Here is a 72,089-nt window from a genome sequence, read left to right on the forward strand (position 1 = left end):
TTCTGATCTGGATTCTGTTCTGATATCTGATATGAATTATGTTTTGATTTTTGATATCTCTGTTTACCGACGGAGAAATGTTTTAAATGGGGGGTATTGTTGAAGGAAGAATTTTCGCAGGTTCCTCGGCTTTGTGCTCAGGGCCTTATATGTTGTGTTGGGTTGGGTGTATGGTTCTGGGGAACCTACACATTATGTTGTGTTGGGATGGGTGTATATATATATATATATTTTTTAAAAAGATCTAAAAAGTTACATGATTTTTGGGAACATACTAGAAAACCTATTCTGATCTCCTGAACTCAGTCATCCGAAATATTTCTCTGAACTGAAAGCTCATTGTTCGTTACCATCTGAAATATCAGTAAGATCTTTGCTCACCATAAAAATCTGTACATATTCGGAAACAATAAGGAAATATATATTTATCTGTATCTGCACGTTCATCAGCATCATCTGGTAGTTCTGTATTACTGAGCTTTCCAAAGCTCACTCTATTACTCACATTTTCAGGTTAAAAGAATTGTACCAGTGCATCTATCGACTTCAGTAAGGGAGTTCGTCCGGCGTTGTTGCAGAGAACGGTACATGTGATTAGGGGGCATGTAATTGTATTTTGTTTTATATACGAGTCGTGAAAATCTGTTTTATTTTTAAATAGTGGCAAATGATTTTATAAGTTACACGTTTCAATAAAAGTTTTAAAATTTCTGTTATTTTTACGGTGGGACGCTCCGGTGACCCTAATGTGACTTCTCGGATCGGGTTACCCGCATCGATCTGTGGGGGTTACATTTAGTTATATCAGAGCTATGGTTTTAGTCAAAAGTTTTCAAGATAGACCGGCCGGTCGAATGTCAAAATATGTCTGATCAGTACATGCCCCTAGACTGCAATCGTACCTCTTTGAGCCGGAACTCCAGGACTGAGTCCCTATCTGTAGCGAGTAAACCAAAGTTTTATCTGTTAAGGCTATACTTGTACAAAAAGGAATACCAGTAACATCTGTCTAAACGCAGTAAAGTACCTTAGCCATGTGAGAGTTATTCATCTGAGAAATTCTGACTCGACTCCAGAAATAAAATTGAGATATGTTACTGCTCTACGAGCCTATTCAAGTAATCAAGGCTGAATTGATTTCACAAGGATAAAGTTGTTTTGATTATTTACTTGGACTGAGGGAGAATTCTGAAGAGATTGATTACTCGAGAAAATTTTCGTTCAGATTCTTTTATTGAAATGAGGAAGAGTTCTGATAAGAATGTATACTTAACTGGTTAAGGATTAGTGGAGAATCCGTATTTTTATAAAAAGCTACTAGAAGATATGGAAGAGTTGATGGAAGTTTCATTTATGCAATTATGTGACATGAATAAATTTCAAGGACGAAATTCTTTTAAGGAGGGGAGAATTGTAACACCCCAATTTAGGGGCTAAAATTAAGAGATTATAAAGTGGTGGAATTAATTGGTATTTTGAAAGAAACAGTGGGTTAAATTGTAAAATTTTAAAGTTGACAGACCGTTTTATGAAGTGCAGGAAGTTCAGTGGCTAAACTCTTGGTTTAACCATTTTTAATTATGAGATGTTATAAACCCCAATCCCCCGTATGTTTTCTGGAAAATTTTCCAGTTTCCCTCTCCCGTCAACCCCTCTTTGAACTCTGATCTACTCGCCGTCCGACCTCTAAACGACGAGCCGAAACCACCATCGTGTTCGTTGTCAATCGAGGAACAAAACCCCTCAAACCTTTCATCGTGAATCATCGATGTTCGTCGTGAATTTCAGTCGAAAGTATCATCGGTAATAACTCAGTTTTAGTTGGTTTTTCATCGATTCACGACGATCGGGTCATCTGTTTACGACACCTCCCACACCATCGTGTTCGTTGCATCGTTCCGAGTTTGCCGGAGTCATCCTTGGTCTCCGTCGACGGCGGCGTGTGAGGAGGTGAAGCGGTCAAAGTTTCCGATTTGTCGAAATCGAGCTCTCTGCCATTCAAAATTGTGAACCGAGCTTTGTAAGTATCTCGAAATCGCTCAAAATAATTTTTAGAAATTTTTTCGGGATTTTATCATTGTTCACGCGCCCCCACGCGCCGCCACTGTGCGTGGGGAAGAAAAAAATGACCGGTTTGATCGGTTTTGGTGCATTGTTGACCGGTTTGACCGGTCACAACCCGACCCGACCCGTTGACCGTTGACTGTCGTTGACCACTGTTGACCAAAACTTTGACTGGCTTTGACCGGGTATTAAACGACCTTTGACTTCGATCGAATATACCTATCCTGACATTTTTCGACGTTCCAAATCTGATTCCGCTGTCCATTTTTCGAAATTCGAACCCGAAGGCATCAAAATTGCCGGTCAAACCCGTTGACTTTGATTTTGACCAAAAATTCCAAATTTCTGAAAAGTCATATTTTATGCTTTCGACGTCCTGAATCCGAATCCGAAGTCCGTTTCACCAAATTCAAACCCGGTAAGCCATCTTTCACTGATTTATCACCCGATTCGATCCGTTTATCGTAATTAAGCTCCGTTTCTGATATAATTTATGTTGATATGTATCTGAGGAATTATTGGAAGTTGAATTGAAGATCAAAGGCGTGCGAATGGAATTTTTATGGTCAATCAGTATTGCACGGAAATTGAGTTAATACTTTACTACCTCTTTATGCTTTATGGAACATATTTATATTGATAAATGCATGAACAAGATAATGTTGGTCACTTTGGTGCAGTTGAATAGTTTATACACTCGATATGATGTGGTAGAAATTCTGTAACTAATTACGGATCAAATGACTAATATAAGATACTAAGGAATTGTGAGATTAAATTACAAGTTTGTGATTAGTGATAAAGAAATCAGCCCTGTATCTACAACTTATAATTTATTTCATCAAAGGTTAAATGTTAAAGGAACTTGGATGGAAATTATGAGAATACTCCGGTAGGGTAAAATTATGAAAATACCCTTATGTTATAAAAAGACTAGATTTGAATATGGAAGTTAGATAAGAGGATTTTACAGACATATTGATCTGATAAAAATATTGATGTGTATAAGAAATGTTAGTTTTATTTGGAAATTATGGATAACCAGTTTTTAATCCTATGAGAATTTGTGAAGGATACTAGAAGTTTGTTGAGAGAATCGTTTCAAGATCAGAGAGTATTCAAGAAAGCAATTAATCATAGGATCTTTAAATTATATTATTTTCGTTAAGAGCTAATATCGAAATTATCTGGTTAAGAAATTACGGAAATGCCTTAAGAGGTAGAATAGTCTGAGTTGACTCTGAATGAGAAAATACTTAGAGGATTCGTACTTAACTCGATTAAGTATGGATTTAATTGTTAAGATCCCGACTTAGTGCAGGAAAATTTATGATATTCCGTTTGTAAAGTCTGAGAAGACACTTGACCTGAAAATATTCGAATAATGAGTAAATACTTGAAGAGTAATTTATCGGGGGTATTCTGCTGTCAGAATTGTTCGAAAGGACTGAAGTAAATGATAAGATTGAATTAAATAATAAGATCGGATGGAAGGAAAAGATTGAAATACCGTAGATCTGTAAAATGACCAAAATACCCCTATAATGGGAAACAATTTAAGTGAGTAGATCAACCCTAAAACTATGTCAATACCTGAATAACATAGATATTACTGGAACATGTGTTCGTCTTCTCAAGTTTGGCTCGATGATAAATTTTGGAAGTATTCAGCTCAGCCCAGCTCTAGATTGTATTCAGTACTAAGAATTAGACGTTTGTTCGACAATCAACCAGGAAGACCAAATTGAATGGAATGGAAGTACAACATGTATCTAAAATTCAGGAACGTTTGAATTACTCTGGAAAATCCTGAAGTAACTGGAATGGAGATGACTGATAAATGAAATAGGTAACCTCAATGACTGAGGATTTAGTAAGTGATTTGGATAAGTCTGGAAACTCTGATGAGTTTACGTAGTGTACAATTACAATGGGTTATGAACAAATTAATCAAGTACGTCAGCATTTCATGATATTGTGGAAGTGTGGAAATGAAATAAAGACATTGGAAGATCTATTCAACGATGATTCCGAAATGGTCTATGGACAAGAATTTTGGTATTAAAGAGTAAATACCCTGGAAGAACAATGAATTGATCAATCGACAAGCATTAATTTTGGGAGTTATTCATTTAAGAGTTGTTTGATAGTCCGATCAATCGACATAGATTGTAAATATCATGAATCTTCATTTCTTCCTTACAGCTCAAGTCATATTCTGAATAATTGATGATTTTGTCAGTTATTGAACTCTTCCAATAGTGATTCTGAATTCTGATATTCTATCGACATACTGAATAACTCTGTTTCTCTGCCTGATACAGTACCTCTAAATAATACATGTAAACTCTGGTGTGTTCCCTAATTATATAATTATTTTATCTGATTTCCGAATTGAATTCTGTTATGATACGTTACCTGAATTTTGTTCTGATTCTGATCTGGATTCTGTTATGATATCTGATATGAATTATGTTTTGATTTTTGATATCTCCGTTTACCGATGGAGAAATGTTTTAAATGGGGGGTATTGTTAAAGGAAGAATTTTCGCAGGTTCCTCGGCTTTGTGCTCAGGGCCTTATACGTTGTGTTGGGTTGGGTGTATGGTTCTGGGGAACCTACACATTATGTTGTGTTGGGATGGGGGTATATATATATATATTTTAAAAAGATCTGAAAAGTTACATGATTTTTGGGAACATACTAGAAAACCTATTCTGATCTCCTGAACTCAGTCATCCGAAATATTTCTCTGAACTGAAAGCTCATTTTTCGTTACCATCTGAAATATCAGTAAGATCTTTGCTCACCATAAAAATCTGTACATGTTCGGAAACAATAAGGAAATATATATTTATCTGTATCTGCACGTTCATCAGCATAATCTGGTAGTTCTGTATTACTGAGCTTTCCAAAGCTCACTCTATTACTCACATTTTCAGGTTAAAAGAATTGTACCAATGCATCTATCGAGTTCAGTAAGGGATTTCATCTGGCGTTGTTGCAGAGAACGGTACATGTGATTAGGGGGCATGTAATTGTATTTTGTTTTATATACGAGTTGTGAAAATCTGTTTTATTTTTAAATAGTGGCAAATGATTTTATAAGTTACACGTTTCAATAAAAGTTTTAAAATTTCCGTTATTTTTACGGTGGGTCGCTCCGGTGACCCTAATGTGACTTCTCGGATCGGATCGGGTTACCCGCATCGATCTGTGGGGGTTACATTTAGTTGTATCAGAGCTATGGTTTTAGTTAAATTTTTCAAGATAGACCGGCCGGTCGAATGTCAAAATATGTCTGATCAGTACATGCCCCTAGACTGCAATCGTACCTCTTTGAGCCGGAACTCCAGGACTGAGTCCCTATATGTAGCGAGTAAACCAAAGTTTTATATGTTAAGGCTATACTTGTACAAAAAGGAATACCATTAACATCTGTCTAAACGCAGTAAAGTACCTTAGCCATGTGAGAGTTATTCATCTGAGAAATTCTTACTCGACTCCAGAAATAAAATTGAGATATGTTGCTGCTCTACGAGCCTATTCACGTAACCAAGGCTGAATTGATTTCACAAGGATAAAGTTGTTTTGATTATTTACTTGGACTGAGGGAGAATTCTGAAGAGATTGATTACTCGAGAAAATTTTCGTTCAGATTCTTTTATTGAAATGAGGAAGAGTTCTGATAAAAATGTATACTTAACTGGTTAAGGATTAGTGGAGAATCCGTATTTTTATAAAAAGCTACTCGAAGATATGGAAGAGTTGATGGAAGTTTTATTTATGCAATTATATGACATGAATAAATTTCAAGGATGAAATTCTTTTAAGGAGGGGAGAATTGTAACACCCCAATTTAGGGGCTAAAATTAAGAGATTATAAAGTGGTGGAATTAATTGGTATTTTGAAAGAAACAGTGGGTTAAATTGTAAAATTTTAAAGTTGACAGACCGTTTTATGAAGTGCAGGAAGTTCAGTGGCTAAACTCTTGGTTTAACCATTTTTAATTATGAGATGTTATAAACCCCAAACCCCCATATGTTTTCTAGAAAATTTTCAAGTTTCCCTCTCCCGTCAACCCCTCTTTGAACTCCGATCTACTCGCCGTCCGACCTCCAAACGATGAGCCGAAACCACCATCGTGTTTGTTGTTAATCGAGGAACAAAACCCCTCAAACCTTTCATCGTGAATCATCGCTGTTCGTCGTGAATTTCAGTCAGAAGTATCGTCGGCAATAACTCGGTTTTAGTTGGTTTTTCATCGATTCACGACGATCGGGTCATCTGTTTACGACACCTCCCGCACCATCGTGTTCGTTGCATCGTTCCGAGTTTGCCGGAGTCATCCTTGGTCTCCGTTGACGGCGGCGTGTGAGGAGGTGAAGCGGTCAAAGTTTCCGATTTGTTGAAATCGAGCTCTCCGCCGTTCAAAATTGTGAACCGAGCTTTGTAAGTATCTCGAAATCGCTCAAAATAATTTTTAGAAATTTTCCGGGATTTTATCACTGTTCACGCGCCGCCACTACGCGTGGGGAAGAAAAAAATGACCGGTTTGACCGGTTTTGGTGGATTGTTGACCGGTTTGACCGGTCACAACCCGACCCGACCTGACCCGTTTACCTGACCCGTTGACCCGACCCGACCCGTTGACCGTTGACCGTCGTTGACCACTGTTGACCAAAACTTTGACTGGCTTTGACCGGGTATTAAACGACCTTTGACTTCGACCGAATATACCTATCCTGACATTTTTCGACGTTCCAAATCCGATTCCGCTGTCCATTTTTCGAAATTCGAACCCGAAGGCCTCGAAATTACCGGTCAAACCCGTTGACTTTGATTTTGAACAAAAATTCCAAATTTCTGAAAAGTCATATTTTATGCTTTCGACGTCCTGAATCCGAATCCGAAGTCCGTTTCGCCAAATTCAAACCCGATAAGCCGTCTTTCACTGATTTATCACCCGATTCGATCCGTTTATCGTAATTAAGCTCCGTTTCTGATATAATTTATGTTGATATGTATATGAGGAATTATTGGAAGTTGAATTGAAGATCAAAGGCGTGCGAATGGAATTTTTATGGTCAATCAGTATTGCACGGAAATTGAGGTAATACTTTACTACCTCTTTATGCTTTATGGAACATATTTATATTGATAAATGCATGAACAAGATAATGTTGGTCACTTTGGTGCAGTTGAATAGTTTATACACTCGATATGATGTGGTAGAAATTCTGTAACTAATTACGGATCGAATGAATAATATAAGAGATTAAGGAATTGTGAGATTAAATTACAAGTTTGTGATTAGTGATAAAGAAATCAGCCCTGTATCTGCAACTTATAATTTATTTCATCAAAGGTTAAATGTTAAAGGTACTTGGATGGGAAATTATGAGAATACTCCGGTAGGGTAAAATTATGAAAATACCCTTATGTTATAAAAAGACTAGATTTGAATATGGAAGTTAGATAAGAGGATTTTACAGACATATTGATCTGATAAAAATATTGATGTGTATAAGAAATGTTAGTTTTATTTGGAAATTATGGATAACCAGTTTTTAATCCTATGAGAATTTGTGAAGGATACTAGAAGTTTGTTGAGAGTACCATTTCAAGATCAGAGAGTATTCAAGAAAGCAATTAATCATAGGATCTTTAAATTATATTATTTTCGTTAAGAGCTAATATCGAAATTATCTGGTTAAGAAATTACGGAAATGCCTTAAGAGGTAGAATAGTCTGAGTTGACTCTGAATGAGAAAATACTTAGAGGATTCGTACTTAACTCGATTAAGTACGGATTTAATTGTTAAGATCCCGACTTAGTGCAGGAAAATTTATGATATTCCGTTTGTAAAGTCTGAGAAGACACTTGACCTGAAAATATTCGAATAATGAGTAAATACTTGAAGAGTAATTTATCGGGGGTATTCTGCTGTCAGAATTGTTCGAAAGGACTGAAGTAAATGATAAGATTGAATTAAATAATAAGATCTGATGGAAGGAAAAGATTGAAAAACCGTAGATCTGTAAAATGACCAAAATACCCCTGTAATGGGAAACAATTTAAGCGAGTAGATCAACCCTAAAACTATGTCAATACCTGAATGACATAGATATTACTGGAACATGTGTTCGTCTTCTCAAGTTTGGCTCGATGATAAATTTTGGAAGTATTCAGCTCAGCCCAGCTCTAGATTGTATTCAGTACTAAGAATTAGACGTTTGTTCGACAATCAACCAGGAAGACCAAATTGAATGGAATGGAAGTACAACATGTATCTGAAATTCAGGAACGTTTGAATTACTCTGGAAAATCCTGAAGTAACTGGAATGGAGATGACTGATAAATGAAATAGGTAACCTCAATGACTGAGGATTTAGTAAGTGATTTGGATAAGTCTGGAAACTCTGATGAGTTTACGTAGTGTACAATTACAATGGGTTATGAACAAATTAATCAAGTACGTCAGCATTTCATGATATTGTGGAAGTGTGGAAATGAAATAAAGACATTGGAAGATCTATTCAACGATGATTCCGAAATGGTCTATGGACAAGAATTTTGGTATTAAAGAGTAAATACCCTGGAAGAACAATGAATTGATCAATCGACAAGCATTAATTTTGGGAGTTATTCATTTAAGAGTTGTTTGATAGTCCGATCAATCGACATAGATTGTAAATATCATGAATCTTCATTTCTTCCTTACAGCTCAAGTCATATTCTGAATAATTGATGATTTTGTCAGTTATTGAACTCTTCCAATAGTGATTCTGAATTCTGATATTCTATCGACATACTGAATAACTCTGTTTCTCTGCCTGATACAGTACCTCTAAATAATACATGTAAACTCTGGTGTGTTCCCTAATTATATAATTATTTTATCTGATTTCCGAATTGAATTCTGTTATGATACGTTACCTGAATTTTGTTCTGATTCTGATCTGGATTCTGTTATGATATCTGATATGAATTATGTTTTGATTTTTGATATCTCCGTTTACCGACGAAGAAATGTTTTAAATGGGGGGTATTGTTAAAGGAAGAATTTTCGCAGGTTCCTCGGCTTTGTGCTCAGGGCCTTATATGTTGTGTTGGGTTGGGTGTATGGTTCTGGGGAACCTACACATTATGTTGTGTTGGGATGGGGGTATATATATATATATATATTTTAAAAAGATCTAAAAAGTTACATGATTTTTGGGAACATACTAGAAAACCTATTCTGATCTCCTGAACTCAGTCATCCGAAATATTTCTCTGAACTGAAAGCTCATTGTTCGTTACCATCTGAAATATCAGTAAGATCTTTGCTCACCATAAAAATCTGTACATATTCGGAAACAATAAGGAAATATATATTTTATCTGTATCTGCACGTTCATCAGCATCATCTGGTAGTTCTGTATTACTGAGCTTTCCAAAGCTCACTCTATTACTCACATTTTCAGGTTAAAAGAATTGTACCAGTGCATCTATCGACTTCAGTAAGGGAGTTCGTCCGGCGTTGTTGCAGAGAACGGTACATGTGATTAGGGGGCATGTAATTGTATTTTGTTTTATATACGAGTCGTGAAAATCTGTTTTATTTTTAAATAGTGGCAAATGATTTTATAAGTTACACGTTTCAATAAAAGTTTTAAAATTTCCGTTATTTTTACGGTGGGTCGCTCCGGTGACCCTAATGTGACTTCTCGGATCGGGTTACCCGCATCGATCTGTGGGGGTTACATTTAGTTGTATCAGAGCTATGGTTTTAGTTAAATTTTTCAAGATAGACCGGCCGGTCGAATGTCAAAATATGTCTGATCAGTACATGCCCCTAGACTGCAATCGTACCTCTTTGAGCCGGAACTCCAGGACTGAGTCCCTATCTGTAGCGAGTAAACCAAAGTTTTATCTGTTAAGGCTATACTTGTACAAAAAGGAATACCAGTAACATCTGTCTAAACGCAGTAAAGTACCTTAGCCATGTGAGAGTTATTCATCTGAGAAATTCTGACTCGACTCCAGAAATAAAATTGAGATATGTTGCTGCTCTACGAGCCTATTCACGTAACCAAGGCTGAATTGATTTCACAAGGATAAAGTTGTTTTGATTATTTACTTGGAATGAGGGAGAATTCTGAAGAGATTGATTACTCGAGAAAATTTTCGTTCAGATTCTTTTATTGAAATGAGGAAGAGTTCTGATAAGAATGTATACTTAACTGGTTAAGGATTAGTGGAGAATCCGTATTTTTATAAAAAGCTACTCGAAGATATGGAAGAGTTGATGGAAGTTTCATTTATGCAATTATGTGACATGAATAAATTTCAAGGATGAAATTCTTTTAAGGAGGGGAGAATTGTAACACCCCAATTTAGGGGCTAAAATTAAGAGATTATAAAGTGGTGGAATTAATTGGTATTTTGAAAGAAACAGTGGGTTAAATTGTAAAATTTTAAAGTTGACAGACCGTTTTATGAAGTGCAGGAAGTTCAGTGGCTAAACTCTTGGTTTAACCATTTTTAATTATGAGATGTTATAAACCCCAAACCCCCATATGATTTCTGGAAAATTTTCAAGTTTCCCTCTCCCGTCAACCCCTCTTTGAACTCCGATCTACTCGCCGTCCGACCTCCAAACGATGAGCCGAAACCACCATCGTGTTTGTTGTTAATCGAGGAACAAAACCCATCAAACCTTTCATCGTGAATCATCGCTGTTCGTCGTGAATTTCAGTCAGAAGTATCGTCGGCAATAACTCGGTTTTAGTTGGTTTTTCATCGATTCACGACGATAGGGTCATCTGTTTACGACACCTCCCGCACCATCGTGTTCGTTGCATCGTTCCGAGTTTGCCGGAGTCATCCTTGGTCTCCGTCGACGGCGGCGTGTGTTGAGGTGAAGCGGTCAAAGTTTCCGATTTGTTGAAATCGAGCTCTCCGCCGTTCAAAATTGTGAACCGAGCTTTGTAAGTATCTCGAAATCGCTCAAAATAATTTTTAGAAATTTTCCGGGATTTTATCACTGTTCACGCGCCGCCACTACGCGTGGGGAAGAAAAAAATGACCGGTTTGACCGGTTTTGGTGGATTGTTGACCGGTTTGACCGGTCACAACCCGACCCGACCCGTTGACCCGACCTGACCCGTTTACCTGACCCGTTGACCCGACCCGACCCGTTGACCGTTGACCGTCGTTGACCACTGTTGACCAAAACTTTGACTGGCTTTGACCGGGTATTAAACGACCTTTGACTTCGACCGAATATACCTATCCTGACATTTTTCGACGTTCCAAATCCGATTCCGCTGTCCATTTTTCGAAATTCGAACCCGAAGGCCTCGAAATTACCGGTCAAACCCGTTGACTTTGATTTTGAACAAAAATTCCAAATTTCTGAAAAGTCATATTTTATGCTTTCGACGTCCTGAATCCGAATCCGAAGTCCGTTTCTCCAAATTCAAACCCGGTAAGCCGTCTTTCACTGATTTATCACCCGATTCGATCCGTTTATCGTAATTAAGCTCCGTTTCTGATATAATTTATGTTGATATGTATATGAGGAATTATTGGAAGTTGAATTGAAGATCAAAGGCGTGCGAATGGAATTTTTATGGTCAATCAGTATTGCACGGAAATTGAGGTAATACTTTACTACCTCTTTATGCTTTATGGAACATATTTATATTGATAAATGCATGAACAAGATAATGTTGGTCACTTTGGTGCAGTTGAATAGTTTATACACTCGATATGATGTGGTAGAAATTCTGTAACTAATTACGGATCGAATGAATAATATAAGAGATTAAGGAATTGTGAGATTAAATTACAAGTTTGTGATTAGTGATAAAGAAATCAGCCCTGTATCTGCAACTTATAATTTATTTCATCAAAGGTTAAATGTTAAAGGTACTTGGATGGGAAATTATGAGAATACTCCGGTAGGGTAAAATTATGAAAATACCCTTATGTTATAAAAAGACTAGATTTGAATATGGAAGTTAGATAAGAGGATTTTACAGACATATTGATCTGATAAAAATATTGATGTGTATAAGAAATGTTAGTTTTATTTGGAAATTATGGATAACCAGTTTTTAATCCTATGAGAATTTGTGAAGGATACTAGAAGTTTGTTGAGAGTACCGTTTCAAGATCAGAGAGTATTCAAGAAAGCAATTAATCATAGGATCTTTAAATTATATTATTTTCGTTAAGAGCTAATATCGAAATTATCTGGTTAAGAAATTACGGAAATGCCTTAAGAGGTAGAATAGTCTGAGTTGACTCTGAATGAGAAAATACTTAGAGGATTCGTACTTAACTCAATTAAGTACGGATTTAATTTTTAAGATCCCGACTTAGTGCAGGAAAATTTATGATATTCCGTTTGTAAAGTCTGAGAAGACACTTGACCTGAAAATATTCGAATAATGAGTAAATACTTGAAGAGTAATTTATCGGGGGTATTCTGCTGTCAGAATTGTTCGAAAGGACTGAAGTAAATGATAAGATTGAATTAAATAATAAGATCTGATGGAAGGAAAAGATTGAAAAACCGTAGATCTGTAAAATGACCAAAATACCCCTGTAATGGGAAATAATTTAAGCGAGTAGATCAACCCTAAAACTATGTCAATACCTGAATGACATAGATATTACTGGAACATGTGTTCGTCTTCTCATGTTTGGCTCGATGATAAATTTTGGAAGTATTCAGCTCAGCCCAGCTCTAGATTGTATTCAGTACTAAGAATTAGACGTTTGTTCGACAATCAACCAGGAAGACCAAATTGAATGGAATGGAAGTACAACATGTATCTGAAATTCAGGAACGTTTGAATTACTCTGGAAAATCCTGAAGTAACTGGAATGGAGATGACTGATAAATGAAATAGGTAACCTCAATGACTGAGGATTTAGTAAGTGATTTGGATAAGTCTGGAAACTCTGATGAGTTTACGTAGTGTACAATTACAATGGGTTATGAACAAATTAATCAAGTACGTCAGCATTTCATGATATTGTGGAAGTGTGGAAATGAAATAAAGACATTGGAAGATCTATTCAACGATGATTCCGAAAATGGTCTATGGACAAGAATTTTGGTATTAAAGAGTAAATACCCTGGAAGAACAATGAATTGATCAATCGACAAGCATTAATTTTGGGAGTTATTCATTTAAGAGTTGTTTGATAATCCGATCAATCGACATAGATTGTAAATGTCCTGAATCTTCCTTTCTTCCTTACAGCTCAAGTCATATTCTGAATAATTGATGATTTTGTCAGTTATTGAACTCTTCCAATAGTGATTCTGATTTCTGATATTCTATCGGCATACTGAATAACTCTGTTTCTCTGCCTGATACAGTACCTCTAAATAATACCTGTAAACTCTGGTGTGTTCCCTAATTATATAATTATTTTATCTGATTTCCGAATTGAATTCTGTTCTGATACGTTACCTGAATTCTGTTCTGATTCTGATCTGGATTCTGTTCTGATATCTGATATGAATTATGTTTTGATTTTTGATATCTCCGTTTACCGACGGAGAAATGTTTTAAATGGGGGGTATTGTTGAAGGAAGAATTTTCGCAGGTTCCTCGGCTTTGTGCTCAGGGCCTTATATGTTGTGTTGGGTTGGGTGTATGGTTCTGGGGAACCTACACATTATGTTGTGTTGGGATGGGGGTATATATATATATATATTTTAAAAAGATCTAAAAAGTTACATGATTTTTGGGAACATACTAGAAAACCTATTCTGATCTCCTGAACTCAGTCATCCGAAATATTTCTCTGAACTGAAAGCTCATTGTTCGTTACCATCTGAAATATCAGTAAGATCTTTGCTCACCATAAAAATCTGTACATATTCGGAAACAATAAGGAAATATATATTTATCTGTATCTGCACGTTCATCAGCATCATCTGGTAGTTCTGTATTACTGAGCTTTCCAAAGCTCACTCTATTACTCACATTTTCAGGTTAAAAGAATTGTACCAGTGCATCTATCGACTTCAGTAAGGGAGTTCGTCCGGCGTTGTTGCAGAGAATGGTACATGTGATTAGGGTGCATGTAATTGTATTTTGTTTTATATACGAGTCGTGAAAATCTGTTTTATTTTTAAATAGTGGCAAATGATTTTATAAGTTACACGTTTCAATAAAAGTTTTAAAATTTCTGTTATTTTTACGGTGGGTCGCTCCGGTGACCCTAATGTGACTTCTCGGATCGGGTTACCCGCATCGATCTGTGGGGGTTACATTTAGTTGTATCAGAGCTATGGTTTTAGTTAAATTTTTCAAGATAGACCGGCCGGTCGAATGTCAAAATATGTCTGATCAGTACATGCCCCTAGACTGCAATCGTACCTCTTTGAGCCGGAACTCCAGGACTGAGTCCCTATCTGTAGCGAGTAAACCAAAGTTTTATCTGTTAAGGCTATACTTGTACAAAAAGGAATACCAGTAACATCTGTCTAAACGCAGTAAAGTACCTTAGCCATGTGAGAGTTATTCATCTGAGAAATTCTGACTCGACTCCAGAAATAAAATTGAGATATGTTGCTGCTCTACGAGCCTATTCACGTAACCAAGGCTGAATTGATTTCACAAGGATAAAGTTGTTTTGATTATTTACTTGGACTGAGTGAGAATTCTGAAGAGATTGATTACTCGAGAAAATTTTCGTTCAGATTCTTTTATTGAAATGAGGAAGAGTTCTGATAAGAATGTATACTTAACTGGTTAAGGATTAGTGGAGAATCCGTATTTTTATAAAAAGCTACTCGAAGATATGGAAGAGTTGATGGAAGTTTCATTTATGCAATTATGTGACATGAATAAATTTCAAGTATGAAATTCTTTTAAGGAGGGGAGAATTGTAACACCCCAATTTAGGGGCTAAAATTAAGAGATTATAAAGTGGTGGAATTAATTGGTATTTTGAAAGAAACAGTGGGTTAAATTGTAAAATTTTAAAGTTGACAGACCGTTTTATGAAGTGCAGGAAGTTCAGTGGCTAAACTCTTGGTTTAACCATTTTTAATTATGAGATGTTATAAACCCCAATCCCCCGTATGTTTTCTGGAAAATTTTCCAGTTTCCCTCTCCCGTCAACCCCTCTTTGAACTCCGATCTACTCGCCGTCCGACCTCCAAACGACGAGCCGAAACCACCATCGTGTTCGTTGTCAATCGAGGAACAAAACCCCTCAAACCTTTCATCGTGAATCATCGCTGTTCGTCGTGAATTTCAGTCGGAAGTATCGTCGGTAATAACTCGGTTTTAGTTGGTTTTTCATCGATTCACGACGATCGGGTCATCTGTTTACGACACCTCCCGCACCATCGTGTTCGTTGCATCGTTCCGAGTTTGCCGGAGTCATCCTTGGTCTCCGTCGACGGCGGCGTGTGTTGAGGTGAAGCGGTCAAAGTTTCCGATTTGTTGAAATCGAGCTCTCCGCCGTTCAAAATTGTGAACCGAGCTTTGTAAGTATCTCGAAATCGCTCAAAATAATTTTTAGAAATTTTCCGGGATTTTATCACTGTTCACGCGCCGCCACTACGCGTTGGGAAGAAAAAAATGACCGGTTTGACCGGTTTTGGTGGATTGTTGACCGGTTTGACCGGTCACAACCCGACCCGACCCGTTGACCCGACCCGACCCGTTTACCTGACCTGTTGACCCGACCCGACCCGTTGACCGTTGACCGTTGTTGACCACTGTTGACCAAAACTTTGACTGGCTTTGACCGGGTATTAAACGACCTTTGACTTCGACCGAATATACCTATCCTGACATTTTTCGACGTTCCAAATCCGATTCCGCTGTCCATTTTTCGAAATTCGAACCCGAAGGCCTCGAAATTACCGGTCAAACCCGTTGACTTTGATTTTGACCGAAAATTCCAAATTTCTGAAAAGTCATATTTTATGCTTTCGACGTCCTGAATCCGAATCCGAAGTCCGTTTCTCCAAATTCAAACCCGGTAAGCCGTCTTTTACTGATTTATCACCCGATTCGATCCGTTTATCGTAATTAAGCTCCGTTTCTGATATAATTTATGTTGATATGTATATGAGGAATTATTGGAAGTTGAATTGAAGATCAAAGGCGTGCGAATGGAATTTTTATGGTCAATCAGTATTGCACGGAAATTGAGGTAATACTTTACTACCTCTTTATGCTTTATGGAACATATTTATATTGATAAATGCATGAACAAGATAATGTTGGTCACTTTGGTGCAGTTGAATAGTTTATACACTCGATATGATGTGGTAGAAATTCTGTAACTAATTACGGATCGAATGAATAATATAAGAGATTAAGGAATTGTGAGATTAAATTACAAGTTTGTGATTAGTGATAAAGAAATCAGCCCTGTATCTGCAACTTATAATTTATTTCATCAAAGGTTAAATGTTAAAGGTACTTGGATGGGAAATTATGAGAATACTCCGGTAGGGTAAAATTATGAAAATACCCTTATGTTATAAAAAGACTAGATTTGAATATGGAAGTTAGATAAGAGGATTTTACAGACATATTGATCTGATAAAAATATTGATGTGTATAAGAAATGTTAGTTTTATTTGGAAATTATGGATAACCAGTTTTTAATCCTATGAGAATTTGTGAAGGATACTAGAAGTTTGTTGAGAGTACCGTTTCAAGATCAGAGAGTATTCAAGAAAGCAATTAATCATAGGATCTTTAAATTATATTTTCGTTAAGAGCTAATATCGAAATTATCTGGTTAAGAAATTACGGAAATGCCTTAAGAGGTAGAATAGTCTGAGTTGACTCTGAATGAGAAAATACTTAGAGGATTCGTACTTAACTCGATTAAGTACGGATTTAATTGTTAAGATCCCGACTTAGTGCAGGAAAATTTATGATATTCCGTTTGTAAAGTCTGAGAAGACACTTGACCTGAAAATATTCGAATAATGAGTAAATACTTGAAGAGTAATTTATCGGGGGTATTCTGCTGTCAGAATTGTTCGAAAGGACTGAAGTAAATGATAAGATTGAATTAAATAATAAGATCTGATGGAAGGAAAAGATTGAAAAACCGTAGATCTGTAAAATGACCAAAATACCCCTGTAATGGGAAATAATTTAAGCGAGTAGATCAACCCTAAAACTATGTCAATACCTGAATGACATAGATATTACTGGAACATGTGTTCGTCTTCTCATGTTTGGCTCGATGATAAATTTTGGAAGTATTCAGCTCAGCCCAGCTCTAGATTGTATTCAGTACTAAGAATTAGACGTTTGTTCGACAATCAACCAGGAAGACCAAATTGAATGGAATGGAAGTACAACATGTATCTGAAATTCAGGAACGTTTGAATTACTCTGGAAAATCCTGAAGTAACTGGAATGGAGATGACTGATAAATGAAATAGGTAACCTCAATGACTGAGGATTTAGTAAGTGATTTGGATAAGTCTGGAAACTCTGATGAGTTTACGTAGTGTACAATTACAATGGGTTATGAACAAATTAATCAAGTACGTCAGCATTTCATGATATTGTGGAAGTGTGGAAATGAAATAAAGACATTGGAAGATCTATTCAACGATGATTCCGAAAATGGTCTATGGACAAGAATTTTGGTATTAAAGAGTAAATACCCTGGAAGAACAATGAATTGATCAATCGACAAGCATTAATTTTGGGAGTTATTCATTTAAGAGTTGTTTGATAATCCGATCAATCGACATAGATTGTAAATGTCCTGAATCTTCCTTTCTTCCTTACAGCTCAAGTCATATTCTGAATAATTGATGATTTTGTCAGTTATTGAACTCTTCCAATAGTGATTCTGATTTCTGATATTCTATCGGCATACTGAATAACTCTGTTTCTCTGCCTGATACAGTACCTCTAAATAATACCTGTAAACTCTGGTGTGTTCCCTAATTATATAATTATTTTATCTGATTTCCGAATTGAATTCTGTTCTGATACGTTACCTGAATTCTGTTCTGATTCTGATCTGGATTCTGTTCTGATATCTGATATGAATTATGTTTTGATTTTTGATATCTCCGTTTACCGACGGAGAAATGTTTTAAATGGGGGGTATTGTTGAAGGAAGAATTTTCGCAGGTTCCTCGGCTTTGTGCTCAGGGCCTTATATGTTGTGTTGGGTTGGGTGTATGGTTCTGGGGAACCTACACATTATGTTGTGTTGGGATGGGGGTATATATATATATATATTTTAAAAAGATCTAAAAAGTTACATGATTTTTGGGAACATACTAGAAAACCTATTCTGATCTCCTGAACTCAGTCATCCGAAATATTTCTCTGAACTGAAAGCTCATTGTTCGTTACCATCTGAAATATCAGTAAGATCTTTGCTCACCATAAAATCTGTACATATTCGGAAACAATAAGGAAATATATATTTATCTGTATCTGCACGTTCATCAGCATCATCTGGTAGTTCTGTATTACTGAGCTTTCCAAAGCTCACTCTATTACTCACATTTTCAGGTTAAAAGAATTGTACCAGTGCATCTATCGACTTCAGTAAGGGAGTTCGTCCGGCGTTGTTGCAGAGAATGGTACATGTGATTAGGGTGCATGTAATTGTATTTTGTTTTATATACGAGTCGTGAAAATCTGTTTTATTTTTAAATAGTGGCAAATGATTTTATAAGTTACACGTTTCAATAAAAGTTTTAAAATTTCTGTTATTTTTACGGTGGGTCGCTCCGGTGACCCTAATGTGACTTCTCGGATCGGGTTACCCGCATCGATCTGTGGGGGTTACATTTAGTTGTATCAGAGCTATGGTTTTAGTTAAATTTTTCAAGATAGACCGGCCGGTCGAATGTCAAAATATGTCTGATCAGTACATGCCCCTAGACTGCAATCGTACCTCTTTGAGCCGGAACTCCAGGACTGAGTCCCTATCTGTAGCGAGTAAACCAAAGTTTTATCTGTTAAGGCTATACTTGTACAAAAAGGAATACCAGTAACATCTGTCTAAACGCAGTAAAGTACCTTAGCCATGTGAGAGTTATTCATCTGAGAAATTCTGACTCGACTCCAGAAATAAAATTGAGATATGTTGCTGCTCTACGAGCCTATTCACGTAACCAAGGCTGAATTGATTTCACAAGGATAAAGTTGTTTTGATTATTTACTTGGACTGAGTGAGAATTCTGAAGAGATTGATTACTCGAGAAAATTTTCGTTCAGATTCTTTTATTGAAATGAGGAAGAGTTCTGATAAGAATGTATACTTAACTGGTTAAGGATTAGTGGAGAATCCGTATTTTTATAAAAAGCTACTCGAAGATATGGAAGAGTTGATGGAAGTTTCATTTATGCAATTATGTGACATGAATAAATTTCAAGGACGAAATTCTTTTAAAGAGGGGAGAATTGTAACACCCCAATTTAGGGGCTAAAATTAAGAGATTATAAAGTGGTGGATTTAATTGGTATTTTGAAAGAAACAGTGGGTTAAATTGTAAAATTTTAAAGTTGATTGACCATTTTATGAAGTGCAGGAAGTTCAGTGGCTAAACTCTTGGTTTAACCATTTTTAATTATGAGATGTTATAAACCCCAATCCCCCGTATGTTTTCTGGAAAATTTTCCAGTTTCCCTCTCCCGTCAACCCCTCTTTGAACTCCGATCTACTCGCCGTCCGACCTCCAAACGACGAGCCGAAACCACCATCGTGTTCGTTGTCAATCGAGGAACAAAACCCCTCAAACCTTTCATCGTGAATCATCGCTGTTCGTCGTGAATTTCAGTCGGAAGTATCGTCGGTAATAACTCGGTTTTAGTTGGTTTTTCATCGATTCACGACGATCGGGTCATATGTTTACGACACCTCCCCCACCATCGTGTTCGTTGCATCATCCCGAGTTTGCCGGAGTCATCCTTGGTCTCCGTCGACGGTGGCGTGTGAGGAGGTAAAGCGGTCAAAGTTTCCGATTTATTGAAATCGAGCTCTCTGCCGTTCAAAATTGTGAACCGAGCTTTGTAAGTATCTCGAAATCGCTCAAAATAATTTTTTAGAAATTTTTCCGGGATTTTATCACTGTTCACGCGTCGCCACTGCGCGTGGGGAAGAAAAAAATGTCCGGTTTAACTGGTTTTGGTGCATTGTTGACCGGTTTGACCGGTCACAACCCGACCCGACCCGTTGACCCGACCCGTTTACCCGACCCGTTGACCCGACCTGACCCGTTGACCATTGACTGTCGTTGACCACTGTTGACCAAAACTTTGACTGGCTTTGACCGGGTATTAAACGACCTTTGACTTCGACCGAATATACCTATCCTGACATTTTTCGACGTTCCAAATCTGATTCCGCTGTCCATTTTTCGAAATTCGAACCCAAAGGCGTCAAAATTGCCGGTCAAACCCGTTGACTTTGATTTTGACCAAAAATTCCAAATTTCTGAAAAGTCATATTTTATGCTTTCGACGTCCTGAATCCGAATCCGAAGTCCGTTTCACCAAATTCAAACCCGGTAAGCCGTCTTTCACTGATTTATCACCCGATTCGATCCGTTTATCGTAATTAAGCTCAGTTTCTGATATAATTTATGTTGATTTGTATCTGAGGAATTATTGGAAGTTGAATTGAAGATCAAAGGCGTGCGAATGGAATTTTTATGGTCAATCAGTATTGCACGGAAATTGAGGTAATACTTTACTACCTCTTTATGCTTTATGGAACATATTTATATTGATAAATGCATGAACAAGATAATGTTGGTCACTTTGGTGCAGTTGAATAGTTTATACACTCGATATGATATGGTAGAAATTCTGTAACTAATTACGGATCGAATGACTAATATAAGAGATTAAGGAATTGTGAGATTAAATTACAAGTTTGTGATTAGTGATAAAGAAATCAGCCCTGTATCTGCAACTTATAATTTATTTCATCAAAGGTTAAATGTTAAAGGTACTTGGATGGGAAATTATGAGAATACTCCGGTAGGGTAAAATTATGAAAATACCCTTATGTTATAAAAAGACTAGATTTGAATATGGAAGTTAGATAAGAGGATTTTACAGACATATTGATCTGATAAAAATATTGATGTGTATAAGAAATGTTAGTTTTATTTGGAAATTATGGATAACCAGTTTTTAATCCTATGAGAATTTGTGAAGGATACTAGAAGTTTGTTGAGAGAACCGTTTCAAGATCAGAGAGTATTCAAGAAAGCAATTAATCATAGGATCTTTAAATTATATTATTTTCGTTAAGAGCTAATATCGAAATTATCTGGTTAAGAAATTACGGAAATGCCTTAAGAGGTAGAATAGTCTGAGTTGACTCTGAATGAGAAAATACTTAGAGGATTCGTACTTAACTCGATTAAGTATGGATTTAATTGTTAAGATCCCGACTTAGTGCAGGAAAATTTATGATATTCCGTTTGTAAAGTCTGAGAAGACACTTGACCTGAAAATATTCGAATAATGAGTAAATACTTGAAGAGTAATTTATCGGGGGTATTCTGCTGTCAGAATTGTTCGAAAGGACTGAAGTAAATGATAAGATTGAATTAAATAATAAGATCTGATGGAAGGAAAAGATTGAAAAACCGTAGATCTGTAAAATGACCAAAATACCCCTGTAATGGGAAACAATTTAAGTGAGTAGATCAACCCTAAAACTATGTCAATACCTGAATGACATAGATATTACTGGAACATGTGTTCGTCTTCTCAAGTTTGGCTCGATGATAAATTTTGGAAGTATTCAGCTCAGCCCAGCTCTAGATTGTATTCAGTACTAAGAATTAGACGTTTGTTCGATAATCAACCAGGAAGACCAAATTGAATGGAATGGAAGTACAACATGTATCTGAAATTCAGGAACGTTTGAATTACTCTGGAAAATCCTGAAGTAACTGGAATGGAGATGACTGATAAATGAAATAGGTAACCTCAATGACTGAGGATTTAGTAAGTGATTTGGATAAGTCTGGAAACTCTGATGAGTTTACGTAGTGTACAATTACAATGGGTTATGAACAAATTAATCAAGTACGTCAGCATTTCATGATATTGTGGAAGTGTGGAAATGAAATAAAGACATTGGAAGATCTATTCAACGATGATTCCGAAAATGGTCTATGGACAAGAATTTTGGTATTAAAGAGTAAATACCCGGAAGAACAATGAATTGATCAATCGACAAGCATTAATTTTGGGAGTTATTCATTTAAGAGTTGTTTGATAATCCGATCAATCGACATAGATTGTAAATGTCCTGAATCTTTATTTCTTCCTTACAGCTCAAGTCATATTCTGAATAATTGATGATTTTGTCAGTTATTGAACTCTTCCAATAGTGATTCTGAATTCTGATATTCTATCGGCATACTGAATAACTCTGTTTCTCTGCCTGATACAGTACCTCTAAATAATACCTGTAAACTCTGGTGTGTTCCCTAATTATATAAATATTTTATCTGATTTCCGAATTGAATTCTGTTCTGATACGTTACCTGAATTCTGTTCTGATTCTGATCTGGATTCTGTTCTGATATCTGATATGAATTATGTTTTGATTTTTGATATCTCCGTTTACCGACGGAGAAATTTTTAAATGAGGGGTATTGTTGAAGGAAGAATTTTCGCAGGTTCCTCGGCTTTGTGCTCAGAGCCTTATATGTTGTGTTGGGTTGGGTGTATAGTTCTGGGGAACCTACACATTATGTTGTGTTGGGATGGGGGTATATATATATATATTTTAAAACGATCTGAAAAGTTACATGATTTTTGGGAAGATACTAGAAAACCTATTCTGATCTCCTGAACTCAGTCATCCGAAATATTTCTCTGAACTGAAAGCTCATTGTTCGTTACCATCTGAAATATCAGTAAGATCTTTGCTCACCATAAAAATCTGTACATGTTCGGAAACAATAAGGAAATATATATTTATCTGTATTTGCACGTTCATCAGCATCATCTGGTAGTTCTGTATTACTGAGCTTTCCAAAGCTCACTCTATTACTCACATTTTTAGGTTAAAAGAATTGTACCAGTGCATCTATCGACTTCAGTAAGGGAGTTCGTCCGGCGTTGTTGCAGAGAACGGTACATGTGATTAGGGGGCATGTAATTGTATTTTGTTTTATATACAAGTCGTGAAAATCTGTTTTATTTTTAAATAGTGGCAAATGATTTTATAAGTTACACGTTTCAATAAAAGTTTTAAAATTTCCGTTATTTTTACGGTGGGTCGCTCTGGTGACCCTAATATGACTTCCCGGATCGGATCGGGTTACCCGCATCGATATGTGGGGGTTACAAAATATTTTCTCAAATAAATGATCTTTAACACATGATGATATGGGCCTTCAGCATGTCCCAACATTACTGAAAAAATGCATCAACAATCCTGATTTTGATTGAAAAGGGTTTTCAGCATGCCCCAACATTTATTTCTTGTTAATCTGAGCCTTCAAAATGCCCCACATGGATCTGTCTGAAGGAACCTTTAAAATGCCCCAACATTTGCTGATATAGATGTTAAAAGCGTGCTCAATCATTACTTCTTGTTGAGATGAGCCTTCAAAAATGCCCAAATATTCATACTGGTTGAAATTGGCCCTCAAGATGTCCCACATGGATCTGTCTGACTTGGACCTTCAAAATGCCCCCAACATTCTAATTCTGGTTTATTTTCAATGTCTGTTTGACTTGAATCTCATGATCCCTATGAGGTCCAATTTTGACAATGCATTGTTATGGGTACATGTGGATTTATTCGTGCCCCAAATTTGTTTATCTTGAATACTCTCATTATGGTGTCACTAAACAGCAGTGTTGTCAAGTAACTGGAGGAAATCTCTTCATGTTGTCACAAACTTAAGAAGTATTCAATCATTCTGACAAAAACGTCTGAGATATGTGTCTTCTGAATGAGGTGACCATTTTCTGTATCTGGAGGGATTTAGTCAGACAGAATAGTATAAATAGCTTGGTAATTCATTCAGGCTGACACAGTGGCTTATCATCTTTCAGTGAAGGCCATCTCTGAAATATACTTTTCCGTAGGAGAGAAACCAATTTATGCAAACAGTAATCTGATGCACTGGCAATACTATATGTATAATGGTACATGCTCTTGAAAAATCCACACCTATGCAACATGTTGATTCTGATAACAACTCATCTGATTATGAAGCGATCTTTCAGGATGATTTCACAGATATTGATAGTTCTTTCTGATACCGAGGAAATCCTGAATTCCGATTCTGATGAGGAGAATAAACTATTATTCTTGATGAAAATGGGGTACTCAGAAGTTGAGGCTTCAATAATCATGGAGAGATATGGTCTGGATTCATCAATTGCAGAGTTGACAGATTTTATATGTGCTGCTCAAATGACTAAGGCTACTGACGCATTTCTTATGGTAGAAGATAGGAAGCCATTATGCAATGATCCCAATTACAAGCAAAGGCGAAACTTGGGCTATGATTTTTGAAAAGGAAGAAGCAGAGGAAGCTTGAAAAGAAACTTCTTAATGAAGATGATCATGCAGTTCATCTTTCAATTCCAATGATTGGTTCTGAGGTTCCTACCGAACCAGATCAGATAACTCAAAGAACACTTCCAGAAGATGCTATTGGGTCTCCTTATTTCTACTATGAGCAAATTCATCTTTCAAATCTAATGATTGGTTTTGGGGTTTATACCAAACCAGATCATATAACTCAAAGAACACTTTCAGAAGATGCTATTGGGTCTCCTTATTTCTACTATAAGAACGTGGCACTTGCTCAAGTTAATGTTTGGACTGGAATATCACAGTACTTATTCAATGTAGAGCCAAAATTTTGTAGATTTGAAGCATTTTCATACTGCTACACTGAAAAGGGGTTATATTCATAATCTACCAATTGAGAACAAATTTACTCTTATCATGTTTTCTCCACGCACTATACATGATATTTTTCCATTGACAAAGAAATGGTGCCTTCCTGGGATCCAAGAAAAAAAGTTGAACTGTTTACAAACATGTACAGGAAGTGCTAAATTGACAGAAAGGAGCTGTAAGGTTCTTGAAGCTTATGACGATAAGCCACCTTCGAGTGTCTAGAAGTATATTCTTGATGAGTGCTGAAAATGGAATCTGGTATGGGTTGGAAAGAATAAAGTTACTCCACTTGAACCTGATGAGGTGGAAATGCTTCTAGATTTCCCTAAAAATCATACACGAGGAGCTGCTAGAGACACGTTTTCCGGTGATATCCATGTCCTGTCTTTTTTTTCCTGGGATCAGTGATGCAGAGGCCGTCTTCTACTGTCTTGGCATATCTTTGAAAACAAATGTGCAAGAACTGAATGATGATTGGTTGGAGCAATTGATGAGTATATTTGTCAAATTCGACCTTGTTGTCGGTGGCATCCAGCGTAACAACCTTACTGGAAGAAAATAAACATTATCAGGATGAATTAGAAGATTTTTGTTGGTGCATTTTCTTGCAATGACTGCTACAGTGACTGTCTCTTCTGCTGCTCCAAAATATCCTACTCTTTTCAAATCATGGAACGGTTTAATTGATGGTAAAACTGGTTATCTCAACTTTTGGAATCCTGTACGGCATACAAATGTAGAATTTGTTCCAATGTCTTATTCTGTGCCATATGTTCTCAAATTCGAATTCAACAATCTTCTGAAGGACATAATAGATATAATCTTGTCAAGGAAATTGATCAGCATGGAAAAGGAAACAATGTTGTATCAAGACTTGAGCCAGCTTCACGGTATAACCAGAGTGCAGGTAGTGACTTGTTCATGGCTCTATGATGTAATCTTCTAGAGAACATGAATTGATGGTTGGGGAAAATAATCTGTCTGGTGATGCTTATCACCCTCAGCATGAGATAAACGATAATCTTTCTTTATGAGCTGCTAATAATGTCATAGGAGAGTGTCACAAGTTCAATTCTCCAGACTTTCTGGCTTATTGGACAACTTGCCTTCAAAAATGTGAAGTACTTCATCATTCTGACGTCTTTTTTTTTCTACAATATTGGTAGATTAGGAAACAACTTGCTTTAAGGACCTTATCCATTTGAGACTGTCCTGTTTGAAAATGTTTTTCCTCATTTCTTTATTGAAGAATGAAAGAATTTTGTAGAATGTTGCCTATCATAGGTTCACAATAAAATCAAATCATAAGCATGAATTCAAAGAATATCAAAAGAATCAACAACTCTGTAATGTTTGAGAATTATAATTCTTTGACAAGTATCAAGATTTGGTTTGGTTTCAGGATGGCCTTCCTATTTTCTATGGTTACATCTATTTAAGATGTCACTCATCTCTCGCTCTTTGTGAACTTTGTCACATGTCTCACTTTGAGGACTTGGTATTTTAACCGGATGCGTACAAAATGACGCAACTAGGATTACCAATCACTAGACCTTCTAGAATTCTTCCATTTTAATTCTCTGGAATCTTTCATTTAGACTCATCTAATCAAAGTAGTGCAAAAATATCGGTCTAAAAATGAAATTTCTGAGTGCTTGTGTGAAGTTGACTATAACAGGTGTTTCGTAACTCCCTTAGTCCATTTGTTAACACATTTGCCACTTTGGCTAGCTGAATTCAGCTTTATTGTATATAATAATATAATCACCTTTATCAGGTTAATTGAAACTTATCCATAAAGCCGGGGCGATTAACCAATTGCTCTAGAGGGACAGTTTTATTGCATATAATAGTATAATATACTAGCTGAATATTATCCATAAAGCCAGGGCGATTAACCAATTGCTCTAGAGGGATAACTCAAGCTTTATTGTATAATAATATAACATGGGTGTTCAAATCCAATTTCTTAAGCTTGTTAAGAAGAACCTGTTATAGTCTAGGTGTTTTGGTGGAATTCAGAAAATCTCTTTGTTAGAATTCAATTCTCAAGCAACTGACTTAAACTAGATTTACCTATTTGTGAAGATTACGTTCATCATTGAACGTCATCAATAGAAAAATACTCTAGTCGAGTTTGTAATGTAATACACCAATGATGCCCCATGTTGTACGCTCCTATATATAAATACCAAGCCTTTTTGTAATTCCTTTCAATAGGAGTAGGCTATCTCATATTTGTAATAGGATAGTGTTTGGGTGTATTTCTTCTGAGGTAAGGTCAATGGTCCTTGTTTTTCTGGTTTTCAATCCTGATATTCTGTCAAAAATTATAACTCTAATCATGAAGAACTTTTTAATCCAGTTGATATTCAAAGAACTGCAAGATTACAAAATTGACTCAATGCTCATAACCTTAAAAGCAACACAAATTTATTTATTGCACAAAAAGCGGAGAAAGGAACGAAAAAAACAAGTTCAAACAAGATGCTAAAAATAGAAAGGTACTACAGTGGTAGATAACACTTCCACTTGTTTATGCATCATTACTTCTCTAATGTTGGGTGTGCAATTGGAACATAGTTCTTGTCCTCATTTGCCCCCCATTTCTTGATCATTTCTTGTGTCAAAACCCCTTTGTCAACAAGCCTCTCAATTTCTTTCAACAGTGGCATACAATTGCCAGTAAAGTGTCCAGATACCCCCAAGTGGAAATTACAAACACTATCTTGATCATAGCTATGAGCAGAAGGGTTTGGTGTCACTTTCGTTGGTCTTGGTGTGATGTATTGACCTTTAATAAAATGAGGGTACAAGCTTGAAATGGAGGTTTGGAACACCTCCAAAGTATTTCTTGATCGCATGACTTTCTTTGGTCGATCTGAACAACTATTTGCTCCTTTTCTTTTGCAATTGCGGGGACTTTGGATGTGATACTCATTCACATTACCAACTTTAGCTCTCTGATCAATCGGGCTATTGGATGTGACTTTTGAGTTTCCTTCACTGATTACATTCTCAATTAAATCTCCACTTGTCATAAGATTCTTGAATTCCTTCGTCGGATTTGCCTGCATTAACTCGCAGAAAGAAGCAGGAATGGAATCCCAAAACATATGTGATATCTCTTCTTCTAACATGGGAGGTTGAACTTGTGCTGCCACTCCTCTCCATATTAAGGCATATTCTTGAAATCTTTCATTGGTTTTCTTCTTTACTCTTCGAAGATCCATACGTGTTGGAGCTAAGCTTTTAACATACCGATATTACCCCAAAAATGCATCAGCTAGATCTACCCATCTCTTGATTTGTTCTTGGGTCAACTGATTATACCAGACTATTGTTGGGCCAACAAGGCTATCATGGAAAGAGTGAATTAACAGATCATCAGAAATTAAATATCCTTCCATTTTTCTACAAAACATTCTCAAATGGATTAAGGGACAACTGGTGCCATCATATTTTTCAAAATTTGGCATTTTGAAATCATGGGGAATAACCAAATCTGGAACCAAACTGAGTTCTCTTGCTTCTAGTTCTTTGTGGGAAGTATCAACACATTTCATATTTCTGATTGCTTCATCCATCCTCTCGAATCTTTCCTCATATTGTGAATAATGAACAAGGCTATTCTTTGGGTTCAATTGGGATGCCCCAGAGTATGTTATCTTTCTCGACTCTTCAATCTGATAGCATGGTTGCTCTTTATCAATTATCTCTTCTTTATCAGATGTTATACATTGAATAATTTGATTTGATCCATCTGGTACTGAATCTGATGTTTCTTTCCTTATATCCTGAGGTAACCCTGTCAATTGTTCTAGCCACTGATCTTGTAGTCCCTCATAAGATTGCTCCATTGTTTTCATGATGATGGTAAAGTAAAATGAATGAATGACCTTGGTTTTACTGTTACAAAACCTTCCATTAATTACTTACATGTTTTTATATTTAATGTATATAACAATACTTTAAAAAATGTAATATAAATGCGAAAATGCTTAAATGCCAAAAATAAAAATGCAAAATGTGCAATTCAAAGATATAAAAAGTAAGAATACAAAATGAAAATGCACAGATACAAAATGTAAATGCATGTATGAAAAGGTGTTACTCAAGAGTGATCATCTTAGAACAGATTTCATTGAACACAAAAGCTTCGGTACATCAAACAAAACTTTTACATGTAGGGGATAGCTTTTACTCCTAACTTCTCTATTTCCCTTAAAAGCCAAACTAACTTCCACTCATGCTCAGGTGTGGAGTTCACAATCTGCTTTAATTCTCTCGTGAAACTAGCTAAGTCCACCAACTTATGAGCCACATTATTTGCTTGAGCAGCGGCTTCCTTCATGATATTGTCTTTTTCCTTCATCTTTTGCATTAACTCTCGAAGTTGTAAACAATATTTTTCATTTTTTCTTGTGAGAGAATCTTTATGTTCAAGAAGTTCTCGTACAAGATCTCCATAATCATCTACACATTTCTTCAATGTTTTGTTCTTGGCCATAGTGGCTTTTAATTCAGTATCGATCTCAAGCTGATGAATCTGATATGATGCTTCCATGTTAGTCATAGCACTATTCATCCTTTGATTTTCGACTTGACATTTTCTCGATTCCATGAAAGTTGTATTGAGTCTTTCTTCTGCAACTCGTAAATCATGAGAAAACTTATTGGCTCGTCCTTTATATATGTTACAGTTCTTTTTCAGCTTGGTGACCCCTGTGATACACTCTTCTAGGGTGTTTCTTATGCCAACATTTCGAAAGGCTTGACTGATCTTTTGGAAATCTTCATGCATGTTTTTCATTTTGGTGCTCAATTCCTTGTTTTGATCCTTCAAACGACATATTTGGGCTTCAAATCTCAACAAATCTTCTTCCCTCTGGGGGTCCCTACTGATGCTATTACCTTTGAATACATTTGGTGTTGATCTGGCAGGATCTTCAATTACCAAACTAGGTTGATCATTTATCATAAACTGCAAGATTCCCTGATCCAAAAGACTTTGGACTCGACGTTTGAAGGCAAGATAATTCTCAATGGTATGTCCTTGAGCTCCGGCATGATATTTACAATAAACGTTGATATTATACCAATTCGGATATGGAGGTTGGAACGGTTTTATATAATATAGATCCACTTCTCGTGCTTCCAGTAGCTTCTCATACAACTCTTTATATGATATGGGGATAGTATCAAGATGAGAACCACCTTTTGTCTTGGATTAAACCTGAGTTTTAGATGCCGGGAGCAGACTAAACTTCGATGATTTCAGGTTACATGATTTCTTCTCTTCTCTGGGAGCTTTTACAGTGGTCACCATTTCTTTGGTATCTCCAGACGATTTGTGAATACGAATGATGACTGTCTGCAACTTCTCAAATTGGTTAGGATCAGAAGTCCCTTGCATATCTGAAATTGCATGATTATCTTCATTAAGCTTTCTTTCTTTCTGCGCAGGAATCTCTTCTCTTTTGGCCAAAACAGATATTCTTTCCATCATCTTGGACATATGCTCTCTTATTTCTCGTACCTCCTTTTGCTCTTCAATGGGCATACGATCTTTAAGTGCATAGCTCTAGTTCCCTCAGGATGTCTTTTCTTGGCCGCATCATATCTTGTTTGATCATAGAACTTTTTGTCCATTTACGATTTCTTTCCAATATGATGAACAGTCTTTCAAGTAAACACCTTTTGGTTATGCCATGATCATGCAACAAAAGAAATCAATATGAACAGATTAGAGCAATGTAAAATGCATGAAAAAAATAAAAAAAAAATAGAATAGTTATTACCAACTAATGGAAAAAAATCTATCTATCAGGGTATAAATCTTAACCTCATGCTTTCTAGTTCCATGCTTTGTTTGAAAAAAATTAACCTAACCACATGATTTCTAGTTCGCATGCATTTATTCAGGAAAAAGAAAAGGAAATAAAATAAATTAAAAGCTAGAGCTTATTTCTCCTTTGTGTATACCTATGAACAGAGGTTCAGTATTGTCTTAGATCAGGTGAATTTCTAGGGTTTATTATATGCAGAGTTTCAGTTCTAGGACTAAAGGTACTCGAATTGTCCTTGTTGATGCCCCCTTGGGCTGCCAACCCTCAATCATAGTCCACTACAGACCTAAGTAGACCGAGTTCAATTCGAGGGGACACATTTCTCTATGCCTGACACGGAGAATAAATTCTCACGAAAACATAAAGCATATGAACCCCGAAAGTTACTTGCTAGGTCTGACACGGAGAATAAATTCTCACGAAGACGTCGCTTTCACTCCCACTTAAAAGGGACAAACTCAATTATAGAGCTTTATGTAATGCAAGTGTTGTGTGTGAGGAGAAATGTTCAAACCTCTAACAGATAAATAAATAATGAAATAAAATGCTTGCAAATAAAATGAAATAATATATATAAATACTATGAAAATAATAAAAAAAATTGAAAAGAAAGAATTATAAATTAAATATATGAATTTTTAATTTATAATTAATATAGACAATTTATAATTGATTTTAAAAGCTTGATTAGTCCCCAGCGGAGTCGCCAAGCTGTCGTAACCGGTTTTCGTCCGGGCACGATTTTTTTTACTTGGCGGGAAAAGTAATGTGAATAAATGGTTTTTAAAATAATTTGGGAAGTCGCCATCGGCCTTTTGGGTCAGGTAGGTCGAATACCTAAAAATCATCTTTTAAAAGAGTTTTTAAGAAAACATCAGTTAAAAGATAAACTGATATGCGTTTAACAAAAAATTCATTCTTTTTATTAATAAAAAGGGATTCGTGGTCGGTTACGTTTAGGGAAGGATTAGTACCCCTACAATGCCCAAAATTGGTACTTTATTAATTATAAATTGTCTCTATTATTAGAAATTAAAAATTCAAAATATATTTAATTTATAATCCTATTATTTTAAGATTATAATTATGAAAAATATATATTAATTTATATATTTATAAATAAAATATTTATTTATTTAGAAATATCAGAAAATCACTTCTAGGTGCCTTAAGACAGCTCTTTTCTTTGATATTAATAAATAATTAAAACAATTAATATATAATTTATAAAATAAGATATTTATTTATTTAAAATATCATAAAATGGACATCCAGTTATTTTAAGACTACCATTTCTTAATATTGGAAAATAAATAAATATTAAAATAAGATTACAATAAGTTAAGAATAATTAACTAAGATTTTAATAAAATACATATTATTTATTAGATAAATATATATATTTATGGTTAAATAATAATAATAATAATAATAGTAATAATAAAAAGTAAACATTTAAAATTAACATATAACTAACAAAATTAAAACTATATATTTAAAATAAATAAAAATTGAAATTAGTGACTAAATTGTAACTTAATAGAATTAAATACCTAATTCATAATTAATTATTTAAATTTGAGTGACTAAACATGCTATTCTCTTTATTTATTAATTTAGTGACTAAACTAAAATTATATAAAATTCGAATATCAGATTAAAATAAATTAAAAATATGTTCTCGGGATTAAAATATTAATTATTAAAATTAAAGGACTAAATACATATTTTATCTAAAATATTTATAATTACTGTTAAGGGCTAAAATATAAATAAATAAAATTTAGAGACCAAATTAAAAGGATCTTAAATTTGATTCAGTGACTAAAATGTAAAACATATAAAATAGAGGGACTAAGGACAGGGTTTAACGTTTAAAAATGACACAAATAGTCCTCCCCAAAACGGCGTCGTTTTGATGAGGGTATTTATACCCATTTAAGCAGGCCCTTAAGGGCCATTATTTCATTTATCTGGTTTTGCTTCTCTCTCTTTAGAGAGAGAAGCTCTCGTTTTCTCTCGCCGAAAGAGAAAACCGACCTCTGTTTCCGGCGACGATCGCCGCCGCCGGCCGCCGTCTCTGGTGGCCGAAGATTACCAAACTACACCAAATTAAAGATCTCAACTCCTAAAGGCCAAATCCAGCCTCCTTTTACCCTAAATCCCCTTAGATCGACCTAGATCTAAGTTTTTTTTTTACCTTCGGCTTTCGGCTTTCCGATGACGCGAGGAGGCTCCGATGACTATGGTTTCCTCGGTAAGTTTCTCTATTCTCTCTTCTTTTGATTTCTGTTGTCTACTGGTTGTTGTGGTTGCTCTCTGTATCTCTCTGGCCGTTGTTCTTCTTCTTTTTTTGCAGGTATGGTGGCCATTTTTATAGGCCACCACGGTGATGGCTTTAGACCGGTTAAAGGAGTAAACTTTGGTGAGTCACCAAACTTGTGGTGACTCAAGGAAGAATGGGACGCGTGGACGGCTGGAATGACTCTTCTGGGGGCTTCGACGGGCATCGTGGCAGCTGTTGAGGACGGTGGCGTTGTAGTTGAAGCACCTGGCAGTGGAAACGTCGGTAGCATCGGTTGGACCACCTGGCAGCAAAGGATAAAGCGGCTGCTCATCTTCCCAACGGCGGCTAGAACTCACTGGAAGCTTGAGGCGGCGGCTGGAGCTAGGGTTTAGAAACCCTAGCTGAAACCCCAAATGTTTAGGGTTTCTGGTTGATCTGGGCCGGTTCTGTTTTGTTTGTAACTGGGCCGGTTTGTAAATAATAATTATTTAATAATAATATAATATATATAATATAATAATAATATTTAATAATAATAATAATAATTTAAGTAAAATGAAAAATTAGTGTTTACACATGGTAACTCCGACTCTTTAATTTGTTTTGTCTATCATTTATGCAAGTCCAGTTTTGGAGAATCGCAGGAGACTCTGGCTGAATATTGAAGAGTTTGCGGGCTCTATTAATCTCCCCTGGGCAATTACCGGTGACTTCAACGATGTTTTTTCCATGAGTAAAAAGTTTGGGGATCGGCGTCCCTCGTCTACCCGTTGTAGGTTATTTCATGATATGCTGTCCAATTGTGGTTTACTCGACATTGGGTTCCAGGGTTCTCTGTTTACATGGTGGAACATGCGTCATGGAAACAGAGTGTTATCTAACGTGGACTGGAGAGCTCGATTTCCTGAAGCTTTCGTTACTCATCTCCAGCGTCTCAATTCTGATCACTTCCTGATCTTGCTTCAATTATATCCTTTCCAGTCTGTGAATCATGTAAATCGCCCTTTTAGGTTCCAACCTATATAGTTGGCAAGTGGTGGATTTAAGGACATGGTTGACGGTTTGTGGGTTACAACGAGGAAGTGACTTCTTGGAAGGTTCCATGTCCCTGGAGGTTAATCTTGTTACTTGGAACCAAAAACACTTTGGTAACCTTTTTGGTCGTAAAAAACGCCTTCTGGCAAGGATAGGTGGTTTGCAGCAAATTCTGATGCACCTTCACTCACCTCAGATCAAAATGCTTGAGGTGAAGATTATTTCTGATTATAGTAACTTTCTTGAACAGGAGGAATAATTTTGGTTCCAGAAATCCCGAGTCCAATGGTTAAAACATGGCGATAGAAATACTCGTTTCTTCCACCTTTCAACTATCACGCGGCAGAGAAAAAAATAAAATCTCCATGCTTCGGAATATGGATGGCGAGTGGGTTAGCGATCCTCAGCTCCTTATCTTTATGGTTTTTGATTATTTCCATACTCTATTTTTTGTTGATAATCCTTCTGGTGATCCCCTTCCAAGTCTTGATTGCCCAAGGATCTCTCTGAATGATGCACGGGCTTCAATACGCTCAATCTCAGAGGAGGAAGTGCGAGAGACACTTTTCATGATGAAACCTTGGAAGGCGCTGGGTGACGATGGCTTCCATGCTGGTGTTTATCAGGAGATGTAGAGCATGTTTAGGGAATCCCTTACTTTGTTGGTTCAATCGGCCTTGGAGACGGGCTCGTTCCCTACTAAGCTAAACGAAACTTTGATAGCTTTGATTTTGAAAGTATCATCCCCGAAGTCAGTTAAACAATTTCGGTCCCTTAGTCTTTGCACTGTTGCCTATAAACTTATTACGAAGGACCTTGTCAATAGGCTTCAGGCGAGTTTCATTCCTGGTAGGCAAGCTGCCGATAATATCATTCTTGCTCAAGACGTGATTCACAAGATTAGGCGATGCAAGGGCAAGAATGGGTTGATAGCTATCGAAAATGACCTTGAAAAAGCTTATGACCGAATCAGGTGGGGACTTCCTTGTGGATACTCTTTCTCATTTTAGATTCCCCCAGAAGTCGATCGATCTCCTGTTGTTTTGTGTTCAAAGCTCGAAGCTTTCAATGCTTTGGAATGGAGAGAAGACTGCATATTTCAGCCCCTCACGGGGTCTTCGTCAAGGTGATCCTATTTCGCCATATTTGTTCGTTCTTTGTATGTAGAGGCTTGGTGATTTGATTAATGCTACTGTTAGTCAGAACTTATGGAAATCGATCAAGCTAGGAAGAAATGGTCCCCAAATTTCACACCTTTTTTGCGGATGATCTATTTTTATTTGGGCGGGCCAATGTTTAGTAGGCGAATGTGGTTGAGGATATTCTCGATCGATTTTGTGCTGCCTCCAGCAAAAAAGTTTGCTTTGAGATGTCCAAGTTTTACTTATCTTCGTCCTCTAATGCTGGAATGAAGCGATGCCTCAGTCAAATATTGCAGATGGGGCCCACCTCAAATTTGGAGAAGCATCCCGGTGTACCTCTGATTCATGGTCGTGTTTCAAAGGTGACCTATGGGGACATTGTGGATAAAGTAAAATTGCGTCTAAGTATTTGAAAGCGAATACCCTCTCGGCAATGGGGAGGGCTATCCTCGTTGGTTCTTTTACCTCCGCTATTTCAACATTTACGATTATGACCTCCAAGTTGCCTGCCAGCATCGTTAATGAAATTGATAGGGTGAATCAGACTTTCTTGGGGGAGGTTCTAATGAGAAACGTGCTCCCCATCTAGTTGCTTGGGAGAACATTTGTAAACCTAAACGACTTGGCGGATTAGGGTTACGTACCATGGAGAAGCACAATGTTGTCCTATTACAAAAAACTGCTTGTCGTTTTTCTTTTACTCAACCCGACTATTTATGGGTGCGTGCTTTCAAAGACATATACCATGTTCAAGATGATCCCATTTCTTTTGCCATGTATAGTGCTCGTTCATCGGCCTCTTGGTCTCACTCATGGAGAAGCATAATTTATGGCCTTCTTGGTTTAGAATCTGGTTTAAGGATGCACATCGGCAATGGTCATGATATTCTCTTTTGGACTGAAAATTGGTTCGGCCAGGCGATTTATGATCATCCTACTATTCCGGCACATCTCGTGGATAATGTTACCAAGGTTAGTGATTTCATCACCTCGAACAGCTCCTGGGATCTTGAGAAGCTTTTTTCTATTCTCCCGATGGGCATGGGACCCGACCCAATCGGGTCGGTTTTTTAAAAAAAATTAGATTCAGGTCGGGTCGGGTCGTTTTTTTAATTGTAATGTTCGGGTTGGTCGGGTTAGGTTTAGGGTGAAAAATACCCGACCTGACCCGATCCGAAAAAAATATAATTTTACCTTATATATTTATGAATAATTACAATAATAGCTCTCTATATATTATTTTTTTAATTAAGTCACTATTTTTTATTGAATAAAAATAATATTTTTTATTATTATTTTGTGTCGGGTATGTAATACCCAAAATATCAGGTCAAGGACTTTATTGAAAAGATTTGAAAATTTAAGATTTATTTGAATAAGTGGTAAAAGATGAGGAAATGATTGGAATAGTGTTTAGACTAATTTGTAACAATAGATAAAAGATTTGGTCTTTTAAGAGGGAAAATGAATTTTAATATATTCCCTATTATGGATTTTAAAAAGGTGGAAAAGAGGAAAGTAAGCCATTTTTTCTACTCTTCTTCTTCTTCACGTGGGTAGTGCTATCCTCCATACTATAAGGTAAACTTCAATTAGTTAGCTCTTCCTTTAAGTTTTGGGTTGCTCTTGTAACATTAAGTGATATGTAAGCTTAAGGAAAGATTAAAGAAGATTAAAACTAAGTGGGGGATGTGTTATATGAGATTTAAGGAAATAGGTTTTTGAATGATATGTTGATATATGAGTTTTTATTGAGGATTATTAGTAGAATTGACTTGTCAAAGGATTGAATAAGAGATTAGAAGCATGAGATATGATTAAAAACATGTTTAGAAAAATGATATGATTTTTGAGTTGAAGTGTTCTATGAAGATTCTAAATGTTATAAGAGATTAAATGAAGTAATGTTAGTGGGGTTAAGTAAAGAAAAGTTTAATAGTATTATTGGAGATAAAAGTAAGAGATTAGAGGGGAAAATTTAGTAAAAATCAGGCTGAAAAATAGTAAATCTGGGTAAGGGTATCGGTACTGATAGAACAGTACCGATACTATAGGTGTAAATAGGTAGAAATGTGACGAACAGTATCGATACCGATGTAAGTAGTATTGATACTAATGGGGTATCGATACTACAAAGGAAAGTATCGATACCATGGATAACAAAATGTCAAAATGGTATTGATACTGAAAGAGAGTATTGGTACCATAGTGTAGTAGTATCGATACTGAGAGAAAGGTATCGATACCATAGTATAAAAGTATTGATACCATGGTAGGGGTATCAATACTATTTAGCCTGAATCTATAAGATATGTTAAAATTGTAATAGAAATGTAAATAATAGTACTTGTGAATATTATTCAAATATAAATGTTAGGAAATATACTAACATTTGATATTGTACGTTTCTTTAATGGATGCTTGAGAAGATCGAAATCAAACTCCCGAGTCAAATAAAATGAAATGAGTAATCAGAATTGTGTTTTGGATATAATCACGAGGCAAGCCAGGTGACTACATTTATTTTAATTATTTGAGAAGAACAAGATTCGCCATGATTCAAATTAGAACGTTTTAAGTTAATGTATGTTTTATAGTATTTAATATGTTATCATTATATGTATGGAAAAGATATTATGAATGAGTTTTTGAGTATGATCTGCTCTAAAATGAATCCATAAATGAAATGCATGAAAGGATGCATTAAGGCACGAAAGGATGCATTAAGGCACGAAAGGATGCCATAAATGAAATGCATGAAAGGATGCATTAAGGCATGAAAGGATGCCATAAATGAAATGCATCAAAGGATGCATTAAGGCAGGAAAGGATGCCATAAATGAAATTAACGAATAATTACTAAAGAAAAATGAAAAGTAAAATGAATAAGAAAGTAAGGTATATTGGACATATTGAGGATGTTTATGATAATAATATGAAAGAAGTTTGGCTTCAATAATAGGGACTCATCTAATCCTTATGGATGATACGAATTAGTTCAAAAAAACCTAAGAAATTCATAATAAGTTTTTGAATTTATGTATTGGTAGTGATTGTGCAACCCATGTAAATTATAGTAATGTTTGGGGAATGACTGTTTTGGCACTATAGTTGTAAACTATAGAATTTTCAATGAAATTAAATAGTTAATTGATAATATGAATAATTATTAGAGCAGAATCTGTTCTAAAATAAAAGATTAATGGCCTAGCTGTGCACTTGGTAGAAATTTGTCAATTATGCCAGTTAGATGGAAGGTTAAATACCTTTGAGTAAAAGATTAATGGCCTAGCTGTGCATTTGGCAGAAAGGTGTCAATTATGCCAGTTAGATGAAAGGTTAAATACCTTTGAGTAAAAGATTAAGGGTCTAGCTGTGCATTTGCCAAAAAAGTGTCAATCATGCAGGTTAGATGAAAGGTTGAATGCCTTCGGGTAAAAGACTAAAGGAATTATAATGCATTTTGATATAAACGGCGCATAAGCGGTATGAAAGGATGTCATATATATATATAATGTACAATAATGCATAATTGTTATGAATGGATGTCATAAAGAAAAAAAGTAAACAATACATAATGGGCATGAAAGGATGCCCCAAATGAAAATACAAAATGGTGTGTTAACAGTATTTAAGGTGCCGCCAATGATGATTATAAAAAGATACATGATCAATTGGCACTTTGATGCAATACATGTATAATATTTTCTCATTTAATGTACACAGGGAAAATAAAGAATAATGGAGAAAAATATACAGAAGGATATGTATACTTAGCCTACTAAGAATAATTTCGATAATTGTATGAAAAAATTATGGTTTAACTGAGAAAGGCTTATCTGGTCCTTATGGATTATGAAATTTAATTCGTCATTCAGTAGTCATAAAATGCTTATGTATAAATTATGATATCTTTATAGTATTATGTCTCACTAAGTAAATACTTAACATGTGTTGATTTTACGCGTAGGGAATAATCAAGGTTTTGCCGAGTAAGGAGTGCAACAGTAACAACTTTCATCAATTAAATGTTGACTCGTCTGTAACATTGGGACAATGTTATTCATTTTGAAAACTTAGTTGGCATATAATGGAACTAAAGTAAATATTTTTTAATCTATTTAAAATGATAGTTGTAGTATTTTGCTTCTATGAATATCATACTTTGTGGTTGTTAACATTGAAACAAAATTTTAAGGGTTTTTAAATGACACAATGTTTTAAAAAGTGATGTGACATCCGTATCTTGTGTATGAAAAGGTATACGGGAGATGTGTGTTACATTTATTGGTATAAGAGCTACAAGTTTAGCTGATTCTCGACTAAAACCTAGTTTAATTGAATTGAGAAAAAAAGAATACATGCCATTAAGATTGTCAAAGTTACTGATAGGGTGTCAATTAGAGTGTGATTGATGTCACTCCTTATTAACTTGAGTGTTATTCTTATGCATGTCCTAATAGATGTTAAAAACTATGGACAAAGGTAAGAAAGTACATGATATTGAAAAAAAGGTCAAGATCAAAATCGACCCAAGAGAATCTGACATGATTTCAATATCATGTCGTAGAAGGGTAAAAGTTGCTAGGGATTTTCCTCCATTCTGTGGAAGGAGTGCCCCAACGTTTAACGATGTTTCTGCATTTGAGGAAATGAGTAAACGGTAAATACATTGACCTCTAAACTCTTATGGAAAAATGAATTATTAGTAGATCGATTGATTATGAGTTGTTTAAGAATAAATGTTAAGTTTTATGGACCTAATATAATTACTTTTAGAAGGTAATTGGTGAAAATGGATTTTCTACCCATTTCATACTTCAATAAATTATTATTTAAAATCGAGATTAATTCTCGAGAACTTGGAAAATTGGCAAGTTTGTAATGATAGGAAAAAGAGTAAATTTCTTTAATAGTGTAATTTTTAGCATTAACTGCTATGAAATTATTGTTACAAAGTTGTAAAGTCTTCTTATTAAAAGATGTGGATAACTAGACTTTCATAGTTGAGAGAGAAAATGTTTCAATTGCTCAAGAATATTTTAAATGGATCTGGAAAAGTTATACAGATTTCCTTAATAAGGAAATGAAAGATTTTTAAAAATAAAAGTATTCTATTAACTTAATCTCAGTGAGATGATAGTGGTAAACCTTAGTGGGTCATAATGCAAAGGTGAGTTGGGCAGGTAGTAAACAATTGATAAAATTCCAGGGGCTATGTTCCCGGTGAACCTGATGGAATTATCATTTGATGAGTTAAGATTATATTGGGTATAGGTTGTTTGTATTCAAAGACGATTAATTCAGAAAAACGCAGAGGGTATGGAAATTATAGTTTTTGGAGAGAAAGAAAAAAATCATTGTTCAAGGTAACATCGATAATGATTGTGAAGAAAATGATGTCAAAAAGATATATATATATATATATATATATATATCTTTTATAGCTAATGTGATAGATACTCAAATAATTAAAGTATAATTATTTGATAATTTCACAAAATTGGGAGTTTATAGATGTCTTTTCAGGTAAATTTATTTAGTATCTCAGATCGAGAGGTTGAATTCAAGGTTGATGGTTATTATGGTATTGAACATATTTCTATGATTTAGTATCAAATGATTTAAGTGAGTCAAGAGAATTAGGGGCTCAATTATAAAAGTTAATTGATCAAAGTTTTGTCAGCCCAAGTATTTCATATTGGGAAGTATTTGTGTGATTAGCGAAAAGAAAGATAAACCTATGTTGTTATGCATATATTTTGGCAGTTAAATAAGACTCTTCGAGAGAAGGACTTGTGTGCCAAACTATACCAATGTGAAATTATGGTTAGCAGAGATGGTTTTCTTTGGCCATGTTGTTTTAGCATATGGTATAAGAATATATCCTAAGGAAAACTCATGCTGTAGTAATTGGAAACTCCTAAAGAATGATCATGAAGTTCGGATTTCTTTGATGACTTACTGGTTACTATCGAAGGTTAGTGAAAAACTTTTCGATGCTAGCTTTGTTGTTAACCAGGTTGTTAAAGAAAGATATGTCTTTTTTAGAACGAAAAAGAGGTCAAGAGAGTTTTGAAATGCTAAAGAGGATTGTAATAGAGACATCAGTGTTTATACAACTTGAGTAGGGTTAAGGATTATGATGTTATCATTGATTATCTTATAGGAAAGGCCAAGGTTGTTGAAGAGGTACGTGGTCAGAAACCTTTGGCAATTTTACGAGCTATGGATGTACGATTAGTATTGAATGAAAAGGGCACTGTAGGGTGAATTAAAGATGAAGCCGATGCTTTTATTAGATCAGAATCTAGTTGGCCCTAAGTTAATGAAAGGAATTGATTATAAAATGAAAGTTACACAAGATAATTTGTTAAGATTGCTTTTGATTGACAAAAGTCTAGTGATGATCTAAAGAGAAAGGAGATTGAATAGCAAGAAGGTGATAAAGTTTTTCTTAAAGTATCACACTAGGAGGAAGTATTGCGATGTGGACTGAGTCCGAGAGTTATTGAACCTTATGAGATTTTATAAGTTAGTTTTTGCCTCCCGAAATGGACAAGACCTATAATGTTTTCATGTGTCATTACTTGTTAATTACCGATCAGATCCATTGCATGTTCTTAATTGGGGAAAATAGAGTTCAATCGGAGTTGAATTATGAAAAATAACCAATGTAGATCTGGACTCGAGAAAATCCAAAAACCCTGTAATCAAACAATTCCTATAATTGAATTGTAGTGGTAAAATCATAAAGTCCTTAAATTCGAGGACGAATTTTCTTAAGGGGGAGAATTGTAATACCCCAAATATCATGTCAGAGACTTTATTGAAAATATTTGAAAATTTAAGATTTATTTGAATAAGTGGTAAAAGATGAAGAAATGATTGGAATAGTGTTTAGAGTAATTTGAAACAATAGATAAATTAAGAGGGCACTTTAGTCTTTTATGAGGGAAAATAAATTTTAATATGTTCCTTATTAGGGATTTTAAAAAGGGGAAAAGAGAAAAGTAAGCCATTTTTCTACTCTCCTTCTTCTTCTTCTTCACGTGGGTAGTGCTCTCCTCCATAGTATAAGGTAAACTTCAATTAGTTAGTTCTTCCTTTAAATTTTGGGTTGCTCTTGTAACATTAAGTGATATGTAAGCTTAAGGAAGGATTAAAGAATATTAAAACTAAGTGGGGGATGTGTTATATGAGATTTAAGGAAATGGGTTTTTGAATAATATGTTGATATATGAGTTTTTATTGAGTATTATTAGTAGAATTGACTTGTAAAAGGATTGAATAAGAGATAAGAAGTATGAGATATGATTAAAAACATGTTTAGAAAAATGATATGATTTTTGCGTTGAAGTGTTCTATGAAGATTCTAAATGTTATAAGAGGTTAAATGAAGGAATATTAGTGGGGTTAAGTAAAGAAAAGTTTAATAGTATTGTTGGAGGTAAAAAATAAGAGATTAGAGGGGGAAATTTACTAAAAATTGGGCTGAAAAATGGTAAATCTGGGTAAGGGTATCGGTACTGATAGAACAATATCGATACTATAGGTGTAAATAGGTAGAAATGTGATGAACAATATTAGTACCGATGCAAGTGGTATCGATACTGATGGGGTATCGATACTACAAAGGAAAGTATCAATACCATGAATAACAAAATGTCAAAATGGTATCGATACTGAGAGAAAGGTATCAGTACCATATTATAGAAGTATCGATACCATGGTAGGGGTATCAATACTATTTAGCCTAGAACTATAAGATAGGTTGAAATTGTTATAGAAATGTAAATAATAATACTGTGAATATTATTAAAATATAAATGTTATGAAATATATTAATATTTGATATTATACGTTTCTTTATTGGATGCTTGAGAAGATCGAAATCCAACTCCTGAGTCAAATAAAATAAAAGGCAAAAGTGAAGTAGTTGAGCAATCAGAATTACGTTTTGGATATAATCACAAGGCAAGCCAGGTGAGTACATTTATTGTAATTTTTTGAGATGAACAAGATTCACCATGATTCAAATAAGAACGTTTTAAGTTAATGTATGCTTTATAGTATTTAAGAAGTTATCATTATATGTATGGAAATGATATTATGAATGAGTTTTTGAGTATGAAAGGATGAAAGGATGCATGAAGGGATATTATAGTATTTCATCCATAAATGAAATGCATGAAAGGATGCATTAAGGAATGAAAGGATGCCATAAATGAAATGCATGAAAGGTTGCATTAAGGCATGAAATGATGCCATAAATGAAATGCACGAAAGGTTGCATTAAGGCATGAAAGGATTCCATAAATGAAACGCATGAAAGGATGCATTACGACATGAAATAATGTCATAAATGAAATGCATGAAAGGATGACATAAATGAAATTAATGAATAATTACTAAAGAAAAATGAAAAGAAATATATATAAGAAAGAAAGGTATGTTGGACATATTGAGGATGTTTATGATAATAATATGAAAGAAGTTTGGCTTCAATAATAGGGACTCATCTAATCCTTATGGATGATACGAATTAGTTAAAAAAACCTAAGAAATTCATAATAAGTTTTTGAATTTATGTATTGGTAGTGGGTGTGTAACCCATATAAATTATAGTAATGTTAAGGGAATGACTGTTTTGGCACTATAGGTGTAAACTATAGAATTTTCAATGAAATTAAATAGTTAATTGATAATATGAATAATTATTAGAGTAGAATCTGTTCTAAAATAAAAGATTAATGGCCTAACTATGCATTTGGTAGAAATTTGTCAATTATGCCAGTTAGATGGAAGGTTAAACACCTTTGAGTAAAAGATTAATGGCCTAGTTGTGCATTTGGCATAAAGATGTCAATTATGTCAGTTAGATGAAAGGTTAAATACCTTTGAGTAAAAGATTAAGGTTCTAGCTGTGCATTTGGCAAAAAAATGTCAATCATGCAGGTTAGATGAAAGGTTGAATGCCTTCGGGTAAAAGACTAAAGGAATTATAATGCATTTTGATATAAATGGTGCATAAGCGGTATGAAAGGATGTCATATATATATAATGTACAACAATGCATAATTGGTATGAATGGATGTCATAAAGAAAAACGTAAACAATACATAATGGGCATGAAAGGATGCCCGAAATGAAAATACAAAATGGTGCGTTAACAGTATTTAAGGTGCCGCCCATGATGATTATAAAAGATACATGATCAATTGGCACTTTGGTGCAATACATGCATAGTATTTTCTCATTTAATGTACACAGGGAAAATAAAGAATAATGGAGAAAAATATACAGAAGGATATGTATACTTGGCCTACTAAGAATAATTCTGATAATTGTATGAAAACATTATCTAATCCTTATGGATGATACGAATTAGTTCAAAAAAACCTAAGAAATACAAAATAAGTTTTTGAATTTCTATATTGGTAGTGGGTGTGCAACCTATGTAAATTATAGTAATGTTTGGGGAATGACTGTTTTGGCACTACATGAGTAAACTATGGAATTTATAATGAAATTAAATAGTTAATTGATAATATGAATAATTATTAGAGTAGGATCTTTTCTAAAATAAAAGAATAATGGCCTAGTTGTGCATTTGGCAGAAATGTGTCAATTATGCCAATTAGATAAAAGGTTAAATACCTTTGAGTAAAAGATTAATGGCCTAGCTGTGCAATTGACAGAAAGGTGTCAATTATGCCAGTTAGATGAAAGGTTAAATACCTTTGAGTAAAATATTAATGACCTAGCTGTGCATTTGGCAGAAAAGTGTCAATCATGCAGGTTAGATGAAAGGCTAAATGCCCTTGGGTAAAAGACTAAAGGAATTATAATGCATTTTGATATAAACGGTGCATAAGCGATATGAAAGGATGTCATATTTATATAATGTACAACAATACATAATTGGTATGAATGGATGTCATAAAGGACAATGTAAATAATACATAATGGGCATGAAAGGATGCTCCAAATGAAAATACAAAATGGTGTGTTAACAATATTTAAGGTGTCACCCATGATGATTATAAAAAATACATGATCAATTGGCATTTTGGTGCAATACATGTGTTCTATTTTTCTCATTTAATGTACACAGGGCAAATAAAGAATAATGGGGAAAATATACAAAAGGATAGGTATGTTGGGCCTACTAAGAATAATTTCGATAATTGTGTGAAAAATTATGGTTTAATTGAGAAAGGCATATCTGGTCCTTATGAATTATGAAATTTAATTCGTCATTCAATAGTCATAAAATATTTATATATAAATTGTGATATATTTATAGTATTATGTCTCACTAAGTAAATACTTAACGTGTGTTGATTTCACACGTAGGGAATAATCAAGGTTTTGCTGAGTAAGGAGTGAAGTAGTAACAACTTTCATCAATTAAAGGTTGACTCGTCTGTAACATTGGGACAATCTTATTCATTTTGAAAACTTAGTTGGCATGTAATGGACCTAAAGTAAATATTTTGTAATCTATTTAAAATGATAGTTTTAGTATTTTGCTTCTATGAATATCATACTTTTTATGTTGTTAAAATTGAAACAAAATTTAAGGGTTTTCAAATGACAAAATGTTTTAAAAGGTGACGTGACATTCTTATCTCGTGTATGAAAAGGTATATGAGAGATGAGTGTTATAGGGTCTGGTCGGGGTTTTAATTTATATATCGGGTTGAGTTCGTGTCGGGTGAAATCTTGTTTTAGTCAGGTTGGGTCTCGGGTGGAGGATTCCTTATTCTCGATCGGGTCGGGTAGACCAATAACCCGAACCATGCCCATCCCTAGATGGACCTAATATTGAAAATAATGGGTTATCCTCTTCCCATTTTTAATAATATGCGTGATGGATACGTTTGGTGCCATACTGCTAACGGGAAATTCTCTACTCGATCGACTTACCTGGCTCTCTCTATGGGCGACACTGTTTACCACGAACCTGATTTTTTATCGATTTGTAAGCTTCCAGTGATTCCCATATGACAATTTTTCATATGGCTATGTTAATAGACTCAATGAACCAGTAAAAACAAAAGTATATTTCCTTGATTGTATTACTACTATACCTCATCACCTTATTTATAAGACTCTACATATAGGAATAATTCTGGAACAATCTTCTAACTAATTACAGCTCACCATGATAGCTCATCATCAATAATAACAACTTGTACCTAATCCATGCAATGTAGGTAACTCATGCCAAAGCATCTTTTATATTCTTCATAACTATAACATCCTCCCAACTTCTCTGTAGTGTCTTTACTAACAACTTGAACCTTGTCATGAAATAGAGCAAATGGTGAATTTGATAATGGTTTTGTCAACCCATCAGCAAGTTGATGACATGCAGGAACGTAGTTTACACTTAGTTCTTTATTTGCTACTTTTTCTCTCACAAAACACATATCCAGTTCTACATGTTTTGACTTAGCATGAAATACAGGGTTGACACTCATCGCCACTGCACTAGTGTTATCACTCTATATAATAGGAACTTCTACTTACTTCTCACCCATGTCTCGTAGCAATGATTGAATCAACTTCAGGTACAGTGTCGGTAATACTTCGATATTATGCTTATGTGGTAGAACGAGCTACAATTTTTTGTTTCTTTGAGCTCCATGAAACTAGATTATTACCGAGAAATACACACTGGCCTAATATCGATTTGCGGTCATCTGGATTACATGCCCAATCAACATCAACAAACGTAACAAGGTTACTTGTTGAACTATTAACATAAAATACAATACCATAGTGAATTGTACCAGCCAGATAACGAAGTATTCTTTTTATAGCTATCGAATGTTTTTCGTATGGGTTATGCATGTACTGGCTACACGATGTACACTGAATGCAATGTCTAGTCGGGTGTGATTGAGGTACATTAAGCCATTAATAATGCTCCGAAACTGCTGACCATCACTAAGAGGTTCCTCTGCATCCTTTTTAAGCTTTGGTGACAAAATTGATGGAGTAGGAACAACCTTAGCTCCTGTCATCTTCGATCTTTCAAGAAGCTCCTTGGTAAACTTTTGTTGTTTTAAAACAAGCTTATTACTATATCTTGTAACTTCAATGTCCAGAAAATAACTTAGTTAACCAAGATCATTAAGTGAGAATTTTTTACCTAGCTGCTGAATAAATGTTTCAATAACAGTAGATGAATCCCCGGTGATGATAATATCATCAACATAAACAAGCACAAATACACTACTTCCATCCATACAACGAACAAACAACAAGTCATCAGTAGCTGACTCTTGAAAGTGTAGATGTAGAAGAACCCAATGCAATGTTCAATACCATATACGAGGAGTTTGCTTTAGACCATATAAGACCTTTTACAAACGGCAGACTAATATTTTTCTATTAGCACCCTGCTGTTCAAAGCTAGGTGGTTAAATCATAAACACCTCTTTACAAAGATCACTGTTTAAAGAAACATTGTTGATGTCCACATATCGCAGAGGCTATCCATGAGCAGTGGCAACAGAAAAAACCACATTGATTGTAGAAGTTTTTACCACTAGACTGAAAGTATTATCAAAATCAAAACTGGAGTTTGTGAAAACCCCTTAGCTACTAATTGATCTTTGTGTCGAGCTATTGTTTCATCCATATTTTGCTTCATTTTAAATTACGACTTACAACCCATAACATATCGACCTGAGGGTAGTGGTTTAAGCGTCCAAGTTTTGTTTCAATCCAACACATTATACTCATCAAATACAGCTTGCTTCCATTCAGCTGACTGAAAAGCTTGATAAACTGAAGTTGGTTCAGTGGTAGTATTAGTATGTTCAGGTGTAGAAAAACACCTTTGGTTTAAAAATACCTTCCTTGTTGCGTGTCACTATCAGGTGAGAATTTTGAATATGTTCGGGATAAGAGTTATTAGGAGCCATAGAGGGATTAGGAGCCAAACTAGTATGTGAGTTTTTACCCTTATCTTCAATAAAGTAGGATTCTTCAGGTATAGGAGCAGTGTGACTTTGAGTAGATGTAGTAGGGTTAGTGTGAGATTGAGACACAGAGTAAGATGAAATAGGTGCTTTGCCAAGATGATCAACACTTGGAACAACAACCAGTGACCTACTCGAACTCGGAGGAGTCTGGGGTGTAACGCCGCACACACCAACATATGCATATGGAAACATACATTCATTAAAGTTTACATGTCGAGAAATATACAACCGACCACCTTTTCTTAAACATTGATACACGCGATGCTGAGTACTATAGCCCGACCATAAATTAATTACCAAGGCATTGAAGAGATACAAGGTATGCCATAGAATTGCCACAACATACCATCCCCAGACTAATGGGTAAGTTGAGGTCTCCAATCATGAGATTAAGCATATTCTTGATAAGGTGGTCAACCCAAGGTGCAAAAATTGGTCGTCGAAGCTCGATGAGGTACTGTGGGCCTACTGCACAACATTCCAAATGCCACTCGAAATGTCACCATTCAAGTTAGTATATGGCAAGGCATGCCATTTGCCTGTGAAATTGTAACATAAAGCTTTTTGGGCTATCAAGAAACTAAATATGGATGCGTAACTTGCTGGAGAGAGAAGATTGTTAGAGCTAAATGAGATGGACGAATTTAGAGCTCATGCATATGAAAATGCCCGCCTTTAAAAAGAAAAGACAAAAAGATGGCATGACAGAAAAAAAATGTACTATGTAATTTTTTCCTTGACAACAAGTACTGCTCTATAATTCAAGACTAATGTTGTTCCCAGACAATCTGAATTCTAGATGGTCAGAACCGCTCATATTACATCAAGTACATAGTCACAGTGCAGTAGAAATCAAGAAGATGGATGATGAGACTACCTTCAAAGTGAATGGTTAACGACTCAAGACGTACAATGGAACACCCATTCTGCATGATAAATCGGTGTCGTTACTCAACGATGCCTAAGAGATTGTCCCTCTTTCCTAAACAAATTTAGTTACCTAGGAAACAATAATTTGCACTCTATACATAAATAATATGTTTTTATTTTATTTTATTTTGCATGAGTTGTTTATTTCTATTTTGATCTCTTTTTTGTCTCTTTTAGAAGCCAGGGTACACATGGAGGCGTAGGGTTCAGGATCACACATGGAAGGAAGTTAAACCCTAAAATATTGGTTTTAAAGGCACTTTTGAGAGGGAAACAATATATTTCCCATTATTTTATTTATTTTTATCAACTCAAATATCTTCCCATTTAATACTACATCCTATTTTCCTTGAAGTTTTACCGATTTACCCTCAAGAAACTGTCCAATACCCATATTTTCCTTCAAAACCGCCTACCTTTATCTTTTACCTCTCACTGTTTCTTTTCACTTTCTTCTTCATCTTTTCTTTTACTTTCTTTAAGTTTTTAACATCCTAAAACCCTCCATAACTGCCATAAAAATCACTTACTTTCTCCAATACACTCTATTGATCATGGCTCACTCGAAGAAGAATATTGGTGCCTCTACATCCTCTGTCGCAGCTACACACTTTGAGTGCTTTTAAACCGTCGAGGCCAAGGAAAAGTTCAAGGCCCTGCAAAAATGACAAGTTTACTTGGAGGAAGACTTTTTCTTCCTTGAGGCTGGTGAAGAACCCATTGGGCCGGATGTAATGGACATCGTTCGGAAACATAAGTGGGAGAAATTTACCCGACACCCAAAGACGGGGGCACCAGCAATGGTCCGAGAGTTTTATGCCCACCTAGGTAACCCATTCCAGCACATTGTGTACGTTAGAGGGAAATCCATCTGGTTCACTCCCTCGACCTTAAACCACTACTTTAAGCTCGACAAGGTGGAGAATTAACATAACAAATTTCTTGTCGAGGTAGATTTAGATACATACGATGGTGTGCTGGAGGATTTCTATTTTTGTTGGGTGAAGTTTGAAGGGAATACACCCAACCGGAAGCGTGTGGATTGCCAAGCCCTTAAGCCAGTCATCAAATTATGGAACCACTTTTTGAAAGGCAAGTTGATGCCTACCTCGCACAATATGACAGTATTGGAGAGGCGTTTAATGATACTTCTTTCAATCATCTACGGACTAATGATCGATGTGGGCAAGAAAATTTTTGAGCAAATCCACGAATGTACAAAGTGGACTCGAGGTAATCTACTTTTTCCCAATTTAATCACCTTCTTGTGTAGGAAGAAAAAGGTCTGTGAGGAGCCTTTCAAGGAGTTTATCAAGTTTTAGGAAGGCATCACTAAAAATAAGGTGCACGAGCTTATGAGTTTTGATGACAACGCTCCACACGAGGGCCTAGAACGAGGACAAAAATCAGTTGTCGTGACAAGAATGGCAGACGTGGTCACATCCACTCGAGAGACATGGGAACGACTGGACGTTTAGAGGGTCACATGCAAACTTTCTTCAAGTATGTCAAGGCGTGAGATGCCCAAATGAATTCTTTCTTCAAGGAACTGTTTCTAATGACCAACGAAGACATGTCACCTTTCTAGATGAAATCCTGCACCAATTGGTCCCTATAGGTGGCAGTACATTTTTTGCCTCGGTATAACAAGTTCAACCCAAGTTCCTAGTCGATGTCACTCCTCTTGCCACACACGTCTCCGCCATCCATGAAGAAGGCCATGACGAAACTGATGACTACCTCAGCTCCTCATCTTCTTCTTACGAGAACACACAAGAAATCCCACCGAGATTTTTTGATGATGACAATTTGGCCCTGACTACATTTTATTGTCCCAGACCAGCCTACTCCTAAAAAAGCATTTGAACAACAAACATATCTCAATATTGAACCCGTTATTGACCCTGAAACAAGCCAACCATAAGACATCCATGTTGAACCCTCGCGCAGTGAGGAGATGTCATCACCAGCAAGTACCCTAAGGAAAAGGCATCGCCTCAAGCGCACAGTGGGTTGTATCACTAATCTATCTCCATCCGAGCTTCCTTCAGACGAAACTAGATTTGAAAGCCCCTCATTTTAAATGATGCAGAATCCGTGCATCCAGCCGAGCCTCTCTACCACAATGAGGTATCATTCATGCATTTGCATCCACATGATCAAGTAATTTTCCTTGCTGTCATATTCATGCATTGAGGACAATGCACCCCTCAAGTTGGGGGTGGTGTTGTACTCCATACTTATGTTAATTGCATTTAATAATAATTGGTTGAAATATTTTTTGTCATGGCATGAGTTTCATTAGGATAGTTGTTGAAATAAGTTAAGGTTGGCCAATGATGAAAGCAAATTTTATTGCCTAGGCCAGAATTATTTCACATGATTGTTGAAGGAAAGAGCCTACCCTAGGAATTTATGTTTTATGATCTTGTAACATGATTGTATTTTTCTCTGATTTAGGTGCTTAGAAATTTTTTAGGAAATAACGTTTTGCGCGTCGTGGCATTAAATGATTGAAAAGATTGTGTCGAACTGCTTAATGTTTTGAATTGTGTTGAATTGAAAATAAATGACTCGGTATAACTATAGAGGGACACTCCTCTATGTGTTGACATAAGCTGGAATTTTTTTTTAAATAAATGGTTGGCTTAGTATATGAGTAATGAAAGTAGTCACAGATGACTCTACCTGACTAGCTTCAGGATGGAAGGTATGCTCCCTTTCACCTAGAGTGTGGGATGGTAGGTGTAATGAGCTGACTCCCCTTGGGCAGTATGCTAAATATATATATATATATATGAATAAATAGGAGTGAAATTGTTTTTAGTGAATTATTTGATTCCTTGGTAAAACAGAAGAACTTACTTAGGAGTATTCTAAATACGTTAAAGCATATAATAGATACAATCACACACACACACACACTAACAAAGAGTCTTATCCTAGGGAATGGTGCTTAACTTCTCGTACAGTCTAGCAAGTTGAGGCTAACCTTTTTACTGAGAGCTAAAATTTTAAGCCACATGATTGTCTTAATTTTTACTTTGTCGTGACACTTAATGTTTTTACCGTTTGTTATCCATTGCTTGATGACAAACAATAACATAAGTTTGGGGTGTGATAACTCCATAAAAGACAGTGTTCTGGGTCTTTTTACTTAGGTTATTGTTTGCCTAAAAGTCATTTTTCATAGCATTCTAGTTTCATATTATTGCATGTAATATACATTTGCATGTGGTGGATAAGTTTTACCAAGGCAAACTTTATTTGGTTCAACTGATGCTGCTTTAGAGGAAGATTGTTGGCTGGTTGTGTTGATGTAGGAAATGAAGAATGAGGAATTTATTTTCCGAGACAAAGCAATTCTCCAGGGCTAGATGAACACAAGAAGACGACAGTGAGGAACTGATTTTCTTGCCAAGGCAAGATTTATCTTGCAAGTATGATGTGACTCAACAGAAATGATGACGTAACTTATCTAGCTTCATCCTCACGTGCAATCATGCCCTAATCAAGGAAATTGACCACTGTCATATGCTATGTCATTTATAAAACGGGTATATCAACGAGGGTGTTTAGGGAATTTCCAAGGGAACTAAACCCTAAAATTTCCCATTATAAATACCCCATCATAGCTTTTCAAAAGACGGCGTAATCAAGGACAAAATATACCCTAGGCTTGGAGTAAGCGGTTGTAGCACCCTAACTTTCCACCGTTTCCACTCGACCGTCCTTGGTGCCCTCTATAGACGGTCTTCATTGGAGCAACATTCAAGCGCTCGAGAGAGGTTGACCGTTGGAGCAGGCGTGGTGGTGATCAAAATATCACGGCAGAGCTCTTATTTTGGGAGTTTTTCTTCCTTTGTTCTTCATCTTTTTATCATGTTAAAGGATGTACTTAAAAGAATGATTTTTGGATGATATTCACCGCACCATGAATTGTTTTACTTAGTGTTGGTTATTGTTTTGTTTAAACATTATTTGCTTGTTAATGAATGATACAGTTCGTTTATGCTAAGTGTTGTTTTGTTCATTGTTTAAATATTTTGCCTTGACAATGTAAGAGCTTTTGAGAGATTGTCTGGTACCTCAGTAAAACATTCCTTGACATTGTAGGAGCTTTTAAGAGATTGCCATTTTTCTAGGAATAGATGTCTATTGTCAAGAGAGTTAGGGTAGATCTACATGAACAACATAACTAATCTGGGATGGTGATGATCTAATCCACCTTAGAGGCAAGGAGATGATTTCATTCGACTAAAAGGGGTAAATACTTGAGTAAGATAGGAAAAGACTATAGTTTACACTAAGGGGTATTACCACAGTAACAGTTTGACAAACCAAGGGTTGTAGCTCCGAGTAGTATTGCCATAGAAACCATCCTTGAATACTCTAGTAATCCTATCAAGCAGCCTAAGCATAGCTCACCAAATCATTTTTATCTTAAAATAACTTCTCACGAAAGCAAAACCAACCTAAGTGTTCCGTAAGAAGTTTGATTGTGTGAGATTTTTCAGAATATATCAAACTCAACATCTTTATTTTCTTGGACAACTTTTATTTGTTTAATTTTACATATTTTTATTGCCTCAACCAAACTTTTCTGCATAGCACACTTTACAATATTTTCTTCCTCGGCAATACTTTTCCATTTGTTAATACCGTTTAATCCCGTTCATTTTTGACAATAACCGCAGGAATAGCTTGTGACACCTAGTTCTAGCTGCAACAAAACATCAAAAACTCCCATCAATCCCTGTGGAGACTATACTCAACTTACTACTTTATTACTTGCATCGATTGTGTACACTTGCATAATTTTGCTTGCCTTCGCATATATATTTACATACATTTCTTTCAACTTTCTTACCTTTATCCTTAGTTCCTGACATCTAACATAACACGCATAATAACAACTTAAGTTAATGAGGAGCGATATCAATCATATCACATTGACACCATATCAGTAACTTTGACATCCTAGTGGCATGTACACACTTTTTACATAAAATACACTAATTTTAGGGAGAGAATCAGCTAAACCTGTAGCTCTAATACCAATAAATGTAACACCCATTTCCCATATACGTCCCCACACACGAGTCACAGATGTCACATGACTTTTAAAACATTTTCGTACTTAAATACCCATAAAATTTTGTTTCATTAAATAAACAGTTTAATAATATGGTTTATAAAACGTTCTTCAACTACTAAAATATAAAATAACGTTTAAAAATCAATCAAACAGTAGTTTAATCCAAACATAATATAATACTACAACCAAATACCAAGTATCTTATCAGAGCATCACAACATATCTAAGTACATGCCAACTAGTAACTTCAAAATAAACATCTAGAGATGTCATATTGTTACTGATGAGGCAATCCTTGACAGATAATATCAGTTGTACTCCTTACTCTGATTATACTAGATTACCTACATGTGAAACCATCACACGCTAAGTATTCACTTAGTGAGGCATAATAATATAAAAAAGGTGTAACCAAAACATAAGTATATCATAAAATATTAAATTACGAATTTAATCGTATAAATCATAATAATACATAAAACTGACTTGGTATACAAAGTTTCTTTCAAATAACATGTGAAACATTATTTAATATGCCCAACATACCTATCAATTAGTATTTTCCAAAATATTCATTTATTGCTCAATGTATGTCAAATGAGAATGCAAGGCACATGAGTTGCACATAAGTGTTAAACAAAAGCATAGGTTATGTAGTGGTAGCAACACTATACTAATATAACAAAATGGCAATTCAAAAACTCATTATGAATACTATGGATGCACACAGAGTGCCGAAAGCACACCAAGTACTGATAAGAAAATCCAACATATGCATTAAACAAAATCGATCGATAACCATCATACACAAAGTATGTCGAAATGCACCTACGACTCTCAATGCACATACAATAGGCCTTTAAATCAAATTCATAGATTAAACATTTATTCTGAAATATCGATAGCTGTTAAAATAATATAAAAGTTCATCCATCTATTTTATGGCATTTCATACCCTAAAATTCATTTTCATAAATTTTATGAAAATATTTCAAAGTACGATAAAACATGCTTTTATAAAAACATTCGAGGTTGACTCATCACAATTCGTTCTCATATCATATAAGTACATAATAAATGCACTCACCTGGTATGCATTACTATTATGCCTTATTATCGAAATTCAATTATTCTTGAACTTTTTCCTTGCCTTTCGCTTTGCTCGTATCACGAGTTCGATCACGATCTACGCAAGCATCCATAAAAAACATATACAATTATAAAATACAATGTTAGTATCCTTACTAACATTTTTAAAAAATAATTATTTTTTAATTCTTTTAAAATTCATCTTAAGTTTTCCTTTTTATTCATAATGGGCCCCTGTCATAAATTCTTCAATCCAAGCAAAATTAAGCCCAATAAAATTCTAGCATTTATTTTCCAGCTCAATACCTCAGCAATACCATAATTACCACTTAGCCCACTAACTTTCTTAGTATTCAACATTTTGTACTTAAACTTGACAATTTTCCAAAATGGCTTAACTTCACATTCTAAATTCAATTTCAGCCCTCAAACATTAATTTCCTATAATGTACATCAATTATTGAGTAATTATAAAATCTTCCAATAACTTTTCAAAATCACCTAATAGGTCCCTCAACTTTTGAAAAATTACAAAATGAACCAAAATTTTCCCTAATTCTTGTATAACCTTCCAAATATTATTTGTAATCCATGGGAATTTTTCCACAATTTTTCCCAGCTTAGTTCCTCATGGTCGAATGCTTTAGGGGTATATTTATCATGATTTTCACTTGATTCAAGTATGAAACCAATCTCTATTCAACATTTCAAGACTCTAGAATCAAACCCCTAACTTAATTTCATCAAAATACATCTTTCCCCTAAAGCTAAGGTTTGGCCGAATTCAACATAGGCTTATATAGCCATGTACAAGTGATTTTAATCAATAATCATGATTGTTTATGATTCTACAATCTAAAAAAATCAAAATCCTTCAACAATGTCACAAACCTTAATGTCAACACAAACCCTATAATTTGGGATCTTTCAACACAAACCAAAATAGCATGCAATAATGGTACCAAATGATAGCGTTTTCACGTATAACAACTTTCTATTTCATGGGATGATCCAAAAACCAAAGGAAGTTGCTCGAAAATGAAAAATACAATTTTCTTACTTGGGAACTCACAACAATGGTGGCTAAAAACTACCAATCTTCGTGAAATTTTCCTTTAATTTCATGTGAATTTAATCTATATTTAAGCTTAAATGAATAATATATTCATTTAATGAAAAATGTCCATTTTGTCATTAATGAAACTTGATAATTACCATCCAACCAAACCATATCAACCTTATCATCTTTCAAAAGTCAAACATGAACAAATTATTTTACCCTTTTCCAATTTTACCGAACAACTATCCAAAAATCGCAATCTTGCCACTTTAATCCAACGGTCTAAATTAAACATAGAAATAAATCTTCAAATCCAATGATCCATATTATTTTCCATCCTTTTAACATGTGGAAATAATGTTTTTAAGCCTAAATTGTCATCCTTAAATGTTTCCTACAATTTCTATTCGATTCGATTTATTGATTTCTTACCGGACTTTAACCATTTCTAGTTTTCAACATAAATTCTAGATCAAGAATCTGATTTCAATAAAACCACACTCTTAAGAGAAAACTATCCATTTATGGAATAAAAATTATTTTGAGGAAAATTACCACTTAGATCCTTAAACTTTTCCCAATTTTATACTTTGGCCATTAAACTTTCAAAACATACATTTTGGTCACTAAACAAATTTTGGGGTATTACAACTCTCCCCCTTAAGAAAAATTCATCCTCAAATTTTAGTGCGTACCTTATGTGAAGATGTATAGATATTGTCTTTTCATGTCCTCTTCTCATTTCACGGTCCCTTACTCGACTTTATGATTCCGCCAAAGCAATTTGACCAAAGAAATCATCTTGTTCTATAGTTCTTAGACTTATCAAGCCAAAATCTCAATCGGTTCCTCTTTAAAGGTCAAATCTGATCAAATCTCTATTTCCTTCGGGGTAATAATATGCGACAGATTTGATCGATACTTCCTGAGGATCGACACATGAAAAATATTATGGATCTTGTGCATTTTAGGAAGAAATACTAACTGATAAGCCATTGGTCCGACTCTTTTCAAAATCTCATAAGTTCCAATAAAGCTCGGATTAAGCTTTCTTTTGCGTCCAAACTACAATACTTTCTTCCAACGTGCTATCTTGAGAAATACCTTATCACCCACTTGATATTCAACCTCTTTTCTCTTTAGGTCTGTATAAGATTTTGTCGATCAAAAGCTATTTTGAAATTATCTTGAATGAACCCTGCTTTATCTTTCATTTCTTTCATAAAATAAGGACCAGCTAGGTCTCGATCCTTAAAAGCTTGAACCAATTTAATGGTGTTCGGCACCTTCTCCCAAAAAGTGCTTTATACGGAGCCATCTGGATGCTCTAATGATAGTTGTTGTTATAAACAAATTCTACTTAAGGCAAAGGCTTTTCTAATGATCAAGGCAAATGCTTTTCTAATGATCTCTTAAATTCGATCACACACGTCCTTAGCATATCCTCTAATATCTTAAAGGTCTGCTCCGATGGACCATCCGTCTGCGAGTGATAAGCCGTACTGAAATTCAATCGAGTACCCAAGTCCTCGTGCAAGGAATTCTAGAATCTTAAAGTAAACCTTGGATCTCTACCTGATACAATCGGCACAGGCACCTTATGTATCTGATCTATCTCTTTTATGTACAACTCAGCATATTTATCCATCGAATAATATCTTCGTACTAGAATGAAGTGAGTTGTCTTTGTAAATCTATCAACAATCACCTAAATTGATTTATTCTTGTTGGGTTTCAAAGGTAGCCCTATAACAAAGTCCATAGTGACTTGTTCCCACTTTTATTCAGGATTGGATATTAGTTGTAGCAATCCAGTAGGCACTTGATGTTCAGCTTTCGCCTATTTGCAAATCAGGCACTACACAACAATTTGGTGATAACTCTTTCCATACCATGCCACATATATCTACTCTTTATGTCCTGATACGTCTTGTTTCTACCTGGATGCATAGTCAATGGGCTATAATGCCTCAACAAGAATATATTTCTTTAGTTCTTCATAGTCAAAAATACAAAGTCTCCCATGATAGTACAATCATCCGTTAGACCTAACCTCAAAGTCTTTAATCTCGCCATTTTCTTCTACTTGTGCAATCATTACCAAGTACTTTTAGTATTTCCTTTGTAATTGTCTAATCCGATCTAAAAGTACCCTCTTTAGTTTTAACTCGACAATCAAGGAGATGTCTTTCTTTAAAGACAAACATGCATCAAAAGCTCTCGAGGTTGTAAAAGTATTTCAGTTAAGTGCATCAGCCACCATATTAGCCTTTCTTGGATGATAGTCAAAGATCACATCATAATTCTTTAAAATCTCTATTCATCTACTCTGTCTCAAGTTCAGCTCATTTTGAGTTAACAAGTATTTTAGACTTTTATGATCCGTATAAATATATCACCGGTCACCATACAAATAATGGTGCCAAATATGTAAAGCAAACTACCAACTCAAAATCATGCATCGGGTAATTCCTCTCGTGAGTCTTTAACTACCTCGAGACATAGGCTAGAACTTTACCTTCTTACATAAGCACATATCTCAAGTTGTTATGAGATGCATCACTAAAAACCACATAATATTTACCCGAATCAGGTTGTACAAGTACTGGTGCCTTTGTTAAAACCTTCTTTAGCTTTTCAAAACTCTCTTGATAGTTCTCCATTGAAATAAAAGGAATATCTTTACTTAAAAGCTTGGTTAGTGGTAACGCCATCATCAAAAAGTTCTTCACGGACCTTCGATAGTAATCAGCGAGTCTTAAGAAACTCTAAACTTTTGAGACATTCTTTGGGGGTTTCCAATCCACTATAGCATATCTTTCCTTAAAAGCTTGGTTAGTGGCACGCTATCATCGAAAAAGTTCTTCATTAACCTTCGATAGTAATCAACAAGTCCCAAGAAACTTTAAACTTTTGAGATGATCTTTGGGGGTTTCCAATCCACTATGGCATGAATTTTCTTGGGGTCTACCCTTATGCCATCTGCCGAAACAACATGGCCAAGAAAAGAAACTTCTATCAACCAAAATTCACATTTCAACAACTTGGCATACAACTTTTTCTCTCAAAGAGTCACCAAAATTTGATTCAAATAAAGTTGGAACACTCGATTAATCAAGTCCATAAATGTTGTAAGAGCAATAGTCAAACCGAATGGCATCGCTACAACTCGTAGTGTCCATATCGCGTCTGAAAAATTATCTATAGAATAACCTCCTCTTTAGTCTTTATTTGATGGTACCCAGACTGAAGATCAATCTTAGAATACACAGATGCACCTTCCAATTGATCATATAGATCATCAATCCTCAAAAGTGGATACTAATTATATTTTCACTTTATTCAACTGTCGATAATCTATGCATAACTGTATATATTCATCTTTTTTTCTACCAATAGTAGAGGTACCCCCCAAGGAGAAACATTGAGTCTGATGAATCCTCGATCAACCAACTCCTGTAATTAGCCTTTAATTTTCTTAGCTCAGTTGGGGCCATTCAAGATGGAGACATAGAAACAGGTTCAGTACCTGAATAAACATCAATCTTGAATTCTACCTCACGGTCTAGAGGTAACCCAGGTAATTCATCTGAAAAGACATTTGGAAAGTCCTGAACTATGGGAATATCATACAATCTTAATTCAGATACTTGAATATCTGTCACGTTAGTTAGAAGAGCTATACATCATTTTGACATCATTTTCTTTGCAATCATTGTTGATATCACATTGGACGGTGATTTTGATTTTTCACCAATCGCTATAATTTCCAAATCCTCCGCATGTTTCTAAAATAATCATTTCTTGCGACAGTCAAGCCAACCATAATGCGGAGACAACCAACCCATGACCAATATGATCTTAAACTCGTCAAATGATAATCCCATCAGATTCACCGGGAACATAGCCCCTTGGATCTTTATCAGATATTTACTATATGTCTCACTCACACTTACACCATGACCCATAGGGTTTACCGCTATCATATCAATTGGGATCAAGTCGAACAAAATACCTCTATTTTAAAATCCCTTATTTCATTCTCAATGTAATTTGTATAACTTTTTTGGATCCATTGAAAATATTCTCGAGTAGTTGAAACATTTTCCATCTCAACTATGAAAATCTAACTGTCCACATCATTTAATAAGAAGACTTGAAAACTTTGTAGCAATAACTTCATAGCAGTTAATGCTAAAATCACACTAGTAAACAAATTTACTCTTTTTACTACCACTACGAACTCATAACTTTTCAAGTTCTTGTAAATCAACCATAATCTAAGCGATAATTCTTTGTAGCATACCAGACACTATGCCACAATTTTCATGATAAATCTTTTCATACCGGGCCATCTATATCAACTTTTTATGTCCAGATACATCTTGTTTCAACATGGATACATAGTCAACAGAATATAATGCCTCAAAAGAAATATCTTTCTTTAGTTCTTCATAGTCAGGAATACAAAGTCTCCCACGATAGTACAAACATCCATAGGACTTGACGTCAAAGTCCTTCATCTCGCCATTTTCTTTTACTTGTGCAATTCTTACCAAGAACTTTTAGTATTTCCTTTGTAATTATCTTATCCGATCTAAAATTATCATCTTTAATTTTAACTTGACAATGAAGGCCATGTCTTCCTTTAAAGACAAATGTGCATCCAAAGCTCTCAAGGTTGTAAAAGTCTTTCGGTTAAGTGTATCAGCCACCATATTAGCCTTTCCCGGATGATAGTCAAAGATCACATCATAATCCTTTAAAATCTCTATTCATCTTCTCTGTCTCAAGTTCAGCTCTTTTTTAGTCAACAAGTATTTTAGACTTTTATGATCCGTATAAATATAGCACCGCTCACAATACAAATAATGGGGCCAAATATTTAAAGCGAACACAACCGCTGCCAATCTAAATCATACGTCAGGTAATACCTCTCGTGATTCTTTAACTACCTCGAGACATAGGCCACAACTTTACCTTCTTATATAAGAACACATCTCAAGTTGTGATGAGAAGCATCACTAAAACCCACATAATCTTTAACCGACTTAGGTTGTACAAGAATTGGTGCCTCTGTTAAACCTTCTTTAGCGTTTCAAATCTCTCTTGGCACTTCTCTGTTGAAACAAAAGGTATATCTTTCCTTAAAAGCTTGGTTAGTGGCGCACTATCATCGAAAAGTTCTTCACAAACCTTCGATAGTAATCAGCAAGTCCCAAGAAACTTTAAACTTTTGAGACGTTCTTTGGGGTTTTCAATCCACTATGGCATGAATTTTCTTGGGGTCTACCCTTATGCCATATGCTGAAACAACATGACCAAGAAAAGAAACTTCTATGAAACCAAAATTCACATTTCGACAGCTTGGCATACAACTTTTTCTCTTAAAGAGTCACCAAAATTTGATTCAAATAAAGTTAGAACACTCGATTAATCAAATCCATAAATGTTATAAGAGCAATAGTCAAACCGAATGGCATCGCCACAACTCGTAGTGTCCATACCGCGTCTGAAAAGTTGTCTTAGGAATATCCTTCTCTTTAATCTTTATTTGATGGTACCCAGACCGAAGATCAATCTTAGAATACACTGTTGCACTTTCCAATTGATCATACAGATCATCAATCCTTAGAAGTGGATACTTATTCTATTTTTACTTTATTCAACTATCGATAATCTATGCATAATCGTATAAATTCATCTTTCTTTCTGCCAATAGCAGAGGTACCCCCAAGGAGAAACATTGAGTCTGATGAATCCTCGATCAAGCAACTCCTATAATTGGCCTTTAATTTTCTTAGCTCAGTTGAGGCCATTCAATATGGTGTCATATATATATATATATATATATATCTTTTTGACATCATTTTCTTCACAATCATTATCGATGTTACCTTGAACAATGATTTTTTTCTTTCTCTCCAAAAACTATAATTTCCATACCCTCTGCGTTTTTCTGAATTAATCGTCTTTGAATACAAACAACCTATACCCAATATAATCTTAACTCATCAAATGATAATTCCATCAGGTTCACCGGGAACATAGCCCCTGGAATTTTATCAATTGTTTACTACCTGCCCAACTCACCTTTGCATTATGATTGGAAATTTCCGAACTATGGTAATATCATACAGTCTTAATTCAGATACTTGAATATCTATCACATTAGTTAGAAGAGCTATGCATCCTTCTGACATCATTTTCTTTGCAATCATTGTTGATATCACATTGAACAGGGATTTTGCTTTTTCACCAATCACTATAATTTCCAAATCCTCCGCATCTTTCTGAAATAATTTTTTCTTACAATAGTCAAGCCAACCATAATGCGGAGACAACCAACCCATGACCAATATGATTTTAAACTCGTCAAATGATAATCCCATCAAATTCACCGGGAACATAGCCCCTTGAATCTTTATCAAATGTTTACTATATGTCCGACTCACACTTGCACCATGACCCATAGGATTTACCGCTATCATATAACTTGAGATCAAGTTGAATAGAATACCTCTATTTTAAAAATCCCTTATTTTATTCTCGATGTAATATGTATAACTTTTTCAGATCCATTGAAAATATTCTCGAACAGTTGAAACATTTTCCATCTCAACTATAAAAGTCTAACTATCCACATCATTTAATAAGAATACTTGAAAACTTTGTAGTAAAAACTTCATAGCAGTTAATGCTAAAATCACACTAGTAAATAAATTTACTCTTTTTACTACCTCTACGAACTCGTAACTTTTCAAGTTCTCGTAAATCAACCATAATCTAAGCGATAATTAATTGTAGCATAGAAGGGGTATACAATCCATTCCATAAATTTACCTTCGCATGGTAACTCAATCAAGACCATAAAACTTAACATCTACTCTCATTCAAACTCATTTTAAAACCTTTAGAATGATAACATAATTATCATCTAATTCACTATTAACTCAACTTTCATTAAACTTTTAACGAACATCTTACTTACCGCTTTCTTATTTCCTCTAACGTAAATCAACATTTCTTTAAGCAACTTAATATTTAGCTTAAATATTCCTCTAATATTTAATCTTACCTGTAGAAACCTTATAGCCATTAATATATTCAATAATCTCCTTTGGATCCTCATCGGATTCAGCTTCTCTTGTAATTCATTTAAATTTTTAATGCATTCCTTTAATGCAGTAACTTCATCAAATGCTAACGCATTTCTTCCACAGAATGGGGGGAAATACCTTATAGCTCCAACTCTTCTAAGGTGTTATATTGAAGTCTTGTCAGATCTTTCTGGGTCAATTTCAATCTCGACCTTCCTTTCATCATTATCAACTTTCTTACCTTTATCCTTAGTTCCCGACATCTAACACAACACGCATAATAACAACTTATGTTAGTGAGGAGTGACATCAATCATATCACATTGACACCATATCAGTAACTTTAACATCCTAGTGGCATATACACACTTTTTACATAAAATATACTCATTTTTGATCGAGAATCGGCTGAACCTGTAGCTCTAATACCAATAAATGTAACACAAATTTCCCGTATACGTCCCCATACACGAGTCACATATGTCACGTGACTTTTAAAACATTTTCGTAAATGAAAACCCGAATTGTTTTTAAATAAACAATTTAATAATATAGTTTATAAAAGTTCTTCAACTACTAATATATAAAATAACGTTTAAAAATCCATCAAATAGTAGTTTAAGTCAAATGTAATATAATACTACAACCAAATACCAAGTATCTTATCAGAGAATCACAACATATCTAAGTACATGCGGGCTAGTAATATCAAAATAAACATCTAGAGATGTCTTACTGTTACTGATGAGGCAATCCTTGACAGATGATATCAGCTGCAATCCTTGAAACCATCATACGCTAAGTATTCACTTAGTGAGGCATAATATAAATGAGGTGTAACAAAAACATAAGTATTTCATAAAATATCAAAATGCGAATTTAATCGTATAAATCAAAATAATACATAAAACTGACTAGGTAAACTAAGTTTCTTTCAAATAACCTGCGAAACAGTATTTAGTATGCCCAGCATACATATCAATCGATATTTTCCAAAATATCCATTTATTGCCCAATGTATGTCAAATGAGAATGCAAGGTACATGAGTTGCACATAAGTGCTAAACGAAAGCATAGGTTTTGTAATGACAGCAACACTATACTATTATAATGAAATGGTAAGTCATAAACTCATTATTAATTATGGATGCACACATAGTCCCAAAAGCACACAAAGTATTGATACAAAAATGCAACATATGCATTAAACAAAATCGATTGATAACCATCATACACAAAGTATGTCGAAATGACCTACGAATCTCAATGCACATACAATAGACCTTTAAATGAAATTCGCATATTAAACAATTATTCTGAAATATCGATAACTATTTAAATAATATAAAAGCTCATCCATCTATTGTAGGGCAGTTCATACCCTAAAATTTATTCGTAAAAATTATTTTCATAAACTTTATGAAAATATTTCAAAATAAAGTAAAACATGCTTTTATAAAAAAATTAAAGGTTGACTCATCGCATGTTGTCCTCATATCATATAAGTACATAATAAATGCACTCACTTGGTATGTATCACTATTTTGCCTTACTATCGAAATCAATTATTCTTGAACTTTTTCCTTACCTTTCGCTTTGCTCGTATCATGAGTTCGATCATGATATACACAAGCATCCATACAAGGATATACATTATAAAATACAATTTTAGTATCGTTACTAACATCTTTACAAAATAATATTACTCAAAAGTACTATTATTCTCGAATTCTTTTAAAATTCATCTTAACTTTTTCTTTTTATTCATAATGGGCACTTGTCATAAATTCTTCAATCCAAGCCCAATTAAGCCCAATAAAATTCCATCATTTAATCTCCAACTCAATACCTCAACAATACCATAATTACCACTTAAGCCACTAACTTTCTCAATATTCACCATTTTGTACTTAAACTTTGCCAACTTTCCAAAATGGCTTAACTTCACATTCTAAATTCAATTTCAGCCATCAAACAGTAATTTCCAGTAATGTACATCAATTATTGAGTAATTACACAATCAACACATAACTTTTCAAAATTACCGAATAGGTCCCTCAACTTTTAAAAATTACAAAATAATCCAAAAAATTTTCTAAGGCTTGTAGAACCTTCCAAATATCATTTCTAATCCATGGGAATTTTTCCACAATTTTTCCCAACTTATTTCCTCATGGTTGAATGCTTTAGGCGTATATTTCTCATGATTTTCACTTGATTCAAGTATGAAATCAATCTCTAGAATAAAACCCCTAACTTAATTTCATCAAAATACATATTTCCCCTAAAGTTAGGGTTTGGTCCAATTCAACATAGTCTTATATAGCCATGTACAAGTGCTTTTAATCAACAATCATGCTTGTATATGATTCTACAACCTCAAAAACATCAAAATCCTTCATCAATTTCATAAATCCTAATTTAAAAACAAACCCCAAAATTTGGGATCTTTCAACACAAAACAAATTAGCAAGAAATAATGGTACCAAATGATAGCTTTTTTCATGTAGAACAACTTTCTATTTCACGGTAAGATCCAAAAACCAAAGGAAATTGCTCGAAAATAAAAATAAAACTTTCTTACCTTGGTTTGGGAACTCACGAAAATGGTGACTGAAAAATACCAAAATGCAAGAAATTTTTCTTTATTTTCATGTCAATTTAATCAACATTTAAGCTTAAATGATTAAAATATTCATTTAATAAAAAATGTTCATTTTTCCATTAACAAAACATGATAATTACCATCCAACCAAGACACATCAACCTTATCATCTTTCAAAAGTCAAAGATGAACAACTTATTTTACCATTTTCCAATTTTATGTAACAACTTTCCGAAAATCGTAATCTTGCCACTTTAATACAACAATCAGTATTAAACATGGAAATAAATCCTCTAATCCAATTATCCATATTATTTTCCTATATTTTAACATGTGGAAATAATATTTTTGATTCTAATTTATCATCCTTCAATTTTTATCGAAATTTCTATTTGATTTGGTTTACCGATTTCTTACCAGACTTTAACATTTTCTAGTTTTCAATATAAATTCCAGATCAAGAATCTGATTTCAATAAAACCCCACTCTCAAGAGCAAATTATACATTTATGGAATAAAAATTATTTTTAGAAAAATTTCCACTTAGATCCCTAAACTTTTCCCAATTTTATACTTTGGCCATTAACATGTCCTCGAATTTTAGTGCATACCTTATGTGAAGAGGTATGAATATTGTCTTTTCACGTCCTCTTCTCATTTCTCGGTCACTTACTTGACTTTATGATTCCTCCAAAGAACTTTGACTAAAGTAATCGTCTTGTTCTATAGTTCTTTTACTTCTCAAGCCAAAATATCAATCGGTTCCTCTTCAAAAGTCAAAACTGATCGAATCTCTATTTCCTCTAGGGTGATAATATGTGACAGATTTGATCGATACTTCCTAAGCACCGACACATGAAAAACATAATGGATCTTGTCTATTTCGGGAGGCAATACTAACTGATAAGCCACTGGTCTGACACTTTTCAAAATCTCATAAGTTCCAATAAATCTCAGACTCGGCTTTCCTTTGCGTCCAAACCGCAATACTTTCTTCCAAGACGCTACCTTGAGAAATATCTTATCACCCATTTGATACTCAATCTCTTTTCTCTTTTGGTCTGTATAAGATTTTTTTAGATCGAAATCTATCTTGAGATTATCTTGAATGAACCTCACTTTATCTTTTATTTCTGTCATCAAATCAGGGTCAACTAGATCTCGATCCTTAAGCTTGAACCAATTTAATGGTGTTCGATATAAAGTGCTTTATACGAAGCCATATTTATGCTCGAATGATAGCTGTTTTTATAAGCAAATTCTGCTAAACGCAAAGGCTTTTCTAATGATCAAGGCAAATGTTTTTCTAATGATCCCTTGAATTCGATCACACACACCCATAGCATATCCTCCAATATCTGAATAGTCTGCTCCGACTGACCTTCCATCTGTGAGTGATAAGTTGTACAGAAATTCAATAAAGTACCCAAGGAATCGTGCAAGGAATTCCAGAATCTCGAAGTAAACCTTGGATCTCTACCTGATACAATCGACACAGTCACTCTATGTATTTGATCTATCTCTTTTATATACAACTCAGCATATTTATCCATTGAATAATCTCTTCGTACAAGAATGAAGTGAGCTCTAATACCAATAAATGTAACACACATTTCCCGTATACGTCCCCGTACACGAGTCACAGATGTCACATGACTTTTAAAACATTTTCGTACTTGAAAGCCCGTAAAATTTTGTTTCATTAAATAAACAGTTTAATAATATAGTTTATAAAACGTTCTTCAACTACTAATATATAAAATAACGTTTAAAAATCCATCAAACAATAGTTTAAGCCAAATGTAATATAATACTACAACCAAATACCAAGTATCTTATCATAGCTTCACAATATATCTAAGTACATGCCAAAAAGTAATATCAAAATAAATATCTAGATATGTCATATTGTTACTGATGAGGCAATCCTTGACAGATGATATCAGTTGCACTCCTTACTCCAATTATACTCGATTACCTACACGTGAAACCATCACACGCTAAGTATTCACTTAGTGAGGCATAATAATATAAATGAGGTGTAACCAAAACATAAGTATATCATAAATTATCAAAATACGAATTGAATCATATAAATCATAATAATACATAAAACTGACTTGGTAAACCAAGTTTCTTTCAAATAACTTGCGAAACAATATTTAGTATACCTAGCTTACCTATCAATCAGTATTTTCCAAAATATCCATTTATTGCCCAATGTATGTCAAATGAGAATGCAGGGTACATGAATTGCACATAAGTGCTAAACGAAAGCATGGGTTGTGTAGTGACAACAACATTATACTAATATAATGAAATGGTAATTCACAAACTCATTATGAATACCATGGATGCAGACATAGTGCCGAAAGCACACAAAGTACTGATACGAAAATGCAACATATGCATTAAACAAAATTGATCGATAACCATCATACATAAAGTATGTCTCAATGCAGCTACGACTCTCAATGCACATACAATAGGCCTTTAAATCAAATTCGCAGATTAAACATTTATTCTGAAATATCGACAACTGTTAAAATAATACAAAAGTTCATACATCTATTTTAGGGCAGTTCATACCCTAAAATTTATTCGTAAAAATTATTTTCATAAACTTTATGAAAATATTTAAAAATATGTTAAAAAAAGTTTTTATAAAAACATTCGAGGTTGACTCATCGCAACTCATCCTCATACCGTATAAGTACATAATAAATGAACTCACCTGGTATGCCTCACTATTATGCCTTACTATCAAAATCCAATTATTCTTGAACTTTTTCCTTGTCTTTCGCCTTACTCGTATCACGAGTTCTATCACGATCTACACAAGCATCCATACAAAGCATATACAAGTATAAAATAGAATGTTAGTATCATTATTAACATTTTTTCAAAAATAATAATAATCAAAAGTACTATTATTTTTTAATTCTTTTAAAATTCATCTTAACTTTTCCTTTTTATTCATAATAGGCCCTTGTCATAAATTCTTCAATCCAAGCCCAATAAAATTCTAGCATTTAATTTCCAGTTCAATACCTCAACAATACCGTAATTACCACTTAAGCCACTAACTTTCTCAATATTCACCATTTTGTACTTAAACTTTGCCAACTTTCCAAAATGGCTTAACTTCACATTCTAAATTCAATTCCAGCCCTCAAACAGTAATTTCCAATAATGTACATCAATTACTGAGTAATTACAAAATCATCCCATAACTTTTCAAAATTACCAAATAGGTCCCTCAAATTTGAAAAATAACAAAATGACCTTAAAAAATCTATGGCTTTTATAACCGTCCAAATATTATTTCTAATCCATGGGAATTTTTCCACAATATTTCCCTACTTATTTCCTCATGGTTGAATGCTTTAGGGGTATATTTCTCATGATTTTCACTTGATTCAAGAATAAAACCAATCTCTATTCAACATTTCAAGACCTCTAGAATTAAACCTCTAACTTAATTTCATAAAAATACATATTTCCCCTAATGTTAGGGTTTGGTCGAATTCAACATAGGCTTATATAACCATGTACAAATGATTTTAATCAACAATCATGCTTGTATATGATTCTACAACCTCAAAGCATCAAAATCCTTCATCAATTTCATAAACCCTAATGTGAAAACAAATCACAGAAGTTGGGATCTTTCAACATAAACCAAATTAGTAAGCAATCATGGTACCAAATGATAGTGTTTTTCGCGTAGAACAACTTTCTATTTCACGGGATGATCCAAAAACCAAGGGAAATTGCTCGAAGATGAAAAATAAAATTTTCTTACCTTGGTTTTGGAAGTCATGGAAATGGTGGCCGAAAATATCAATCTTCCTGTAATGTTCCTTTAATTTCATGTGAATTTAATCTACATTTAAGCTTAAATGAATAAAATATTCATTTAATGAAAAAAGTCCATTTTGCCATTAATGAAACTTGATAATTACCATCAAACCAAGCCACATCAACATTGTCATCTTTCAAAAGTCAAAGATGAAAATTTTATTTTACCCTTTTTCAATTTACCAAACAATTTTTCAAAATCGCAATCTTTCCAATTTAATCCAACGACCCAAATTAAACATGAAAATAAATCTTCAAATCCAATGATTCATATTATTTTCCATTATTTTAACATGTGGAAATAATATTTTTAAGCATAATTTATCATCCTTCAATTTTTTCCGAAATTTCTATTCGATCCGATTTATCGATTTCTTACCGGACTTTAACCATTTCTAGTTTTCAACATAAATTCCGGATCAAGAATCTGATTTCAATAAAACCCCTCTCAAGTGTAAACTATCCATTTATGGAATAAAATTATTTTGGGAAAATTATCACTTAGATCCTAAACTTTCTAAATTTTATACTTTAATCATTAAACTTTCAAAACTTATATTTTTATCACTAATCAAAATTTGGGGTATTACATTCCCACCCCTGAGGGTTAGATAGTTTTAGAATCCTATAGTGAACACAGTTCTTTCTTTAACGGGTACAACAAATTTATAAAACGTAAATCGTTGAAATTAATTTGTCAGATTTTCTTCTTTAAATTCGTAAGCATGAAAAAATATATTGCATGAAAAAATATATTGCATTCATTTACCTCTAGCATATGGAAATGGGTTAATGATGTCTAATTTATACCTAAAATTAATTTTTGATGTCTATTTTTTCCTTCTAAAAAATATGTGTATGATTTTTTTCTGTTATACTTTTAAGTGTTTATCGTTAAAAAAAGTTAAATGACACATATTATGTTTATAATTTTTTATTTAAAAAAAATAAAATATCATTTATTTATCTTTTTGACAAAAAAATATAAATGTAACACATTGTTTAATGATATTTTTAAACGAATATGGAAATGGGCTCTAGCATATGGAAATGGGCTTAATAGTGTATACCTAAAATTAATTTTTGATGTCCGTTTTTTCTTGTAAAAAATAAGTGTATGATATTTTCTTGGTTATACTTTTAGATTTCTATCATTAAAAACTGTTAAGTGGCACGTGTTATGTTTATAATTTTTTATTTTTTAAAAAATAAATTTTCAATAATTTTTTTTAAAAAAAATTGAATGTAACACATATCGTTTAATGATTTTTTAAACGACGAACATCTAAAAATATAACGAAAAAAATATTAAACAAATACTTTTAAAGAAAAATTCTTTTAAACACAAAAAATTGTTTTAAAATATAAATTATGCATCTAAAGTTGAATTAAGCGTATGGAAATGTCATGCCGTCCAATGAAGCAGCATCCATTATTAAAGAGGTTAAGAAAAAAAATATTTTCTTTATTTCCCTTAACTGACACGTGCCACCACGTGGAAATGGTTAAAGCTATCCCATGCTAATCCTCATGTAATAATTAGATTAACCAGTTCCCGTGCATTGATACACGTGTAGTCCTTGCTATGAAATTAAATTTTATTTATTATTTCTCTTTCCAATTTTTAACGGGTAAATTACATTATTCAACATTAAACTATTTTTTACTATATTTTGGACACAAAAGTTTATAATGTTTCATTTTAATTAAAAAATTTTAAACTTTTTGAAGTACCCATATTTTAATCAGTCTAATTTTTTATGATATGATATTTATTATTATTATTATTATTATTATTATTATTATTATTATTATTATATTAACATATGTGCCACATAATATTAAAATAAAAAAATTATCCAAAAAAAATATTAAAATAAAAAATTAAATTAATTAAAAACATCATATCATATCATACTCTAAACCTAAATACTATCTATAGACACAATTTTGCTGACCGAAATAAACATATATTTACATATTATATATACTACATATATATATATATATATATATATATATATATATATATATATAAGTTT

This window comes from Hibiscus syriacus, unplaced genomic scaffold (genome assembly GCF_006381635.1).
Source record: "Hibiscus syriacus cultivar Baekdansim isolate YM2019G1 unplaced genomic scaffold, ASM638163v2 tig00112230_pilon, whole genome shotgun sequence".
NCBI classification, from domain to species: Eukaryota; Viridiplantae; Streptophyta; class Magnoliopsida; order Malvales; family Malvaceae; genus Hibiscus; species Hibiscus syriacus.